This window comes from Panthera leo, chromosome A1, assembly GCF_018350215.1.
Source record: "Panthera leo isolate Ple1 chromosome A1, P.leo_Ple1_pat1.1, whole genome shotgun sequence".
Taxonomy (NCBI): Eukaryota; Metazoa; Chordata; class Mammalia; order Carnivora; family Felidae; genus Panthera; species Panthera leo.
This window is the reverse complement of record NC_056679.1, coordinates 220,304,986-220,377,074: the sequence shown is the minus strand read 5'-3', so window position 1 is coordinate 220,377,074 and position 72,089 is coordinate 220,304,986.

The window sequence follows — 72,089 nt, the reverse complement described above, 5'->3', positions numbered from 1 at the left end:
TTTTTTTTAAAAAAAAGGAAATTGACTAGATTTATTTCCATGAGGAAAAAACCCCAACTTTGTAGATTCATCACTACCTGGTTAAAGTTCATAAAAAAACTATTTTGGGATCCATCTCCAACCAAGCTGATAAGGATCTTTGTTTTAGTTCACATTCCTTCAATCTGGAACTTAATTTCTCCTTCTATTGAATACAATTTTTCCCTCAGTATCTGACTTCAGTATTATTCTCCAAGACCTTACCCAAAATATAAAAGTAATCTGTATTTCCTCAGGACAATGTTATATGTAGCTTATTATCCTATAGAACAGATCACTATTATGATGTTTACTTGTTTTCCTAGCTAGAATGTATGTTTCTGTAATGAAAGGTGTTCATACAAAGTTTACACAAAATATTTAGTAAAATGCCTGAAAAGACTGTGGGTTTTCAGTAAATGTTTACTGAAAGACTGATGAAATTCTTGTGACAACAACAAGGAGGCAAAACAACATAAGCCCCCTCCTGTGTCCTCATAATGTTCTGTTTGTTGCATAAAATTTGTGGCACAATATTGCGGATATCTCCCCAAAAGACTTGCTGCCCATTGGATATAGGCACTGTCTTATTTCTGTATGTATTGTATTATTTCTGTATGTAGTGATTGCCATATAGAAAATAAGTAATATGGAGATAACAGAATTTTCATTCTAAAAATAGGGAAAAAAACTTTTGGTATAAGGTATATACAGAAAACTTTCTGACAAATATCTCGTGACATTATTTACCAGGCAATTTGACTTTTCCATTTGCCTTCAATATGGTTCAAGAGAATAGTAACATTTTTTCATTAATTATCAGAAGAAAATTCTTAGCCTATCCATGTCATTCAATGTGAAGAAGATATTTCTAAACTCTGTTCAATATTTGTTGAAATATTTTCACCCTGGCATGTAAAGGGATAAGACAAGTAGTCAGTGAATGAATATCATATAATCTGAGATGATTTAAATAGATTAAAATCCAATTGGTACTCAGCACTCACCACGAGCAAAGCACTCTGTCTTGCCCTTATTGGACATCACAAGATCAAGAAAAGATAACATTTGATTCCCCTGCCTTAATTCTATCACACTGGCAGAGATTGTCTTCATTGCCTTTGATGAAACTCCAGGGAGCATCTTAATGAAGTAAGATCAAATAAATGTTTTTTTCTGCTCAGTTATTCATTTTTTATGCTGGTCTAACACACACAGAAAACAAATAATTATTAGAAGGTAAGTTAGATTGTGTATGTATGTGTGTGTATGTGTGTGTGTGTGTTAGACACATTCTTACTCTTTCCATGTATCACAGTATCTAAATTTGACTCATTTAAAAAAAATTTTAAAAGATAAATAGCATGCTGCTTGGGGTATAGCAGCTGCCACCTCAATCACAAATTCTGACATTTCATGTTCAGTTTGCCTAAAGTACTTTCTCGGCATAAAAGTGGGGCTTTTAATCACTCATGTGAACCCATGAGTGGATAAGGTAATAATAACGGAGAAAGATGAAGAAAAAAACAACCAGTTGGTTAAAAAAATATATAAAATTTAACAATGAATGCTGTAGCCTCAAAGAAGTGGGAAAGGATTAGAGGTGCACAATATTAGAATTTATCCTGAGAAAGAAACAAAAACAGACATCCCCTTTCCTCTTCCACTCTTCTCTCAATTTTGCAATCATGAGCCTGTGATGGGGAGAATAAAAAATAAAATGTTAGAGCTTTTGGAGCAAATAAATTGTTTTTGTTTCTATTTCTAGTTTTGTTTTAACCAGTGAGAGTTTTGGTGATGGTGAAGAGTATATCCACTTTCATTTATTTATTTTAACTTTTTTTCATGCCAGACTTTCTATATCTTGACTATGTGTTTCTAATGCTTGACTATGTGTTTAAGAATGATAAAAAAAGGAAGAGAAATAAAAAGAAAGAAAGGAGAAAGGAAGAAAGGGAGAGAGTGAGGGAAGAAGGGAGGGAGGAAGGAAGGAAGGAAGGAAGGAAGGAAGGAAGGAAGGAAGGAACAAAGGAAGGAACCTTATTGCCTTCAGAGAAAGAAAAGAGTTGAATGTTAAAATTGTCAAGGGATTTGCACTGGCTTTAACTTGAAGGTGCAAAAGAGGAATTTTATGCTTCCTTTTAGGTTAACCATCCTAATTTCAAGGGTTTAATAAATCAGCTTAGTTGTAATAAAGCTTCTTAAAACATATTTCTTTCCTACTACTGCAATATAATTCTGTATCTAATTTCAATTCTTATAGTTATTTGTGCCTTTATTAATACCATATTTTATTGAAACTAGTTTTATATAAACAAAGATTAGAATACATGGAGGAATTAGAATTTCAGCATTTAATGAGGCAGTATCAAGGCATATGATTGCAAAAAAGTTTTGTCAATTTAACCAAGACATACTTAACCTCTGAATGGCTCATTAGCCCACATACTGGAATTATGATTTGCAATGGAGAAATGATAATATACTACTCTGTAAAGTCTATCTTATAAATTATCTCTCTATGGCTTGCGCTTTAATTTAGGACATCAAATAAATCCTCTGCAGGTAATATTCCTGGGGGAAATAATGATGATCACATGTAATTTTCTAAACTGGGAAATACTAGAATCCAGAAAATACATAGCCAATAACATGGTGAATAATTACTGAGCTATATCCCATGTAGTTTTAAGTGATTAATTACATAGTCTTAAGACTGCAGAAGTTAGTGCCATGTTGATTCAGCTATTGCCATTTTCACCTGCCTTTGTCCTCATTAGACATTAAAACAAAACAAAACAGAACAAACCAAAACAATCAAGACAAAGCAAAAGTATAGTGTCGTAGCTAGAAACACTGGCTTTGGAAACTGAGGCCAGAGTTTGAATCCCTGTTCCACTGTTTTCTAGTTCTGTAAAGTTAACCAAGTTACTAAGCTTTCCACAAATTTAGTTTCCACAAATCTTATATGTCATTGTCATCATCATCATCATCTTAATAGGTAATTATAGCACACAATGCTTGTACCTTTGACCTACAACATATTTCAGCTCCATTTGTAGTAGAGAGTGCCTAATCTTTCCACTAGTGTCTCACATCATAGGCCTGCTGAGACACTCAACTTTCCTATCTCTGTTCCTTATGAAAGGAAGCTTGCTCAGGTGCACTACACTCAGGGAAGACCCAAAGAATGGGGATGGGGTGAACATAAGAGTAGAGAGATTAGCCCAGGTGCAACTCCATCTTTCCTACTTTGGAAGTCCAGTTGTGTGGCATATTCTACACAATTCCTCACAGGGCCTACAGTGGGATTGAGCCTCAGCTGGCCACAGGTCAGTAATAACATCTGCTCTCATCTTTCCTCCTTCTTTATCTCATCATCTCTCTTTCTACCCTATTTCTGCTTCCTTACTCTTACTTTTTCTTGACTCATCTACCTGTATCCAATACTTGTTCTAGGTCCCAGGAGACTCAAACTAGAGAGTTGTATCTTATTATCATGGTAGTCATCATCTTCATTGTCATCATCATTGTCACCATCCTCATTCTAATCAGGATTACTTGGCGTTTATTTCCATGTTTCCCACATTATGATAAGAAAATATTAATTCTTTCCAATGAATAAAGATTTCCATGACTGATACATTTATTTGACACTTTGGAATGCAAAATAAGCAAATAAAATAATTGTGAGGGATGTATAGTGCTTCTGTGGTTGTTTACATGCCATTTAATTGAATAACATTGATCAGCATTTACATCATGTAGATTTTATAATGACTTGGCGAAGTATTACGATATTTTTCTTTCCTTAATTTAAGCTTACTATAATGGTGAATCATATCAAATGGTTGATACCAAAAATATTTTTTCAAGTATGGAAATTCAAAGCAATTTTCAAAACACTTAATTGCAAAGATATTAAAGCACATTGGAAAACCATATCTTTATGAAACCAGTTGGTCTGATCATTTTTTCTACTCATCAAATATCCAGAATTAGTTGATATCAATTAAAAATTTATTCCAGAATATAATACAATTATAGGGTATAAAGTATGATATAACTTGAAATGCTTATTAACTCAGATCAGTCTTCCCCAGAATTCTTATGTTTCATTTGCTCAGTATATAGTGACCTTCATCTTCATTCTCATTGCTTTAAAGCATATTATCAATGCAAGTTATATTTAAATTCAATTCTGTTCAATAAGGAAAACTGTTTGCACAGGGCTGTGCTATAATTATTTTAAATCATCAAAGCTTAATAATTTCAATTGAATCCTATGATTTAAGAGATGCAAAACCACATGACAGTAATAGCTTTGTGATAAATCAAGTTTTGACACACATAAAATTATTTGGTGTATAATAAGAACATATATTCAATACTAAAGACTATTGTAAGGAACACAAACCTCCAAAAATGTTACTTCTATCTGCGCAATAATTTCTCACACAAGGTACCTGGACTGTACCAGTACTAATCTGCATTCTTCAGATCAAAGATGAATAACATAGAATCACTTAATTTTAGCAGGTCATAATCTATTAGGGAAATAAATAAAAATAAATAGTTATAAATACATTTTATAATTTCTGTATTACATATATATTGAATCAAAACTATAACATTATAATAACTGGTGATGATCATGCAAATTTCATGATAAGATTGAATTTGACCTGGATCTTGAAAAATAAGAAGGTACTTTCTAAGTGAAGGTTTTTGAGGAGAGAATTCCAGGTAACATAATATCATGGACAGAATATATGCAACAGGAAAAAAGAATACCATAATTAAGGCATTATCCAGTATGGTGAAATATGGTGTGGAAAAACCTAGAAATATCAATTGGGTTGTGTTGTCATGGCTATTGTATTTTACAATTACATATTTGAAGTTCACTGGGTAATTAATGAAGAAGCCACCTGCAAATTATGGACAGACATCTCCTTCTATATTTAACGTCTCACTTTTAGATTTCTCAAGAAGTTCTCAAGACATTTCTTTGTTTCCTTTTCTGATCTAAAATTCTCCTGGGGTGATGATTACATAGTGACTGTCTATGTGTGGGTAACTGTGAAATTTACATTACCACTGCAATATTTTTTCCTGAAAGATAGACAGACACGATACATATCATGTAGACTTCCAGAGAAGTCTAAGAGGAATCTTAAAATAAATATGTTCAAAACTAACTCATTGACTTTATCCCTTAAATATTTTATCACTGATATTCCCCATTTCAAGAAACTACCACCACCAACACACAAACATGCACACACACACACACACACACACATTCAAAGGAACTGTCTTCAGTTGCTTTCTTTCTCCAACACCTTATACACTTTCCAGTCTACCAACAGGTCCTGATTTCACCATTAAAATCATCATGATCTCTTCTCTACTTTATTTCCACTCTTACACACTTATCCCCATGACCACCCTGTCTTCTGGAAAAGTGGAAGAGCCTTTTCACTGGCCTCCCTGCTTTCACACTTCGCTTCCTCTAATCAGTTCTTCACACCAAAGCCAAAAGGGACCTTTTAGAAATGTGTTGCAGGGGTGCCTGGGTGGCTCAGTCGATTAATGTCCACCTTTGGACATTGAGATCAGGTCATGATCTTGTGGTTCTTGCGTTCAAGCCCTATGTCAGGCTCTGCGCTGACAGTTCAGAACCTGGAGCCTTCTTCAGCTTCTGCGTCTCCCTCTCTCTCTGCCCCTCCCCTACTTGCACTCTGTCTGTCTGTCTGTCTCTCTCAAAAAAAAAGAATAAGCATTTAAAAACTAAAAAAATAAAAAGAAATAAAAATGTGTTGCTTTTCTTATACCACATTCTCTCTTATTTAATGTGGACAGGCCATACCATGTCCCTGGCTGTTTCTTGGGCTCTAATTCTCTGCCGAAGTCATTTTCCTGAATATCTCTTTCTCGTGAATGAGGTGTTTGCTTACTTCTTGAGTAAGGCCTAAAATGTTCTGTCAGTTATTTTTTTCTTTTTTGAACATGGTCATTCTCTGTTTTACCAATAATTTGCCCATTGTTTTATCTTCAACGTATTATTTATAATTAACTGAAATTGTCCTTTTCTACTATATTTTTATTTGCCAATTATCTTCCACCAATACCTCATTTAAGAAAAACTAGAAAGTTAACCCTATGACAATAAAACTCATGTCTGTATTATTTCACTGCTATATCCCCAGCACCAAAGAACCACAAAATTCATTGTAGAATAAAAATATATGTTTTATACGAAAACCAGAGCATCAGTGTTGCCCCAGTCAAACTTGAGGCATGAGCTTCAGAGAAAGATATTATAGCATAGTCTTCGTTTATATTGGCCAAATGTCTATAACAATTGCTGACCCACAGAAGGCATTCCATAAATATTTGTGAAACAATTGAATAGCCTATGCTAGAGAAAGAAGAGATACAGAGATAATATATTTCCAAAAACAACTATATGGTGTGGTAAAATTCAAAATGTCTTTATTCCCAGAGAGTAAACATGGGTGGCAGCTGAACGTTGAGAGTCTCTGTCTATCACCAAATGATTTCCATTGTAAGGATAAAAGTGATCCTCTAAAAGAAGTTATAAAGCAAACAACGTGTACCATGGCTTCAGGCAAACCAAAGATACTAATGAAGAAAACGGAGAGAACTCTAGCAAAGCACAAAGACCAATGATCTAATGGGAGGCCACTTTGCCACTCTCAATGAAGAAACATAAACTTTCCCTTGAACATGCATTTTAGACAGATAGAAATGAGCACTTGCCACAACCAAAAGGATGTTAAACTATCTGACCCTACATAGTTATGTGATTTTGGGTATCAAAAATTTTTTAAAAAGGGGCGCCTGGGTGGCTCAGTAGGTTGAGCGTCCGACTTCGGCTCAGGTCATGATCTCACAGTCTGTATCGGGCTATGTGCTGATAGCTTAGAGCCTGGAGCTGCTTCGGATTCTGTATCTCCCTCTCTCTCTTCCCCTCCCCCGCTCATGCTCTGTCTCTCTCTGTCTCAAAAATAAATAAACTGTTAAACATAATTAAAAAAAATTTTAATGGAATAGTTCAATGATGATGATGATAATTGAGTTGTCATGGAAAGTGAATGCTTTGTTCTTACCTATATCACCAACCAAATTGTTTCTCTTATCTTTATATCTAACAAGTATTTAAGATGTTCTACAGATTTTATCAGAAAAAGAAGATAGCACAATCTATCTGTCAAAAGTCATCCAGGAGCATATACTACAGCAATAACTCTGCCTTGGCTTCAATTAGAAATAAAACCAGTCATTAAGCATTAAAACCACTCACTTGCCTTAATTGCTGTACTTACATGATTTCTCATTATGTTTGACTATCTAAAGACATTTGCTGATGGAGAAGGACTTTCCTCTTTATGTCTGTTCATCACCTGCTCTGAAAGTAATTTGAATTCATAGGAGAAAAAAAATCGCAGTTTTTACAGCCTGATTCCCACCCAGTGTAGTTCACAAGATTGTTACGAAATACATTTTCAAAAACTTGCATAATTGAGCATTTCCATAACTTTAGACTAATTTGAAGAATGGGGTGCAAGATTTTTGTTTACTTACTTAATGATGTGGCCATAAACACAGTTAATATTTAAATATAGACAAAACCTTATCGTGGAATGTGAACTTACATAGAAAATACCTATAAGAGAGGCCATATATGCATGCTAAGAGAAAGCTAACTTTTGTGTCAGTAGAAAAATTAGTGAGTGTATCTGAGGCCTAAAGTTAGTGGCAAGCTTTTTTGGCAATGTTGGAAAAGGAATCCCCTAAGAGAAAAATAACACCTAGCCTCTCTGGCCAAGGATCAGAATTGCAGAAATAGGGATGATGGCCAAATTAGACAGTATTATTAAAGTGATGATGTTAAGGTATGGTAGCCATTTTCTGGAACGTAAAATAGTCTCTGGAGAGATGACAATATTTGAGATTTCCTGGAGTATTGTTCCATCCATACCTCCATGGAATGTGTTCGCTTATTTTAATGCTGTTTTTTTTTTTTTTTTCTCTTGAGGACTTGATATAATGTTTACTTTTTGTATTGAGCCACTTAGGCCAACTTGCCTATGATAATCATCTGGTCACTTAGAAAGATTGACCCATGCGGTAAGAATAGAGGCAGCAAGATCTCAGAAAGTGGACATTGAAAGCACATAATTCAAGAACTGGACCATATGAAATTTTTAGGGGAGGTCAAGTCATACCAATTACAGGAGAACAAGGGAACTATGATAGGATTAAAAAAACATATTGAGTTCTGAGATGCCTGGGTAGCTCAGTCAGTTAAACATCTGACTCCTGTTTTCTGCTCAGGTCACGATCTCATGGCTCATGGGTTCAAACCTGTGTTGGGATCCGTGATGACAGTGTGAAGCCTGGTTGAGATTCTCTCTCCGTCGCCCTCTGCCCCTCCCCCCACTAACACTCACTCTCTCTCACTCTCTCTCTCAAAATAAATAAATAAACAAAAATAAATAAATAAAAGTGAAAAAAATATATCGAGTTTAAATAAGTACTGCATTGGTTTTATAAGCCTTAAAACTTTGATTATTTAATCCTTGAAATAATCCACACATGTTAGGTAATTGAAAAACTACAGAACTCAATGGTGATTTATACAATGAGCCATTAGTGGAGCTAGGATTTCATCTTAGGTTTATCTGATTCCAATTGTCATTCTCTTTTCAACATTCAACACTGACTATTGCCCATAGCAATCACATATGGTCGGGAAAAAAGTCATACATTTGAAGTAAAATAACATTACTTAGCCATGCAAGAATGTGGTATTATAGAAATAATAGAAGGAGACTTTCTGGAATCAGAGGGTATTTAACAATGCATTTTGTTCCTAGGAGGACTACATGATTACTGATTATACTTACTTTGGAAACATTCTGATTACAAATCTGTGAGAGATAGCTATCATTTATTTCCCCAGGAAAGTCTTTAGAGACTTGCTGTAGGCTATTTCCGGTGAACCTTCAGGGAACCTTCAGGGAAACTTCAAGGAATACTATTTCAAATTGTTTGAGGTATTTTTTTCATCAATTAATATCTTATATATTAGGGACAGTAATACATGGAATTCATATGCTAATATTACAAATTCAAAACATATTATATTGAACAGAAAATTTTATTTGAAATAAGTTGAGGAACATGTGGGTGGCGCAGTTGGTTGAGTATCCAACTCTTGATTTCAGCTCAGGTCATGATCTCACTTTGTGAGATCAAGCCCTGCACCGGGCTCTGTGTGCTGAAATGGGAGCCTGCTTGGGATTCTTTCTCTCTCTCTCTTTCTACCCCTCCCTTGCTTGCATGCACATATGCTCTCTCTCTCACTCAAAATAAATAAATAAACATAAAAAAACAAGCTTTACTTACAAAAAAAAGAAAGAAGTTTAAACCATAATCTACATAGCAAATTCTGTAGAACTAATGGAATGACTTGAAATATTCCATACACATCAATTCATGTCTTCATCCTCACAAGGTTGCTACTGTCTAGTCAAGCAAAGATTTTTGCTGAATTTTAATCCAACCTGACTAACGTACATGGGTAACCAATGTAGCAAGTCTGAGCTAACCTCATATTAACTCCAACGTGACTGAAATGACTGGGCAGCTGAGATATTAACCAACAGTTATCAAGAGAAAAATGTCTTGAATACATGGCCTGAGGTTGCATCTCAATGAGGTATGAAAATTAATTAACTGGGTCATGAAATTAATAAATGATAAACTTGGCAGTTTTAGAAGTACCTAAAGAGTAACTCGCTTTTAGTTGTCAAATGAATGTGACCAGCACTGGCTGGGTTCATTGTTCCTGGAAATACTTTGGATCATTCCATGAAATTAAAAGTATAGGTAGCATATAGGTAGCATTGATATCAATATTACCACAGAACCATCTAAGCCTACTTATAAGTTTGCATTTTTCATCTTAAGACAAATAACCCCACACTGCTTCATAAAAGGAGAGAGTACTTGCTGTGTAATAAACTACAGGATGGGAGTGAGCCAGTTACAGTCACTAGAGTTAGCCAATTAACATCAATGTTGCATAGGTTTTTTCATGCAAATTGTCAACAAAAAGAAGCAAAATCGCTTCAGTATGTGAACCTCATCATAGAAAAGTCATTTAAAAGGAAATATAATCAACAAGGAAAGGAAATGGCATTTAAATGATACTGCTTCGTGCAATGTAACACATTTAAAATACAAGGAATGTCTTCACGTTTGGAACAAACTCTCTATAAACACTGACAGTAGAAGAATGGAAAAAACAACCTTGAATACTGCAGTAAATAGGAAGTTAAGACAACACAATTGTTGGAATATCTAGACTGATCTGTGTGTCTAATTCGAGGAGAGAAACAACTTATCCCTGAGGCTAATAACAATAATTTTGGTGGAAAAGGGCATTCATATTCATAGTCAATAAGTCAAACATAAAAAAAAAAGGAGTGAATAGGAGAAAAACATTGATGAATGAAGCCCTAACACTTTTTTAGATTTTCAAATATATAAATATTGAGTAGGTATATGCCATTATAAGGGGTTTTCATCATCAAGTAAAGGAAAACAATTGTAATTATTATGGGATTATTGACATTATCATCACTTACATTGATGATTAAATGAGGAGTGTCGTTTTCCAATCCTTTCTTAAAAAAAAAGAAATCAGAGCATTTGTCATTTGATATGCACAATCATAACCCTCAACATCACAAAAGTAATTAAAACTTAGTTTTAAAAAATGCATTTTGGAAATATAAGAGTGTTTTTCTCTCTGTATCCTCCTGTCCCACTGTCTTTTGGTGTATACATGTATACTTTAGGTACTCAGAAAAGAATAACCGACTTTTTCTTTGACACATTAGCATTAGTGAAATGTTCTAGCAGGCCTCCCTTCTTTTCCCCACAGATGCCATGCACTTATTTTTATGAAATACACAAAAAGAAGACAAATCAAGCCTACAGAATTTTTCCAGCAAACTCATTTATTACCTTGGGGCAATGGGAATGGAGGGAGAGGAGAAAATGTTGTTCTACGACTTATTTAAATAATAAACACAGTATCGTTAATTATTTTCTTTATATTTTTAAATTTTTAAGTAGGCTCCACACCCAGCATGGGCCTTGAACTCACTACCCTGAGATCAAGAGTCACACGCTCTGCTGACTGAGCTAGCCAGGCCCCTCCAAACCCATTTTCTTTAGTGTGGCACCAACACTAGCATGGAACAGACTTTGTGGGGTTGAAGAGACCACAGTGCGAATCTTGCCTCTGCCTCTTTTCAACTATAGGGTGGGGGCAGACTCACAGCCTGCAGAGGGCATAATCTTCCCTGTAAGTGATTGATTGTATTGTCAACAATCTCCTAACAATTAGTTTCACATTACTTTCTGTGATACTGGGAAAACAATGGCTACTTTGCATTTTTGCCATCCTGAAGAAATAATAATTTGGCTATGTTTTATAACCTGTGATGTGAGAACAGGAAATTAAGAAGAAATTCTTTTTCTTTTTCTTGTTTATTTATTTTTGAGAGAGAGAGAGAGAGAGGAGAGAGAGAACGAGCAGGGAAAGGGACAGAGAGAGAGGGAGACACAGAATCTGAAGTAGGCTCCAGGATCTGAGCTGTCAGCACAGAGCCTGACTCCAGGCTTGAACTCACGAACCATGAGATCATGACCGGAACCTAAGCTGAACACTTAACTGACTAAGCCACCCAGGAACCCCTTAAGAGAAATTCTGAATGTGTCAGTGTTGCTTTGGTGGCTGTGGTTTATAGTCTGGCTCATGGTAAGAGTGATCACCAAAGGTGTAGAATTATTTCTACTGTGCAGGAAGTATATATCCATGGTTTAAACAGCCTTAACATTATTGTTTCATGCTTGAGATATTGGTGTTTCTGCAGTGTAAGTTCTTTGACAACTTCATTTTTTTCCACCACATAATTTAAATTAGGTTTAGTTTTTTGTTTTTTTGTTTTTTTGGTTTTTAGTTTATTTTAAAAACTTGATACAGTAGTATAATCCTTAGGTCAATATTATGTACATGTAATTCAGTAAAGTGATTTATAATTAGTTAAATTTTCTATTTTTGGATGTATTTTGCATTTATAAATTTGTATAATTGGTTTTTTAACTTGCCTCATGTTTCTTGAATATATTGGCTGCTGGTATGTTTTACAAGGAATCAGCTCCTATTTATTCATCGGTGCTCCTATTTGTCAGAAGATCATGATTTTTAATATTATTTTCTAATATTTTAATTCAAATTTGGCTTTATTAACCAAATTTTTATTTTGGTTTTTCTTTTCTTTTTGTTTTTCTTTTTATTTTCTTTATGTTATTCTGTTTTTGTTTTATTTTTTTAAGTTTATGTATTAATTTTGAGAGAGAGAGTGAGCAGCGGAGGGGCATAGAGAGAGAGGGAGACACAGACTCCGAAGCAGGCTCCAGGTTCTGAGCTGTCAGTACAGAGTCGGACACTGGGCTCGATCACACTAAGGGTGAGATCATGACCTGAGCCGAAATCAAGAGTCAGCTGCTTAACTCACTGGGCCACCCAGGTGCCCCTAATTCTGTTTATTTTTTAATTGCTGCATCGATAATGTCATTCCACTTTTTTCCCCTTCTTTCCTTCCTTCCTTCTCTCTCATTTTTTCTTTCTTCTTCTTCTTCCTTCTTCCTTCCTTCCTTCTTCCTTCCTTCCTTTCTTCTTTTAGAATGTAAAGATTTAAATGATGCATCTTGTTTTTAATACCTCTTATTTTATTTCTTCCTGATCAAGGAATTTGGTTTGTACTATTACTACATTAGGGCACTTGTGAGTTGTTCTACTTAAAAATAACACGTAACTGTGGAGTGTGTGTGAGAACACGAGTGTATGTATATTGAGGTTTATGTCATTGTCTTTTATAACTTGTTCTTTAAAAAAACAAACAAAACTAAATCCTTTCTAAGATAGATACACTTACGGGGCACCTGGGTGGCTCTGTTGGCTAATTGTCTGACTTCAGCTCAGGTCATGACCTCACGTTTCTAAATTCGAGCCCCGGGTCGGGCTCTGTGCTGACAGTTCAGGGCCTGGAGCCTGCTTCTGATTCTGTGTCTCCCTCTCTCTGCCCCTCCCTGCTCATGCTCCGTCTCTTTCTCTCAAAAATAAATAAACATTTTTTTAAAAATTTAAAAAGATATATACACTTATGTATACTGCTATATTGTGTTTATTTTAATACATTATTACATTTTGTGAGACTTTGCTTCACATAGTTTGATAAATTTGATATACTACCAATATAATATTATTAGTAGCATTGTGGTCCTTTGCAGATTTTCCTTGTGCATTTTCTCTGTAACATAAGACCATTTCTTTCCCTACTTACGGGTTTCAACCTTGGGTTGATTTTATCAGCTATTCATTTCAAAAGTAGCTCACTCTTTTTAAATTGGCCCACTTTGCCATTATTCATCACTTAACTTCCAACATTTCTTTATTACCCTAATTTATTTATTTATCTTCTGTTGTTATCCAAAGTTGGTAGATCAAGATTTTATATATATGATTATACATAGATTTATCTCTCTATACAACTGTACAGAGATTTATCTCTCTATATGATTGTACAGAGATTTATCTTTATATTAGATGATTATATAATCATCTCATTCAAAATCCATAGAGAATATATATATTAAATATGTAGTTATGAGAGTATAAAAAACTGTTTTAAGTCTTCCACATTTATAAAATAAAACTATATATCTATACCTACGTACATTCAGAAATAAGAAAACTGAATCGATTTAATAAAAATATAACTTAAAATGCTCAGCATGCAATGAAAGAAGATAATATATACTTGTTTTCTCAGAAACTGTGAATTAGTTAAATGATAATACATTAGCTATGAATGAATTTCTGTCTAAATGTGTTGAAATCTGTGCCTTCTCCCCTCTTCTTTTTTTGCCCCTACAGGGGGAGGAGAACAGACTGGTTTGTATATTTTCTCAAAGATTTTATGGTGCTTTAATATATATTTGTCTCCTCTGAGCCCCCTCTGTGTGCAGCCATGGGGAGGCACACTATTTCTTTTTCTTTTCCCTCTTTTGTCCTTGTCCTGGATGTTGATCCCAAGGCACATTCTACCTCTCCCCCTCAACTCTCTCTCTCTCTCTCTCTCTCTCTCTCTCTCTCTCTCTCTATATATATATATATATATATATATATATATATGTTTATTTCTATCTCTGTCTTAAGATTCAGATAATAAAGATGATATCTTTGTGCTATCTCCTCTGTGCCTGAGAAAGGGATACTGACAGAGCAATTTTTTCCACTTATGACTCTCTCACATCCCTTACCTTTTGCTTTCTGACTTTAATGCATTTGGAAGATTGTTAATATTTTGGAGGTGTGGCTTCTACTAATTTAATTAGGGAAGTTTGTCTCCATTTTTATTTATTTATTTTTATTCTTCTCTATTTTAATATCCTCTTCAAAGAAAAATCTACAAAACCCATCAATTTGGTAGCGTATATAATGATGACTGTCATAAGGGACGTATCCACTGATTACCTACACACTATCTGTCACACCATCATTTTTAACCAAAGTATTCCACCCATGGAAATTAATAACCCTCCCTTATAAAGTACACAGAATAATAGACTGGCAGAAGGATATTCACTGGCTTATATGATGTTTAGAAGAAGGAAAATGATTATCTTTCCATATATTATAAGTCTGGATACAAAAAGAACGCTAGACACGTGACACACAAACATTTCAAAAGTGGCCCAAGGAATCATTTTTAATTTGTTATAATTATTTTTTTTTAGTTATTTAAAAGACGTAGAGTCTTCACTTCTCAAAGTGTATCAAGAGAACTCACCCAACTTTATCTGTGCGTCTCTACTTACCACATGCACATACTGGGTGCATAATAAATGAACATATAGATGAATAAACCGATAATTAGGAGAACATTATTACTCCATCGCTTCAGTTTGACAAGATTGGTTGTTTTAGTGTGGTGGAGACATATTCTGGGTGTTGCTTTAAATATTGCCTTCTCAGGGTGCCCTGGGTGGCTCAGTCGGTTAAGCATCTGACTCTGATTTTGGCTCAGGTCATGATCTCACAGTTCATGGGTTTGAGCCTCACATCAGTCTCTGCACTGGCAGTGTGGAACCTGCTTGGATTCTCTCTCTCCTCTCTCTGTGCTCCTCCCCTGCTCTCTCTCTCAAAATAAATGAATAAACTTTAAAAAAAAATAAATATTGACTTCTTGCAAGTGTATAAAAACTAGAATCACACTTCCTAAAATTTAGTTCATTGAACACAATTTCACTTTTTTTGTAGAATAAACTTTAAGGTCAAACTTGGGAATTGCTGGATTAAATGTCCTCTCCTTTGTCACGCATAGTATCCCAATAACGAATTCCAATTTCATCACTCAGTGGACTTTTGGTTGATCATTTGAAATTATTTTCACTCATTTGGTTGACAATCATAAATTAGCATAAGTGTGGGGAAATTTGGGAGGTATTTTTTTCTTTTAGCATAAATTATATGCCATTATTTCTCATTAGGTATTTATGGCTAATAGCCTAAAGAAATATTCCTTCGATACTATAATGAGAGAAACTGATAACACATAAGAAAGGACATTTATGAAAGCAATCTCATGAATTTTAAATATTTATTGTAGAGAATAATGTGTCATTTTATACTTTAGTGGATATTTAATGCTTCTATGAAAATTATAAACTATAATAAAAGTAAAAATTGCTACCTCATCATTAGATAGTTTGCTGAAATACCTGAAAAAACAGAGTATTAACCCACAATATACCAATAAAAGGGCCATTACCATTTTCCATCCTCGGCCAATGGACCCTTATAATTTTTTTAATATCTAAGTCATATTGTGAATACATTTTTAGAAATAATGATGAGTGTAATGAAACATAATGAAAAATATAATGATAAACATAATGAAAATGATTAAAAATTTTCATAAAGAAATGGGGAAAACTTTACATCAGGTAAATCCTGGCATTGACACATCGCAAAAGTTGAAAGAATACTGTCAGGGTCTCTTAGCAAAATTGGGTGTTTCAGGTTCTCCTACTGAGTGACTAAATAAGAATATCATATGTCATTTTCTACTTAGAAGTATATAGCTAAATCAATATTTAATTCAGTTTTAGAAAATTCATTGAGATTATATTCATCTGAAGAGTCATAGCTTGAGATTTTACTTTTTGATCAAGTTAACCATTATTTTTAGTTTTGAATTGAACTATTGCTGTAGCCACTTGTCATATGTAGCTACTTAAGTTTTAAACAAAGATGGACAAATTTAAGAATTTAGTTCCTCAGTTATACAAGCCACATTTCAAGGGCTAGATAGCCTCATGTGTCTGGTAGATACTATATTCAGTGGCACAAACATGAAATATTCCCATTACTGCAGAAAGTTCTATTGCGCGGCACTTGTACAGAGTCTTGTCTCTTTTCTATTCATCTTCTGAGTTGACTAATAATTATGAAATTTCTTCTGTCAATTTTCCCCCCTTTGCCATTAAGATTTAAAAATAATAAAATTTTTATTCCCAGTTTTGCTTGGTAAAAGCAAAAGCAGATTGGAAAGATGGTCTATTCATTCTAACCTGTCCTATTATTCTAACCCTGTTTTGTTTTTTAATTCAGAAATGCTTTTTTTGGAATATGATATAATTTTGGAGTGCTGACTTAGGCTTTTTTTTTTTTCCCTCTGTTCCTACCATATCTTTTGACAGCACTTTTATAATGTAACTATAATGATATATGTACTTATTTTTGTCTGAGTTTTATTATAACTTAATATTCTCAAGCATGATTCTTTTTATATCTCAAACACAATATCTTACTTAGGAATGGTAAATTAGTTTTGGAAGGAAATACATGAAGGAGAACAGAAAGGAAAAGACAATGAGAGGGAAACAAATAAAAAACAATTTTTTTTTAAGAAAAAGTCTTTGGGATATAATAATAATCTGTAAAAATTATAGAAATTTCAATATGAATGTGTATAACTACCTATTTTGCAAAAGAAGAGATCTGTATTAAAGATGCTAAGTACTTTGGCAAAGGTCATATATTAGTTTCTTATTACTTCTACAACAAATTACCTCAATCTTAGAGATTTAAAATAACACAAATCTATTGTCTTATAGCTCTACAAGTCAGAAGCCCGACGTGGGTCCTGATGGGCTAAAATCAAGGTTTTGGCAATTTCTTTTTGACTCTTAGAGCAGAATCCGTTTCATCGAACTTTCTAGAATCTACCGGTTGTTAGACACCTTCCATCCTATTTATTTGTCGGTTGGTTGGTGGGTTTGTTGGTTGGTTGGTTGGTTGGTTGGTTGGTTGGTTTATTTATTTATTTATTTATTTATTTATTTATTTATTTATTTGTTGTGGTTGCCCTGGAGTTTGCAATATACATTTATAACTAACTGAAGTCCAAAATAACACCATTGCACTTCACAAGCAGTGCATGTACCAAGTAATAGAGTATTCCCAATTTTTCCCTTCAGTCCCTTATAATATTGTCATTCCTTTTACTCTATCTATCTAACCTAATCAAATCTATAATAACCAAATATATTTTGCTGTTATTTTTCAAATAAATTGTCTGTTAGATTAAAAATATTTAGAGTTTAGTTTTTAAAATTGTATCTACCATTTTTTTTCCTTTATCGAGATCCAATTTTCTCACCTGTAATCTTCTCTTTAAGTCTGAAGAAGTTCCTTTAATATTGTTTGCAAGATAGATCTAGTGGCAACAAATTTCCTCAGTATTTGTCAGAGAAAATTTGTATTTCCTTTTCTTTTCTCTGAATATTATTTCACTGACAACAGAAATATAAATTCGTGTGTGTGCTTTTTTTTTTCTTTCAATAATTTGATACCTCGTTTGCATGTTTTCTGAAAACAACTCCAGTGTAATTCTATTCCTTGGTCATACATAGATAAGGTGTGCATTTTCCCTTCTGGCTTCTTCCAAGATTTTCCTTTGTCTTTGTTTTATTTGCAGTTTGAAAACGTATGCCTTGGTCTGGATATAGTGTTGTTTATTCTGCTTGATGCTCTCTGCACTTCCTGAATCTGTGGCTTCTTGTCACTCATTAATTTTGGAAAAATCTCAGCCATTAATTATCTAAATATTCTTTCTATTCATTCCTCTTTTTTGTTATTCCCATTACACATATGTTACACTGTTTATTATTGTCCTACAGTTCTTGGATGTACTGTGGTTATTTTCATTCATTTTTTTCTTGCCTTTCAGTTTAATAAGTTTCTTTTGACATATCATCTAGCTCACTCTTTCTAGACCATTGATCCTTAGCCATTTCTAGCCTATAGATCAGATATAGGGAGGGGGTGCATTTCATCATCCTACGATTAGCTGTCAGTCTTCTAGTGACCCAGTGTTTCAGGGCTGCGACATTCACCAGTGCTGCTCAGCATTTTTTTCACCTGTAGGTGAGACAGGAAGGCTACACAGAGGGAACTTTCCCTTTCCTAAAGTTGGTAAATTCTGGTAAGATAGTTTCTTTTGAGAGTAGTCCTTTATAAAGAGAAAAGAATGTTCTGGAGCGTTTCCAAATGATTACTTTTCCTCTTTCCCTGAAATAAGCACAAAGAGCTCTTTCTCTGTTCTTCACCTTGAGAACCTGGTGGGACTCCTTGTGTTATAACTCATGACTGTGTGCCCTGTCTCCGAAACTTGGCCCCTGGTGTTTTTAAATCTCAAGTTGGTCTACATTGGACCCTCCACAGTTTGCTAATAGCAGTTTAAGTGTTTCTATGGGCTCTGGATCTGGCACTGAGTTGGTACTCCTGGTTCTGGTTTCTGAAAGTGTCATTTTTGGTATCCACTTCTCTCTCTATAACGTTCAGGACAGTGGTTTATCCTTGACATCAGTTTCCTTATATATCTAAGAAAAGCTTGCTGGTTTGCAGTTTCTTCAGCTTTTTCTTTGTTTTGAGAAGGGAGTGAGAACTTTCACACTATTTAGAGGTCAAGCCAGAAACTGGAAGTACAGACTCCCGTTCCTTCAAAACTAGCAAATGGTTGGTGGAGTCTTTCTCTGGGATAAGCTTATTAACATCTTGAGGGAGACATTTTTCTGTCTACCACAGGCTCCAAGCTCATAGGTCAGAGAAAGCTATCACATAGGTTCCCTTCATTTTAGGCCATCTGTTTAAGAACCATTTAAACTCATTAAAAATCTTCTCTCTCCCTCTCTGTCTCTCTGTCTCTCTCTCTCTCTCTCCGTCTCTCTTTCTCACTCTCTGCCTCTCTCTTCCTCTTCCTTCTCCCTCTCCCCCTTTCTTTTTCTCCATCTTTCCTTCCCAGCCTCCCTCTCTGTCTCAAAACCATCAACTTTGCAATTATTTCTCTGATTTGGGTAGCATTTTCTCTTGCATAGGACACCATTCCTACTGAAACTATACAAATATGGTTTCGGTTTGGAATTTAGTCTCTCTGCCTAAGATGATCCTTGATGAAAAGTGCCTCAAAATTATACCTAGCACTTAGCATCAAAATTCATATAGTGCATACTTACCTGAAGGCTATGCTTAATATTCTACAAACTGATTCCCCCTTGAAGCCACTGCTCTGTGAAATTAAAAACAAACTCATGTAATATTGAAGACCTATAAACTATTATTATGAACATTATAGAGATGTGAAGATAATAGAAATAAACAATGGATTTTTTTTAAGGAAACATTTTATCACTACTTCAATGGGTCCACGTATATAAACATTTCAGATGCACTAGTCTGCTATGGATGTAGCATCAACATTTCAAGTAGCCCCAGTTAGTTTCAGTGATTCCTATATAGAAACAAAGTCTCAATAAACAATCTAATATTATTTATAAAAGGAAGATAAGTTGTAAAGTAAACTCCTTCAAAATAACATCAATATAACCTGGAAATACAGAGAATCTTAAAAACTATTGGGAAAAAGGGCTGAATTTGTCTAAACTGTTAATACGCGTTGAAAATTTTTGTCTTTGGCATGAGGCCCAAGTCTAGGTCAATTGGATATTCAATTCAAGTTGCCATCTGCTAGATATTTTTGAAACCGATGCAGTATAAACTTATATTTAAATATGTTTTAGTCCTCAAAATGTTCATACCACAAAATCACCATTTTGACTGGCATTAATTAAAATCTTTGTCTAGCTGCGTCTGCAGAAAGAGCAAGAATTGAATATAGTAACAATGCAACTAAATTAATGGCGTACTGTGATGGACATCTAGGGCCAAATATTGAAAGGACATCTACTGATTCTCCTTTTATGACGGCAGGTTCAAGCTATTAGTTTCAAATAATACATGCATTGGATATCTTTTTTTCAACAGAACAAAAGGACATGTTTTCAGAAGTAAGTGGGTTGTTTTCAGAAGTGAGAGGGCTAAAAGAAGTTATCTGACTGTGGCTAAATTGCATGCCACCAGCCACTCAAATCAAAAGGCTGCCTCCAATGGTTCTGGTATGGAAATCTGATTTTCTGCAAGAATTTTATGTTTGAGCGTAGTAGAACTATAAACAGAGAGATTACAAAATCTATTATTTTAAAGAATAAATTTAATTGCACATAGTCTGTATTTTTAGAAATATGGCATAAAAATAAACAGAAAGTACAGGATATTTTATTCTATGGTATTCCATAGGTTTTTCATATAAAACAAAACTTAAATATGATTTATAAGTACATAAAAATCTATACATTTTGAACTAATATATTTATACCATAGAAAAAGAAGATATTGTATCACTATTAAACTTTTACAAATAATGTGATAAATCATGATTTTGGGGAAAAATTTTAAATATGAAGTTTGGAAGACAGTAAGGAAAAAATCACTACACTTTCAAGAGTTAGACAATTATTTAAAATGTCTTATAAATGTTATAAAATCTACAATTTTTTTAATGTTTATAATTATCGAGAGACAGAGAGAAACAGAGTATGAGCAGAGGAGGGACAGAGAGAGGGGGAGACACGGAATCTGAAGCAGGCTCTAGGCTCTGAGCTGTTAGCCAGCCCAGAGCCTGACGCGGACTCAAACTCACAAACCGTGAGATCATGACCTGAGCCGAAGTTGGACACTTAACCAACTGAGCCACCCAGGTGCCCCATAAAATCTATATTATAAAACATTTTATAATCTAAAAATAAAATAATAAGATTAAGATGGATTATTCAGTACATTCTCAATTATGAGGAAGGAAACAGTACAAACCTTCATTGTGGTTTTCTTTGGACATATACATTTTTTAATTTTTATTTTTATGTGTTTTACAATACATATATGGTAAATACATATCTTGTTAAGAGATAATTAAATGTTACCTATTATTTTTTCCTTGATGTAAAAACTGACAATTTTTTTTTTAATTTCAGTGGCAGATACAGGACTTATGGTATGAAAATATTGAAGGATTCCTGTGAATGCTTCTTCTAAGTGGTATTAAATATTTTATAGTCAGTCTAATGTAAAGGAAATCATTTGGCATGAGGACTCTGTGTCCTAACTTCTTTATCATCTAATTCATTATCTCTAAATATATTTAAATTATTTATACAAAAATTGTGAGGTTGTTATGAAGGACAAATGAGTACACATAAATGAGGGAATCTTGAATACTGGCTTTTCAGACCCTTATAGCCTGATCTCAACCTATCTATCCCTGCAGTGATATTTACCATTCTCCTTAAGGTAATTTGTTCCAGATCGTGTCCTTAATGTTGTCCAATTAAATATAGGAAACTCCGTTACATTTGAATTTCAAATAAACGATGAATACTTCTTTCAGTATAAAGTTATACCAAATATTGCATGGGTCATGCCTATATTAAAGATGTTAATGGGGCACCTCAGTCAGTTAAGTGTCTGACTTCAGCACAGGTCGTGATCTCATGGTTCGTGAGTTAGAATCCCATGTTGGGCTTTGTGCTGACAGCTCAGAGCCTGGATCCTGCTTCAGATCTCCCGCTCACTCTCTGTCTCTCAAAAATAAACATTAAAAAAATGTTTTTTAATATATTAAGTAGAGTAGGGGCACTGGGTGGCTCAGTCAGTTAAGCATCCGACTTCGGCTCAGGTCATGATCTCAGTTTGTGAGTCTGAGCCTCCCATTGGGCTCTGCACTAACAGCTCAGAGCCTGAAGCCTCCTTCGGGTTGTGTGTCTGCCTCTCTGTCTCTCTGTTCCGCACACCCCTCCTGGTTCATGCTCTGTCTCTGTCACAAAAATAAATAAATGTTAATATATATTACATATAAAATATATGCATAATAAGTAGAATAGAGTTGAATGGAGTGAAGTAGAAGATACTATGATATTAATCCCATGCAATGCTTGGGATATGTTTATACCAAAAATAATCAATTGTTTATTGAAAATTCAGATTTAGGGGCGCCTGGGTGGCGCAGTCAGTTAAGCGCCCGACTTCAGCCAGGTCACGATCTCGCGGTCTGTGAGTTCGAGCCCCGCATCAGGCTCTGGGCTGATGGCTCGGAGCCTGGAGCCTGTTTCCGATTCTTTGTCTCCCTCTCTCTCTGCCCCTCCCCTGTTCATGCTCTGTCTCTCTCTGTCCCAAAAATAAATAAAAAACGTTGAAAAAAAAATTAAAAAAAAAAAAAAAAAGAAAATTCAGATTTAGTTAGGTGTCCTATACTTTTATTTGTTACACCCAGTAACCTTAGCCTTTGCTATTTTGGTTAAGCTTGAAGCAAAGTTTCCCAGAGTCTCTTTCACTGTGTATAGAATTGATCTAAAATGAGTTGGACTTTGAATCTCATTTAAATGATGAAAATGAAGTGTCCACCATTACTCTGTAGGTCTTTGTGGTCAGAGATGGTAATGGACAGTGTCTGTTGGGTTTCAGCTGAGTTTCACTTTCCTCAGTTCAGCTTCCTAACTGCCTCTTGACTGCTGGTCTTGCATGAACAATAGTGGCTCCAGGGGCTTGATTGTGACAAGAGCCTCCATCGACCTCTCCAGGAACTGGCATGCTTAGATTCTCAGCTCTCCCTGCAAAAGCCCCAATTTGCCCATCTGTGTTACACTCCACCAAGGTTTGTGAGTCTATCTTTGTGTCTGCTCATCCAACTGATCATAACTTCCAAGCTCCTCAATTATGGAAGAACTAATTCCTATAATATCTATGACTTTCACAGTACTCATCGTGGTTCTTTATCTCTGACTAAATTCAGATAATTATGGACAATAAAAGTACCAATGATCTTATCTGGCTAGTTCCTTTCAATGTAATTTGGTAAATGTTACAATTTGTTTAGTGTGTATGCCACCTCCTTATGAGTCACATTTTGAAACCAAGTAAGCCTGCCAAGACTTGAATCTACTTACAGTTTAGAGGCATCATTATTTCCCTTTAAGAAAATTTTTCTTATGATATTTCCAAATGATCGTCTTTTTCCAAATTCTCTAGAAAGTCTGTCAAACCCATCATCTAGGGACATACAATATGCCTTATTCAGCAGCATGGTACTCTCGACAGTATTACTACTGATTAGGATATTTAGTTTACAGTAAACAAAGGGTAGAAATTGCCTTATGCTTGTGGAATTTCCTGTTCCTAACCTTTGATCTTAACCATCTGTATTCAACTATCTCTGGCCTGAAGAAATGACAGAAGGCACTAGATAATACCTTGTAAGTTTTGGGTAATGCTTTCCAGGGCACGGAATATACTTTGAATCAGTAAACAGGATACGATCCTATTTCTTTCATAATCTATTTTCATGAATATGAAAGTCAAGGGAATGAAATGGGAGTGATTCTTCACCCTTAGTGAGGAATAAGTGATTGCTATTACCCTTAGCAATCCATCAGTAAAAGGTTTGTTTCCTATCATGAAATGTTGGCTTCTGTTTTAGAGATACTATTTCCCAATGGAGGAAAGATTAATGGAAAAGTAAAGTCTTCCTTAAACTGGTGGTCAAGACGACATTGACCATATTGGGATTTTCATGACATTTAACTAACAAAGAAGAGAGCATACTGTTTGGAGTAACTTATTCTGAAATTCTGGAGGAATATGGGTTTGTATGGAAGAAGCACAGACAATGTCTGATTCATGAGTCCTCTAGGACCCCTCTTAGAAATCCTTTGTGCTAAAATAAAAACTAAAGGAAAACTTTAACAACTCAGTACATACATGACTGAGTTGCTCAGACACTATAATAACAAGGATTTCACTCCACTAGGCAAAGAACCATTGGCTAGCTGAGATGGTTTCTGAGGTCAAAGGGAATAAGGAATTGGAAATATAAGAAAGTGATAAATACCAGTGATGGCCACATGACCTGTTGTAGAATTGGGGATTTTACTAATTAGGGATATTTGTTCCTTGCTTTAGTGTGAGTCAATTCTTATCTTTACTAAGCAATTATTTTTCTTTTCCACTACCACAGTCCTAGTACCTAACATAAGATATAATGATCATAGTCAACCTATATCTCAGTATTTGATTTATAGGACATCATATTTATAGGATACCTTAAGGGTCTTTTAGAATGATTAGTGAATTTTCAGCTATATGAGGTATGGTTGCCTCATGTTGTGTGGAAGCAGATAATTGCTATTTTCTGTATTTTGAAGTGAATATAGTTATGATAGGTGTTATGAATGCCAAAATGTGCTACCATCATCTTGGCTAAGCTGGGTATTATGGTATTCAAAACATATTCCCTGTATGGCTGAGGGATAGAGTTGGTCCATAGGGAAACCTATTGTTTCCACTACAGAAACTGATGTGTTTAGTTTTTCAGAATTTTCTGCCCCAACTTCTTCTTCTGCCCTTGTGCATTGAAGAATTTATTATAAATATTTTCTCTGTATCTTCTACTCTTCCATCCAAATTGTCACTTCCCAAGCTTCTCCCAAAATTTTATAACCTGTAACTCCTCTAAAAAATCCTTAGCCCATTTGGCAGACAGACACTCGGTTGACTGTCAATAATCTGCCCCCTGATCATCATACCTTAGTGTCATTCCCTCTCCTTGAGTGTGGGTGGAACTGTGATTTGCTTCTAATCAATAGAATGTGGCAAAGTAGCTGTGCTATCATTCTCTTGGCTATATTACATTGTATAAGGCTCTTTTACCATAGTGTAGAGAGACCCTCTCCCTCTGGTATTGAAGAAGCAAGATGTTATGACATGAATTGCCTAAGGAGGGAACAACTTGGAAACAAACTTTGGACAGCCTCTAGAAGCTGAGGACTCATTTTTACAGCTGCAAGGGATTGAATCCTGCCAATAACCACATGCGCTTGGAAGAAAACACACGTTCTAGAAATGAACGCCGGCTGGCTGACACCTTGACTACAGCTTTGTGAGACCCTGCACAGAGAAACCAGCTAAACAATATGGAGACTCTTCACTCACAGAAACTATGAGATAATGAATATGTGTTGTTATAAACTGACGATTCTGTGGCAATTTGTTATTATACGACTAGAAAACTAATGTACCCCATAATACTCATAATGATTCTGTGTTCCTAACTGAAGCACGATTGAGTCACACTTCATAGTACATACTACAACTGGACTTTTCTAGTATCTTCCCTAATTTTTATTTAGATATAATTGACATAAAACATACAATGTATGGTGCACAGCATAATGATTTGATATATATTTAGCTATATATATATGTATATATATATATATATATATATATATATATATATATAGCAAAATGTTACCACAAGAAGATTAGCTGACATATGTCTCCTCACAGAGTTACGTTTTATTTTCTTGGGATAAGAACTTTAAGATATGTCTTCTTGGCAACTTTTTTTAAAAGTGTATTTATTTTTAGAGAGAGTGGGGAAGGGCAGAGAGAGAGAAAGAGAGAGAATCCCAAGCAGGCTCCTTACTGTCAGTGCAGAGTCTGGTATGGGCTCAAACTCATGAACAGTGAGAGCATGACCTAAGCTGAAATCTAGAGTCAGACGTTTAACTGACTAAGCCACTCAGGCGTCCTTAGCAACTTTTGAATTTACAAACCAGTATTGTTAACTACTGTCATGATGTTGTTACATCACAACACCAGAACTTATTTATCTTCTAAATAGAAGATTGTACTTGTAAAAAAAAAAATTAATGTTTATTTATTCTTGAGACAGAGACAGAGTGTGAACAGGGGAGGGGCAGAGAGAGAGGGAGACACAGAATCTGAAACAGGCTCCAGGCTCTGAGCTGTCAGCACAGAGCCTGACGTGGGGCTCGAACCCACAAACTGTGAGATCATGATCTGAGCCAAAGTTGGACGCTTAACCAAGTGAGCCACCCAGGCGCCCCTAGAAGATTGTACTTTTTGACAACCCTCATCTAATGTCTTCATCCTCCACCCTCATCATTGGCAATCATAAATGTGACCTCTGTTTTATGAGTTTGTTTTTTATTTTTTTTAGATTCTACATATAAGTGAGATCATATAGTATTTATCTTTCTCTGTGTCACTTACTTTTTTTTATCTTATATCTCTTTTTCAACACTAAACTGCTGACCCCATGAAGGAGTTTCTTCTCTGACATCTCCAATACCAGAATACACAAGACACCTAATGTATAGTTGTAGAATGACCATGACTGATTGGTCAACCCAATGAAGTAATGAACAAATTATGATCTATATTAGATTTTGTTTATAAAATAAGAATGAACCACAGTAGCTACACTTGTCTTCATTCTATGTCAGGATTGTGAATTACAAAAATTTCAAATCACTACTGTAAATTTGCTTTGGTATAAGTTAAATAAAATATTTTGTTTCTTCTATTACAAGAGTCATTGTGATGTGCAGTGTTTGACATCACAATCACCTGAGGAACTCATTTAAAACTGCAGATTTATGGACCCTAACTCAGATACAACGGTTTCGGATTTCTCAGAGTGGGTCTTCAGAATATCCATATTATACAGACTCCTCAGGTGATGTTCAGTCACACAAACGTTTGACAACAATTTCTGGAAAAGCATGGCTTTCTTTTTACATTAAAAAAAAAAAATCTGTTTTCACATAAAGCAGTTGCCTCACTGTGCAAATTAGAAAATCAAAAGTAGGTGACAACACTGAGTTCATGTACATTGTTTAAAGTCAGAAGACAATTAAATTATAGAAATGAAAGAATCAGAGTAAGGCATATATGCCAACAATTAAAAGGATCATTGACCTGTCATGTAGAACTGAAATTTCATAATTTTATTTTATGTATTATGTGCTAAAAATAATACTCTTGATTCACTTGCTTTTTGAAATGTTAAAATGCAGAAAACAATCTTTTTTTTTTAAATTAACTGTGAACATAGTGTCAGATTAATTATGTTTCCATAATTTCAAAAAGAAACCCTGATTCTATTTCTGTTAATAAGAACTCAGGTTTATAAAAAGAATTTTGATATTTATTTCTTGGTCCTTGTTGAAAGGACCTGTCAAATTTTTATTAGTAAAATGACATATGATCTTTAAAATCTATTCATCCTTAAACCCTGATAATAGTTATTTAGTGAAAAATCAGTAATCAAGAAATTTTTAGCATGCATTATTATGCCAAAGTCAATAATACATTTTTATAGAAAATATTCTAATGAACTTTTAGTGAGCATATATTTACATTATACTTGGTAGTGAAAAAACAATTACAATTCCTAGAATTGAGAAAACTTGAGAATGTTGTTTCTTGGTACAAAAGTAGAAATGGTTTATAGTAGTTTATATGAGAGTGTAAATTGATTTTTAATAAAATAGTGATATATTTATTTCAGTGCTAAAATATTGAACACTAACTTTCCTTTAAAACATGTGGTTAGATTGGAGGAGGAGCCAAGATGGCACAACAGCATCGAAGTTTTTTGTGTGTCTCACATCCATGACCAATAGAGCCAGACCAACACTAAACCATCCTGCACACAGAGAAAACTGATCTGAGGATTAACACAAAAATCTGCAACCTGAACCACGGAATTCAGCAGGTACGTTGCACAGAGAGGTGAACTTGGAGAGAGAGAAGCCACAAGAAGGGAGGTGTTTTGTGGGCGGAGAGAGGACAGAGATGGGGTGGGGGGTGGAGAATACAGGAAAAGCACCCCTCCCCAAAAGCAGGTAGAGAGAAAGTGGAAAATTGGAAACAGCCACAGGGACTAAACTAAAAAGGGAGAAAAGAGAAAGGAGAAAGGAGAAAGGAGAGGGTTTAAATTCCATTAAGACTGTAAACAGGGGAAGCGCAGAGTCTGAAACTCTACAGCTCAATACCTGGGAGTGCTCTGGTGGGAAGGGCAAATCCCCAGGAGCAGAGTGGGATCTGGGAGGTTCTTGGGTCACAACGGGAAAAGCAGTTCCACTGCTGGAAGGACATTTGGTAGAGACTGTTGAAGCCACCTGGTCCCAGCAGACTCCACATTCACTGGTGCTAGAACAAAGTCCTTAAGGGTGAAGCCTGGTACCAGATGTGTGTTGTGATTTTCCATATTCACTGAAAAGCTGCTTCTACACTATCTCCCGAACTTTTTCTGAGGCGGGCTGGCACGTGGCCACAGTCTCAGGGCACCAGCAGCAGCAGGGTCCAGCAAGTGTTCCTGGGTGCAGCTGACAGTCAGCCATTGCTCATTCAGCCATTGCTCATTGAGACCATCCTGCTGAGGGGCAGAACAGGTCAAAGCTGCAGTCCTTCAGAAGTAAAGGGCTGGGGAAAACAGCCGCATCTGAGACAAAACTCAGGAGAGAGGTACTGCCTGGGGCCTGGTCATGGACAGTGAAAACGTGGGGAGTGGACGAAAGCTGAAGACAGAGGACGGGTGGATGATTGCTGATCAGGGAGAACAGAGTTCCAATACTAGAGACTGGGTAGCTGGGTGACCCCGTTGTCACCACTTCCGGGTATGCGCATGTGCACCTACGAGTGCCACAACACTCCACCCCAATAGGCTATCAGGGCCATCTAGTGGAGAACGGAGCCATTACACTGAGCTCCGCCCAACTGGGCCAACCTCGCTCTTCAAGAACACAAGTCTCACCGCCTACTTAGTTTATGGACTATAAAGCACTTCATAGTCTGACTTCTAGGGGAAAACAAAGTAATTTCAGTCTTATTTCAATCTGTTAGCAGGTCCTTCTATTCAATTTTCTTTCTTTTTTTTCTTCTCTCTTTTTCACTTCTTTTCTTTCTCTTAAATACATAAAGAGAAAAAAATCATTTTTATTTTCAATTTTTATTAAAAATATTTTTAATTTTTTTACTATATCTTTTACTTTTGTGTAAATTTTTTTCAAATTCTACTTTACTTCCTTCATTTTATTTTAGTCTACTTCAGTGTGTTCACTTTTTCAAATTTTCAAACGATTGCCTTTTTTCTCTAATTCTTTTTTCTCTTTTTCATTTTTCTTTTAGTTGAATACAGAAAGAGAAAAAATTCATTTTTATTTTTAAAAAATTTTTAACGTTTATTTATTTTTGAGACAGAGAGAGACAGAGCATGAACGGGGGAGGGTCAGAGAGAGGGAGACACAGAATCTGAAACAGGCTCCAGGCCCTGAGCTGTTAGCACAGAGCCCGACGCGGGGCTCAAACTCACGGAGTGTGAGATCATGACCTGAGCTGAAGTCGGCCGCTTAACCGACTGAGCCACCCAGGCACCCCTATTTTTAATTTTTATTAAAAATATTTCTCTTTAAATTTTTCTACTATATTCTTTACTTTTGTGTAAATTTTTTCAAATTCTGTTTTACTCCCATAATCTCATTTTAGTCTACTTCAGTGTATTCATTTTTTCAAATTCTCAAATAATTTTTCTTTTTTCCCCCCTCTTTTTTTCTCTAATCTGTCAAACCACTTTCAAACCCAGACCAAAACACACCTAGGATCTAGAATCATTTATTTGAGTTTCGTGTGTGTGTATTTTTAATTTTAATATTTTTTTAATTTTAATTTTTTAATTTTAATTTTCCTACTTCATTAATTCCTTTTCTCCATTCAAAATGACAAAACAGGGGCGCCTGGGTGGCTCAGTCGGTTGAGCGACTGACTTCGGCTCAGGTCATGATCTCACGGTTCATGAGTTTGAGCCCCGTGTCAGGCTCTGTGCTGACAGCTCAGAGCCTAGAGCCTACTTCCGATTCTGTGTCTCCCTCTCTCTCTGCCCCTCCCCCGTTCATGCTCTGTCTCTCTCTGTCTCAGAAATAAATAAACACTAAAAAAATTTTAAAAAATGACAAAACAAAGGAATTCACCCCAAAAGAAAGAGCATGAAGAAACGACAGCCAGGGATACAACCAACACACATACAAGCAAGATGTCTGAACCAGAATTTAGAATCATGATAATAATACTAGATGGAGTTGAAAATAGATTAGAATCCCTTTCTGCAGAGGCAAAATAAGTAAAAAATAGTCAGAATGAAATTAAAAATCATATAACTGAGCTGCAATCACGGATGGATGCAGCGGCAGCAAGGATGGATGAGGCAGAACAGAGAATCAGCGATATAGAGGACAAACTTATAGAGAGTAATGAAGCAGAAAAAAAGAGGGAGATGAAGGCAAAAGAGCACGATTTAAGAATTAGAAGAGGAAGAGAGAGAAAGAGGGAAAGAGAGGAAAGAGAGAGAAAAAGTGGTAGAAGGGTTATATGAGCAAATCATAGCAGAAAACTATCCTAACCTGGGGGAAGACACAGACATCAAAATCCAGGAAGCACAGAGGACCCCCATTAGATTCAACAAAAACCGACCATCAACAAAGCATATCATAGTCAAATTCACAAAATACTCAAGCAAGGAGAGAATCATGAAAGCAGCAAGGGAAAGAAAAAATCCCTAACCTACAAGGGAAGACAGATCAGGTTTGCAGCAGACTTATCTACAGAAATTTGGCAGGCCAGAAAAGAGTGGCAGGATATATTCAATGCGATAAATCAAAAAAAAACATGCTGCCAAGAATTCTTTATCCGGCAAGGCTGTCATTCAAAATAGAAGGAGAGATAAAAAGTTTCCCAGACAAACAAAAATGAAAGGAATTGTGACCATTAAACCAGCCCTGCAAGAAATTTTAAGGGGGACTCTCTGAGGGGAGAAAAGATGAATATATATATATATATATATATATATATATATATATACATATATATACCAAAAGCAACATAGAAAGGACCAGAGAACACCACCAGAAACTCCAACTCTACAAGAATCATAATGGCAATAAATTTATGTCTTTCAGTACTCACTCTAAATGTCAATGGACTCAATGCTCCAATCAAAAGACATAGGGTAACAGAATGCATAAGAAAACAAGATCCATCTATATGCTGTTTACAAGAGACCAACTTTAGACCTAAAGACACCTTCAGATTGAAAATAAGGGGATGGAGAACCATCTATCATGCTAATGGTCAACAAAAGAAAACTGGAGTAGCCATACTTATATCAGACAATCTGGACTTTAAAATAAGGACAATATCAAGAGATGCAGAAGGACATTATATCGTAATCAAGGGGTCTATCCACCAAGAAGACCTAACAATTGTAAACACTTGTGTGCCAAATGTGGAGGCACCCAAATATATCAATCAACTAATCACAAACATAAAGAAACTCATCAATAGTAATACCATAATAGTAGGAGACTTCAACACCCTACTCACAGCAATGGACAGATCATCTAATCAAAAAATCAACAAGGAAACAATGGCTTTGAATGACACACTGGACCAGATGGACTTAACAGATATATTCAGAACGTTTCATCCTAAAGCAGCAGAATATACATTCTTCTCCAGTGCACATGGAACGTTATCAAGAATAGATCACATACTGGGACACAAATCAACCCTAAGTAAGTACAAAAAGATCGAGATCATACCATGCATATTTTCAGACCACAATGCTATGAAACTCGAAATCAACCACAAGAAAATATTTGGAAAGGTAGCAAACACTTGGAGACTGAAGAACATCCTACTAAAGAATGAATGGGCTAACGAAGAAGTTAAAGAGGAAATTAAAAAGTATACAGAAGTCAATGAAAATGATAACACCACAACCCAAAGCTTCTGGGGCACAGCAAGGAGGTCATAAGAGGAAAGTATATAGCAATCTAGGCCTTCCTAAAGAAGGAGGAAAGATCTTAGGGGCACCTGGGTGGCTCAGTTGGTTGAGCATCCGACTTCGGCTCAGGTCATGGTCTCGCGGTTTGTGAGTTTGAGCCCTGCGTTGGGCTCTGTGCTGACAGCTCAGAGCCCGGAGCCTGCTTCGGATTCTGTGTCTCCCTCTCTCTCTGTCCCTTCCCTGCTCATGCTCTGTCTCTCTCTGTCTCAAAAATAAATAAAACATTTAAAAAAAAGAAGAAGGAAGAAAGATCTCAGGTACACAACCTAACCTTACCCCTTAAGGAGCTGGAAAAAGAACAGCAAATAAAACCCCAAACCAGAAGAAGACAGGAAATAATAAGATTAGAGCAGAAATTAATGCTATTGAAACCAAAAAAACAGTAGAACAGATCAATGAAAACAGAAGCTGGTTCTTTGAAAGAATTAACAAATTGATAAACCACTAGCCAGTTTGATCAAAAAGAAAAAGGAAAGGTTCCAAATAAATAAAATCAAGAATGAAATAGGAGAGATCACAACCAACACAACAGAAATAGAAACAATAATAAGAGAATATGATGAGCAATTATATGCCAACAAAATGGGCAGTCTGGAAGAAATGGACAAATTCCTAGAAACATCTACAGTACCAAAACTGAAACAGGAAGAAAATAGAAAATTTGAACAGATCCATAACAAGTAAAGAAATCGAATTAGTAATCAAAAATCTGCCAAAAAAACAAGAGTCCGAGGCCAGATGGCTTTCCAGGGGAATTCTACCAAACATTTAAGGAAGAGTTAACACCTATTCTCTTGAAACTGTTCCAAAAAATAGAAATGGAAGGAAAACTTCCAAACTCTTTCTATAAAGTCAACATTACCCTGATTTCAAAACCAGCCAGAGACCCCTCTAAAAAGGAGAACTATAGACCAATTTCCCTGATGAACATGGATGCAAAAATCGTCAACAAGATATTAACCAACCAGATCCAACAATACATTAAAAAAATTATTTACCAGGACCAAATGGGATTTATACCTGGGATGCAGGGCTGGTCCAATATCCACAAAACAATTAATGTGATTCATCACATCAATAAAAGAAAGGACAAGAACCATATGATCCTCTAAATAGATGCAGAGAAAGCATTTGACAAAACACAGTATCCTTTTGTGATAAAAACCCTCAAGAAAGTAGGGATAGAAGGATAATACCACAAGATCATAAAAGCCATATATGAACGACCCAATGTTAATATCATCCTCAATGGGGAAAAACTGAGAGCTTCCCCCTAAGGTCAGGAACAAGACAGGGATGTCCATTCTCACCACTGTTATTCAACATAGTATTGGAAGTCTTAGCCTCTGCAATCAGACAACACAAAGAAACAAAAGGCATCCAAATTGGCCAGGAGGAGGTCAAACTTTCACTCCTTGCAGGCGACATGATACTCTATATGGAAAACCCAAAAGATTCAACCAAAAAACTGCCAGAATTGATTCATGAATTCAGCAAAGTTGCAGGATATAAAATCAATGTACAGAAATCAGTTGCATTTCTATACAACAAAAATGAAGTAACAGAAAGAGAAATCAAGGAATCGATCCCATTTACAATTGCACCAAAACCCATAAAATACCTAGGAATAAATCTAAACAAAAAGGTGAAAAATCTATGCACTGAAAACTATACAAAGCTTATGAAATAAATTGAAGAAGACATAAAGAAATGGAAAAAGATTCCATGCTCCTGATAGGAAGAACAAATATTGTTAAAATGTTGATACTACCCAAAGAAATCTACATATTCAATGCAATCTCTATCAAATTAACACCAGCATTCTTCACAGAGCTAGAACAAATAATCCTAAAATTTGTATGGAACCAGAAAAGACCCCGAATAGCCAAAGCAATCTTGAAAAAGAAAACCAAAGCAGGAGGCATCACAATCCCATACTTCAAGCTATACTACAAAGCTGTAATCATCAAGACAGTATGGTACTGGCACAAGAACAGACACTCAGATCAATGGAACAGAATGAAGAATGCAGAAATGGACCCACAAACGTATGGCCAACTAATCTTTGACAAAACAGGAAAGAATATCCAATGGAATAAAGACAGTCTCTTCAGCAAGTGGTATTGGGAAAACTGGACAGAGACAGAAGAATGAACCTGGACCACTTTCTTATACCATACACAAAAATAAACTCAAAATGGATGGAAGACCTAAATGTAACACGGAAAGCCATCAAAATCCTTGAAGATAAAGCAGGCAAAAATCTCTTTGATCTTAGCCGCAGCAACTTCTTACTCAACACATCTCCAGAGGCAAGGGAAACAAAAGCAAAAATGAACTTCTGGCACCTCATCAAAATAAAAATCTTTCTCACAGCGAAGGAAACAATCAGCAAAACTAAAAGGCACCTGACAGAATGGGAGAAGATATTTGCAAATGACATATCAGATAAAGGCTTAGTATCCAAAATCTATAAAGAGCTTATCAAACTCAACACCCAAAAAACAAATAGTCCAGTGAAGAAATGGGCAAAAGACATGAATAGACACTTCTCCAAAGAAGACATCCAGATGGCCAACGGACACATGAAAAACTGCTCCACATCACTCATCATCAGGGAAATACAAATCAAAACCACAAGGAGATACCACCTTACATCTGTCAGAATGGCTAACATTAACAACTCAGGCAACAACAGATGTTGGCAAGGCGAGGATGTGGAGAAGGAGGATCTTTTTTTGCATTTTGGTGGGAATGCAAGCTGGTGCAGCCACTCTGGAAAACAGTATGGATGTTCCTCAAAAAACTAAAAATAGAACTACCCTACAACCCAGCAATTGCACTACTAAACATTTATCCATAGGATACAGGTGTGCTGTTTTGAAGGGACACATGCACCCCCATGTTTATAGCAGCACTATCAACAATAGCCAAAGTATGGAAAGAGCCCAAATGTCCATTGATGGATGAATGGATAAAGAAAATATGGTATATATATACAATGGAGTATTACTCAGCAATCAAAAAGAATGAAATCTTGCCATTTTCAACTATGTGGATGGAACTGGAGGGTATTATGCTAAGTGAAATTAGTCAGAGAAAGACAAAAATCATATGATTTCACTCATATGAGGATGATACGAGACAAAACAGATGAACATAAGGGAAGGGAAACAAAAATAATATAAAAACTGGGAGGGGGACAAAACAGAAGACACTCATAAATATGGAGAACAAACTGAGGGTTACTGGAGGGGTTGTGAGAGGGGGGATGGGCTACATGGGTAAGGGGCACTAAGGAATCCACTCCAGAAGTCAGTGTTGGACTATATGCTTACTAATTAGGATGTAATTTTTTTTTTTTATTTTTTAAATGTCTATTTATTTTTGACACAGAGAGAGAGAGACAGAGCATGAGCGGGGGAGGGGCAGAGAGAGAGGGAGACACGGAATCCAAAGCAGGCTTCAGGCTCTGAGCTGTCAGCACAGAGCCCGACACAGGGCTCAAGGTCACAGACTGTGAGATCATGACCTGAGCCGAAGTCGGACGCTCAACCGACTGAGCCACCCAGGCGTTCCCCTTTTGTTTTTTTTTAATTTTTTTTAATGTTTATTAATTTTTGACAGAGAGAGAGAGACAGAGCATGAGCGAGGGAGGGGCAGAGAGAGAGAGGGAATGCAACTTTTAATAAATAAAAAATAAAATTTAAAAAAAATGTGGTTAAAGTACATATTGTTTTCTTAGTAGCTCATCTATCTACTTTTTTCCCTTATACAGAACAAAGCTCTGAACATTTCAATGTATTTTGCAAAATGATAAGATATGAGTTAATTTTTAGCAGTATCATGGGACTAAGAGTACCATGAAGAAATATGACTTTATTACCAAAATTATTATATAATAAAAGGCTTGATATTTGCATTTTTTCATGGTATAAGTCAAGTAACTTTTGAAACATCCAATTCTTGAATGTATTTATGGAAGTATTAATTTATCACTTTTCCACTGTCAAAATTTTCTGATTTAATAACACCCAGGGTGTAATAACACCCAGTTGAGCATCCGACTTTGGCTCAGGTCATGATGTCACAGTTTGCAGGTTTGAGCCCCGCATTAGGCTCTATGCTTACAGCTCAGAGCCTGCGGCCCACTTCAGATTTTGTGTCTCCCTCTTTCTCTGCCCCTTCTCTGCTCAGGCTTTGTCTCTCTCTCAAAATAAATAAACATTAAAAAATTAAACAACGACAACAACAATGAAAAAAAAAGCCCTCCTAAATTTTGAAATTGGGAAGCTTGATGCATATTGAAAAAATGGAAGACTCTTGAGAAAAGCCTATCAACCCAATCGAGTGAAATGGTTCAAATATGGAAATATCTTTTATTAACATATTATTAAAACTTGGTTGTTTTTTGGAGAGTTTTAACTTCTTAATCAATAAATATGATGATATTTAGAATTTAGACAGCCACCAGTAATAAACATGTGTTAATGGCAATCACGTGATTCTGAAATTGATCTTTACCAATGCATATCTTGCTTATAATGTTATATGTTTTTAAAATATTAATAAGTTTAGATCTTTTAAGAAAGGTGTTAAAAAACAATTGCATTGCAGTGCTGACAAATACATTTAAGATTCTCTGTGAAGTACAGTAAAAGAATAATACTAGGCAAAGAATCAGAAACCATTTCTTCTGCACATTCTTACCAAATTATTAGTGATTTGACCTGGAATAAATCAAATATTAAATGGGTTAATATTGAAAATTTAAATATGATGATAACTAAGTTGGTTCTTAAGCTGTGCACTATTAATAAATATTATATATTTAAATTTAATATTAAATGCTATTAATTGTAAAGGATGTCTTCTAATCATTTGTACATTAATTCACAAAATACTTCTATAAAATAAGTTAGAACTTGTAACCAAATACTATCAGATGTATTTGAAACTGTTTAGTCATGAACATAACTTATTGTCAACTGATTAAATTTAACCTGTACGTATATATTTAACTTTTTATGTATATGATGGAAAGATCTTTACAATTTGGTATTAATTTTGTAAATTGAGGCCAATTCTTTCATTACATATCCATTTCAGATATAACATCGTGGACTTTTAGAATTTTAAAATAGGAATGACTTAACTTAGAATCTCTGAAGTCCAGCTAAAAAGCTGAGTCTTCAGTAATCCACATGGACATTGGACCCTTATAGGATCTTGTTATTAAAATTGTGTGATTTTCTTAAATCGAGCCCCCCATATCAAATAAGTTTTAAACTTCTGATACTCATATGCATTTCTCTCTACTAAAGAGGAATTTCCTTTTTTCTCTCTATTCTATGTTGGTGTGTGTATGTGTGTGTGTGTGTGTGTATAATTGTATATAAAATGTGTTTATACATGCTTGTATAATCAGTTTTTAAATATTTAAATATCTATATGTTCCCCCAAGGGAAGAAATTTAATCAGCCTAGTTTGAATCTGGCTTACCCCAAAAGTTACCAGGCAGGACAAAGAGTTTTGCTGCTGTATTACAACCAAACACTTGGAGTGGGAAGAAAGAACTTTCAGAACAAAAAGTTGCTATTTCAAATGATGGCAGGACAGACCAAACCGTAGAGAACAAATACAATATATGTTTGGAAAGCAGGGCATGAGTTGATACAATGCACAAGATAAGTCTAGAGAGAAAGCAGACGTCAAATTACAGGAGTCTCTATGTGCTGAGGAAGCTGGGTCTTATGGAACTCGATGGTGGAACGGTGGAAATTGTTGTGGATTTTGCCCACTGAGACAAAGTGGATAGAGTTTAAGGAAAGGAAATAAGCCTTGTTTCTGTCTTGGAAAAATTGGACATGTAAGGTGCTTTTGATAGACAATGGGGTACAGAAAAAAAAATTAGGATTAGGATCAGAAGACAAAAGAAACTCTTTAACAATTTACTTTGTATATAGAACCATAACTATATTGTTTTAAAGAGGGATACATATTTTACTAAAATTAAATCAAAGTGAAACTATTTAGCATGTCATAGAAAATATTTGTAATGAACTAATCTCCTATTATTTTCAAATTATTATTAGGATAATTTTAGAGATTTACATTTTACAAAAGGAGTCCAGCACAAACAATATAATTATCTCATTCCAGCTTTGAAAACTAATTTCATCATTTAAGAATAACAATAGTAGACATGTAAATGAGAAGATTTAAATGATGCTGTCAAAGGAAAACAGTTTCTTGCTCTTAAGTGTTTTGATAAAATTCAAGATACATAAAGTGTGAAATATGACTGTAGTTTTATTATTTAAAAAAGTTTTTTGTTTAATGTTTATTTGTGAGACAGAGGGAGACAGAATGCGAGTGGGGGAGGGGCAGAGAGAGAGGGAGACACAGAATCAGAAGCAGGCTCCAGACTCCGAGCTGTCAGCACAGAGACAGACATGGGGCTCGAACTCACAAGCCGTGTGATCATGACCTGAGCCAAAGTCAGTCGCTCAACCAACTAAGCCACCCAGGGGTCCTGACTGCAGTTTTATGATTAAAACTACAATGTTATTTTAAGAAACTTAATTTGATGAATATTTATGAAACAGAGACAGTTGTTTTCTCTACAAATATTGACCTCTTAAAATGAGAAAAAAATAGCTGAAAAAAATTCTTGTGTTTCTTGCTTTAAGCAAATCACTTTGGCTAGTGTATGTGTGTGTGCGTGTGTACAGGGCATTGGGTAATTTCTTTATTAAAAAAAATAAGTTTCTTCTTCTGAAACACCCATAACTAATATTTCTTTTAAATAATTTTTAGTCATTTTAAACTTTCTATAAATCTGGCAACTGTATTCGTAAGTTCAAGCTGACAAAATTTTATATAACCCTTGTCTGTTACAGACTTATTCACTACATGCATATATATATTACTCTATCTATAAGATAGGATTTAAACAGATTGTAGGGTAACAGCAATGTTCAAGACAAAGAAATGTTGCTTTCACTTTTTCATGCAGTGATTTGATTCCATTTTATCCTCTCTCTTAGCATGTCAGTAATACCTCTTTTAAATTGCTTTTAGTGGTTGCCATTCAGTTCTCAATGCATTTTTGTTTTGTTTTGTTTTTTTGTTTTGTTTTTTTTTGTTTTTGTTTTGTTTTTTTGTTTTGGGTTTTTTTTTTTTAGAGACAGAAAGAGGCAGAGGGAGAGAGAGAGAGACTCCCAAGCTGACTCCACACCCAGAGCAGAGCCTAATGTGGGGCTCGATCTCACAACCAACAGATCATGACCTGGGCTGAAATCAAGAGTCTGACACTTAACTGACTGAGCCACCCAGGCACCCTCCTAATACATATTCTTAACTAATCTAAGCCTTTCCAAATAATACTATGTGCTTCATGTGTAGTGCAGGTAACTGACACCAGAGTAGTCTTAATTCTTCCTTCCTACCCTTTACGACATTGTTGTCATTCTTTCCATTACTCCGTATGATATAATCATCCAACATATTGTTGCTGTTATTTTAAGCAAAAGTTATCCTTTACTCATTTAAAAATAAGAAAAATAGAAGATTTTATTTTACCTTCATTTATTCCTTCTCTAATGCTCTACCTTTCTTTATACGGATGTGAATTTCTCATCTATATCATTTTCCTTCTCCTAAAGAAATGGTGTTTTGTTTTGTTTTGTTTTGATTTTTTAATATTTCTTGTGGGGCAGGTGTGATCCATAAGCAATCATTTTCTCTGTTTCTGTTTCTCTAGAAACTTATCAGTTCTCCTCTTTTGAAGGCTATTTTTTTTTCTGTATGTGGAATGCTAAGCTTTTCCCCCCAGAACTTCAAATATTTCATTCCACTCTCTTATTTGTGTGGGTTGCTGATGAGTAATATCATTAATTTTGAGACATTTTTGGCCATTATACTTCAAATATTACTTCTAATTTCTTCCTCTGTTGTCTCTTCGCCTTCTGGAACACCAATTACGCTGATGTAGAAGGTTTTGAAATTGACCTATAATTCTTGGAGAGATCAAGTCTCTATGCGAAGTTGGTTTTCAAGTCTCTGCTTGTGTCACATTTACTTACATCCCATTTGTCAAAACGGTGTTCATGGCTGAGCCCAGAGTCTAATGCTGGGCAGGATAGCCTTCCCAGGGAGGAAGGGCACAGCAATGTTGTATTGTAAAGACAATGAATCCAGGAAAGGGTAAGGAAATGATGTCATGATTGCAATCTATCACCTAATCCACTCTATTCTTCTTGATAGCACTCACTTTAGAGTCTGCTGATATTTCATGTTATTTGGACTTATTATTTTCTAGGTGTGCTGTCATGAAAGAACTCATGGACCAGTTTCACACTATCTTGTATCCTCCATGTCCATTTCTCTTGTTTTGCACCGTCATTTTTTAATTTTTTAAATTTAGTTTAATTTTTTTTAAAGAAGGGTTTTAACATTTATTCATTTTTGAGAGACAGAGAGAGACAGAGCATGAGAGGGAGAGGGGCAGAGAGAGAGAAGGAGACATAGAATCTGAAGCAGGCTCCAGGCTCCGAGCCATCAGCACAGAGCCTGACGCGGGGCTCGAACTCACAGACCCTGAGATCGTGACCTGAGCCGAAGTCAGATGCTCAACTGACTGAGCCACCCAGGCGCCCCTGTATCATCATTTTTTAGATAAACTCAGGGTAGTCCTTAAAAATATAAATGCATTTTTATATTGTTTTCATTCTTATGTGATAATTTGGATTCATATATGATATCGCTTTGTATATTTTTTTTTCCTTTGAATTCAAAGTGATCTTTCAAAGATGAAAGATCTTTCAACTTCCAAGTTTCTGATGAAAAGTCTAATGTTATTATTCTTTTCCTTGTATAGATGAACTGACTGATTCTCTTGAAGTCCTTAGGCCATTTTCAGAAACTTGTAGTTTTCAAATATTACCAAGATGCATTAAGTGCAAGTTCTCTTCTTCTTATCTTGTCTTTTTAAAAATCTGTTTGTTCATTTGTTTTAACACTTACATTGATATTTATATTTTTCTTTTCAGAAACAATTGTATTATGCTATAATTCTCCCCTTCATCTAATGTTTACCTCTTCAATTTTGTTCTATATATTCATTTGTTCCTCAATATTTTTATTTACTTGGCTTTTTATCTGACGCCCAGAGCAATAGTCTTGATATTTTTCCAAGAGCTGCTGTATTACCATATTTTTCCTAATTTTTTATGAGCTTTTTCTATTGTTCAATTTTTCTAAATGTTCATTTTTCCCTAGGATCTTGCTTTGTAAATAAAGTATTATTGAATTTGAGGATGCTGTAATGCATTTTAAGGAAATTATTATGTTTTGCTCTCTGACTTATCCCATTAAATATTTTGTTAAATATTTCTTGGTATTTTATACTAAGTTTTTGTTTTCTTTCCCCAGAGTATTGTGATTTTGATTGTCCATGTATCTTTAAAATGACTTGCTTAATTTTTCCTGAATAGATGATTGGATTTTCTTTGTTATATATTTGCTATTATATTTTCTTTATATATTCTTTATATATATTATTACCCACTAACTGTTACCCTCAAGTAGGAAAATAAAATGATTGAAAACTCTTTATTGTATATTGGTAATGCCAGTTAGTATTTTGCACTACAGGGTTGGTAAAGGGGAGAGAGAAACTTATGGATGGGGTTTACTTGGGGCTACTATGATCCATGAAAAATGCTCAAGCTGTAAATACATGTTTAGGGGTAGAGTTGGCCCAATTTTTGCATAACCAGCATTTAGCAAACCCACTATTTCTACTCTTCTTTTTTCTTCCTGCCCTTACTACTTACATTGTGTTCAAAGTTTCCCTGGCATTCTATATGGCCAATGAATTTTCTTCTCTTGGCTTCATTTACTTTAGACCCTGAATTCATTCCCTCTGACTCAGTGGTTATCACCCTCCATTCTCAGGATATCTTCCATAAGTTCGATGTTATCTTTTGCCTGCTCTCGTTTTCTTTTATTTCTGTGATATTAATCCAGTTAGTTACTTTTTTTCATTTAAATAAGTTCTTAGAAGGAAGACAAAAATAAAAGCATCATGGATGTTTGCTGCATAGAAATGGAAGTCAATGCAATCTCTTAATTTTCAATGTATTACAGAACCTGTTACAGCTTAAGGATTTAATTGTTTAGTACAACTGCCATATTGGCACTGTCATCAATTTAACATGGCATTATATTTTTTTGCTCACTCATCAGTGATTTTGAGCCACTTCCCGATTAGTTATGTAGAATGTAGAGTGTGGTTTCTTTCCCCATTCAGTAGACATTTATGAAGTAACTGGTCTGCTTATAGCACAGCAGTATATCTGATGACTTGCAATATTAGTATTTATTTACCACTTATTTGTAGATGGCACTAAGTAAAGCAATTTACTCATAACTATTTAATCATCATATCCCACTTTTGGAGTTGATATTATTTATTTTTTCTACAAGAGACATGTAACATTCACCCAAGTTGATTCACCCATAAATGACAGAGCAAGAAAAGGACACACTGGGTTTGCTTTTACCCAAGACTGTGTTGTTGGTGAATTTCACACTGTTCAGGCACTGCTCTCAAATAGTACGTAGGCTAGAGAAAGAAAAGGATAAACAACGAATCATGTAACACAAATGATGTTCATTCTTCTGCCTTCCCTAATTTCTGCCCCTTTACTGATGCTCTTTTATTTCTCAAAGGAATAGAGAAAGGTGTTTGGGTTCCCAAATGTAAAGAGCATCCATGTTTCTGATTTCAGTGAAGTTGCTTAGTTAGGAGAGGTGAAGCCAGAGAGAAAGTCATCATGCATCATTTTCTTGAAGGTAGGTTTGTACATGAATTTCACCTCAGAAATTAGCACCTTTTTTTTTTTTTTTCAAGAGGAACACATTTGGTCACATTGCAATCAAAATAAGCTTCAATCTTTCCTGAAGATAAGTTAAATATCAAAAACAGGAGGAACATTACCAGACCAGATATTTTGATATGTTTTAGGAATTTGAGGAGATGAAGTAACTGGCACTCAAAGCAGAGGCAAAGATGCTTCAGCCCAGAACATTCATAGGAGATGTTTGTAAAACATACAGGAATAGGGAAAGAAAAAACTTGAACTGAGGTGCCCAGCCTTTTTGCTTTGTCCCTATGCCATACATAAACCCTGCCAATCTCCACATCCTTGCTTGCAAACACATAAACCTTTGTCAAATTCCACGACTAGGGAGCCTGGGTTGTTCAGTCAGTTTAGCATCCAACTTTGGCTCAGGTCACGATCTCATGGTTTTTGTGTTCCAGCCCTGCATCAGGTTCTGTGCTGACAGCCTGCTTTAGATTCTGTGTCTCATCTCTCTTTGCCCCTCCCCCGCCCATATTCTCTCTCTCTCTGTCTCTCTTTCTGCCTCTCTCTGTCTCTCTGTCTCTCTCTCACAAAACTAAATAAAAACATTAAACAAAACAAAAAAACCTCCCCACTGGGCAGAGACCTTCTGCTAAATATATTAGCACAACTGGTGAAGAAATCCACATGGTACCTGATGTTAAGCACTTTATTATTTATTTATTTATTTATTTATCAATTTATTTATTTATTTATTTTAGAGAGAGAGGGCACAAGCGAGGGAGAGAGGCATTGGGGAGAGAGAGAGTGAGAGACAGAGAGAGAGAAAGAGAGAGAGAATCTTAAGCAGGCTCTATGCTCAGCACAGAGCCCGACACAGGGCTTGATCCCACGACCCTGAGACCATGACCTGAGCTGAAATCTAGAGTCAGAAGCTCAGCCCAGCCAACTAAGCCACCCAAGTTCCACTTGATGTTAAACGCTTTAAATCTTAATTATAAATACAGATGGGCAAGCAATAATTATAAGACATTTCAGGATAATAAAAGCACAAATTCAGAAACAAAATAACTCCAATGAAACATACAAAATAACTTCCATGATGCAGAACAAAATTAGGAAATAGAAAATAATTTAAAGGAATTCTAATTAGTGGCTTCAGAGAGGCTCAGGAAGATATTGGATACATAAAATTGGAATAGGCTTATAAAAAGGAGAAATGACAGCTGGTGAGTGAGTTCTTAGATATTAAAAATATGATTGCTTAAATAAAATATTTAATAGAAAGGCTAGAAGAAAAAAATTGGGGAAAACTCCCAGATGTAGAGCAAAAAAAGAAACAGAGATAAGCAATATGAAGGGAACATTGAGAGACATGAATCATTAATTTAAAAGGCTTAGCATTCATCTAAAAGGAATTGCTGAAAAGGACAATGGAGGAAATGGAAAGGAGAAACTTATCAACAAAATGATAAAAGCACATTTCCCAGAGGTGAGACACATGACTGGAAATTGTAAGCGCTCACCTACTGCCTAGCAGGAGATATCAGAAAATGATATAGAAAGGGAGACAAAATACTGCCTCTTGAGAAAGCTTGGCAAATTTCCGAATTATAAAAGTATCCTAGGCTTTTTTTTATTTCATTCACTTATTTATTAATTTGTTCCTCCATTGTTATAGCATACATTGGCTATAAAGTAGTGAATAAAAGGGGAAAGTAACTGCATATTAATGATTATATGAATAGGAAAATTCTGTAAACAAAAGTATAATTATATTAATCTGCTAAGGCTGCCATAACAGAATACAGTGGAGCTTAAACAACAGAAATTTATGATCTCAGAGTTCCGAAGGCTAGAATATGAAGATCAAGTTGCTGACACAGTTGTTTTCCAGTGCCTTTTTCTTGGCTTGCAGATGGCTGCCTTCTCATTGTGTCCTCTCATGGCCTGCCTCTGCGTGCACAACCCTAGTGTCTCCTTTTCCTCTTGTGAGAGCACCGGTCCTCTTGGATTGGAGTCCCAGCCTTACAACCTCATTTAACCTTTAGTACCTCTTAAAGACCCTATTACCCAATATAGTTACATTAGGGCTTCAACCTACAAATTTGGGGGAAACACAATTTGTAACAATAATATTAGTTTTGATGAAGCAAAATAAAGCATGGAATGGGGTGGACAAAATGTGAGGGCAAACATCTTACATAGAGTCATGATTAAAACCCTCTATGATGAGGGCATATTTGAAGGAAAGTTTGAATGAAGTGACATAGATGAAGAAGATGCCAGAGGAAGAGTATTCCACATGGAGAAGCTGTAAACACAAAGACCAGGGGGAGACTGAGCGAGAGCTTAGCTTTTGGAGGAGGAGGGATGGAACCACAGGTTTTGAAATAGGGACTGAGTGTAGTGCTGACGATGTTGTGCTGTGGCCACCGGTAACATCAAGAAGGGATTTCTTTTTTTTAAGTTTGAATTTGAATTCCACTTAGTAACATATAGTGTTATCTTAGTTTCAGATATATACAACAACACTTCCATACATCACTCTGTGTTCATCACAAGTGCCCTCCTTAATCCCATCACCTGTTTCACCCATCCCCCTTCACACACCTCCCCTCTGGTAACCATCAGTTTGTTCTCTATAGCTTAGAGTCTGTTTCTTGACTTCCCTCTCTCCCTCTCTCTCTCTCTCTCCTCGCTATTTTTTCCTCTTTGCTTGTTTGTTTTGTTTCTTAAATTCTACATATGAGTGAAATCATATGGTGTTTGTCTGTTTCTGGCTGACCTATTTCACTTAGGATTATACTCTCTAGTTACATCCATGTCATTACAAATGGCAAGATTTCATTCTTTTTACGGTTGAGTAATATTCCATTATTTATATATACATATATATGTATATATAACACATCTCCTTTATCCATTCATCTGTTGATGGACACTTGGGCTGCTTCCATATCTTGACTATTGTAAATAATGCTGCTAGAAACACAAGGGTACATGTAACCCTTTGAAAAAAAAAAAAAAAAAAAAAAAAGAAGGGATTTGTAGGCCAAGACCAAGGACTCGCACTTTATTTGATGTATAATGGAGGTCATTGCAGGACTTAGACTAGAAAGCATCATCATCTATGCTATATTTTTTCAAAGTTCACTTTAGTTGCTTTATGAATAATAAACTATAGGGATGGAAGTGGAATTAAAGAAAATTGTTAGAAAATCATTTCAATAATTTATGAGTTCATGTGAATACATTTTAATAATTTGTAAGAGTTCATGTGCATCATGCAAAGATAATTCAAGAATTAAAAGGTGATTTTAGGGAATCTTAGAAGCTACAGAGAGTGATGTATGGAAGTACATCACTATTTTGAATGACAGCCTTGCTGGTTAAAGAATTCTTGGCTGTATATTTTTCTGATTCAGCACACTGAATATATTCCGCCGCTCCATTCGGCCTGCAAGTTTCTGTGGATAGGTCTGCTGCAAACCTGATCTGTCTTCCCTTGTAGGTTAGGGACTTTTTTTCCCTTGCTGCTTTCATGACTCCCTCCTTGCCTGAGTATTTTGTGAATTTGACTAGGATATGCCTTGTTGATGGTCGGTTTTTGTTGAATCTGGTGGGGGGTCCTCTGTGCTTCCTGGATTTTGATGTCTGTGTCTTTCCCCAGGTTAGGAAAGTTTTCTGCTATGATTTGCTCACATAACCCTTCTACCCCTATTTCTCTCTCTTTCCTCTCTGGGACCCCTATGATTCTGATGTTGTTCCTTTTTAATGAGTCACTGATTTCTCTAATTCTTAGATCGTGCTCTTTTGCCTTAATCTCCCTCTTTTTTCTGGTTCCTTATTCTAAGTTTGTCTTCTATATCATGGATTCTCTGTTCTGCCTCATCCATCCTTGCCACCGCTGCATCCATCCGTGATTGCAGCTCAGTTATAGCATTTTTAATTTCATTTTGACTATTTTTTAACACTTTTATCTCTGCAGAAAGGAATTCTAATCTATTTTCAACTCCAGCTACTACTCTTATTATCGTGATTTTACATTCTGGTTCAGACATCTTGCTTGTGTCTGGGTTGGTTAAATCGCTGGCTGTTGTTTCATTGTGCTCTTTGTTTTGGGGTGAATTCCTTTGTTTTGTCATTTTGAAGGGAGAAAAGGAATTAATGAGGTAGAAAAATTGAAATTAAAAACATTAAAATTAAAAAAATATTAAAAATTAAAAACACACACACACACACAAATCAAATAGATGATGCTAGATCCTAGGTGTGTTTTGGTCTGGGTGTAGAAAGTGGTTTGACAGATTAGGGAAACAAACAAACAAAAAAGCCCCCCCCCCCAAAAAAAACAAAAAAGAGGGGGGAGAGAAAAAAAAGCAAATCATTTTTAGAATTTGAAAAAATGAATACACTAAAGTAGACTAAAATACACAAAATTAGAGAATATAGTAGAAAAAGTTATAGAAAAATATTTTTAATAAAAATTAAAAAGAAATATGGATTTTCATTTTCTGTATTTAAGAAAAAAAATGAAAAAGAGAAAAAAGATTAAAAAAGAAAAAAGAAAAGAAAGACAAAAAAAGAAATCATTTGAAAATTTGAAAAAGTGAATACACTGTAGTAGACTGAAATAAAATGATGGGAGAAAGTTAGAATTTATAAAAAAATTACATAAAAGCAAAAAATATAGTAATAAAAATTAAATAAAAATATTTTTTAAAGAAATTGAAAGTAAAAATGAAGTTTTTCTCTTTCTGAATTCAAGAAAAAGAAAAGAAATGAAAAAGAGAAAAAAAGAAAAAGAAAGAAAAAAAAGATAATTGTTTGCAAATTTGACAAGGTGAGTACACTGAAGCAGACTAAAATAAAATGATGGAAGTAAAGTAGAATTTGAAAAAAACTACACAAAAGTAAAAAATATAGTAATAAAAATTAAAGACAGATATTTTTTAATAGAAATTGAAAATAAAAATGAGTTTTTTCTCTTTCTGTATTCAAGAAAAAGAAAAGAATTGTAAAAGGGAAAAAGGAAAAAGAGAGAGGAAAAAAAATTGAATAGATGAACCTGCTAACAGATTGAAGTAGGACTGAAATTGCTTCGTTTTCCCCTAGAGGTCAGTCCATGTAGCTCTTTATAGTCCATAAATTAAGCCGGCAGTGAGGTTTGTGTTCTTGAAGAGGAAAGTTGGCCCAGTTGGGCAGGCCTCGGTGTCACAGCTCCGCAGTCCACTAGATGGCGCTGCTAGCCTACCGAGGTGGATTGTTGTGGTGCTCAGGTGCGCATGCGCAGGAGCAGTGAAAAATGGCGCCATCCAGCCACCCAATCTGTTTTCCTGGATCGGCAATCCTGCACTGGTCCTCTGTCTTCAGCTCTCACCCACTCCCCGCTTTTCCTCTCTCCGAGACCAGGCCCCAGGCGGTACCTCTCTCCCGAGTTTTGTCTCAGATGCGGCTGTTTTCCCCGGCCCCTTACTTCCGAAGGACTGCAGCTTTGACCCGTTCCACCCCTCTGCGGGAGGGTCTCACTGAGCAAAGGCCGAATGAGCAGTGGCCGAATGTCAGCTGCACCCAGGAATGCCCCCCAACAGCAGCTGGACCCTGCTGTTGCCGGTGCCCCAAGACTGCTGCCAGGTGCCAGCGTGCCCCAGAAAAAGTTCGCGAGATAGCAGCAGTTCGTAGAAGCAGCTTTTCAGTGGGTATGGAAAATCACAACACACATCTGGCACCAGCCTTCAACCTTAAGGAACTTGTTCCAGCTCCAGCGAATGTGGCCGTTTTCTGGGGTCTGCTGGGACCAGGTGGCTTCAACAGTCTCTACCACATGTCCTTCCAGCAGTGGAACCGCTTTTCCCTGTGTGGCTCGAGAACCTCCCGGACCCCACTCTGTTCCTGGGGATTCACCTTTCCCACCAGAGCACCGCCAGGTATGGAGCTGCGGAGTTGCAGCCTTTGCGCTCCCCTTGTTTACAGTCTTCATGGAATTTAAACCCTCTCCTTTCTCCTTTCTCCTTTCTCCTTTCTCCTTTCTCCTTTCTCCTTTCTCCCTGTTTAGTTTAGACCCTGCGGCTATTTCCAATTTTCCACTTACTTTCCAGCTGCTTTTGGGGAGGGGTGCTTTTCCCGTATGCTCCCCGCCCCCACCTCCAGTCTCCGTCCTCTCTCCACCCGCAAAATGCGTTCCCTATCTTTCGTGGCTTCTTGCTCCCCAAGTTCAGCTCTTTGCGTCGTGTACCTGCTGAATTCTGTGGTTCAGGTTGTGCAGATTGTTATGTTAATCTTCCAATCGGTTTTCTAGGTGTGTAGGACCGTTTAGTGTTGGTCTGGCTCTATTTCATGGATGCGAGATACACCCAATTTCCCACCTTTTTTGATAAAGGCCCTTCACTTTCTCGGTTTCTATAATGACACAATGATACTCCCTTCCCACCCCTCTTTCTCCAATAGAAAAACGTTCTCGATAATAATGTAATTGAAAAAGAATTTACCCTCCATAAACATACTCAAGGCAGAAAGAGCAAGTTATCTTTCCATTTGAATGAAGAAGAGATTAAGCTAGTTGGTTGTCTTGAAGCTTTAAATGTTGACATACCTGCTCATATCCAAGAGATCTTTGGATCGACACACTTTATAATTTGTTCACAGACATGAAATATTTTTGCCTGGCCCTTTTCATTAGACTGGTTACACTTGACTTTAGGATTATATTCTATTATTTGTATCAGAGGAATTTCATATTACTATATGCTGGTCTGTTGATATTCCTTCTAATATACCATGTTATCATTTGGGGGGAAGTTTAAATGGAAAAACTCAGAGTCCCTTCACCATGACAAAGAGAGAAGACTGTTCTTGACTGGTTTTGAGGTTTTGAATGTAGACAGTGTGGAAAAGTCTAGATCATAGTACACTTGATACATGAGGTAAAGTAATAAGATGTAATTCAAAGATCAAGAATGTTCAGAGTCTAATTTTATCCAGTTAGAGGAGCACACTTACTAGATATCTGTGATGAGAGTTAGAAATAAAAAGATCTTAGAAAAGTCAAGCAGAACTGGGGGAGTGATATCACATAATTTCAACCTGAAAAATCTGGGAACAAGTATCATTAGGAGGAAAATGAAATTCCTCAGTGGTTTAAGAAGTGGTTAGTTGAGACAAGATTGCTTTAAAAGTTAGGAAATATTACTTATTCCTTTTTCTCAAAGTATTTGTTTATCATCAAAACATGAAATGGATACCAAGAAGTGCACAAAATACTGCCAACATATTTTACAAAATTGTAACAATATTTACTTCCACCAGCAATCTATGAGAGTTCAGATTTCTCCTCACTTGCTATTTTTTTCAATTTTTATCATTCTAGTGGTTGTGCAGTCATATTTTGTTTGAGTCTGAATTTGCATTTCCCTGATTTTTAATGCTTTTGAGCAATTCACATTGGCTATTTGGACCTTTCTTTTTATTTATATTTATTTATTTATTTATTTATTTTTAATTTTTTTTTTTAAATGTTTATTTATTTTTGAGACAGAGAGAGACAGAGCATGAACGAGGGAGGGTCAGAGAGAGAGGGAGACACAGAATCTGAAGCAGTCTCCAGGCTCTGAGCTGTCAGCACAGAGCCCAACGCAGGGCTCGAACTCACAGACTGTGAGATCATGACCTGAGTGGAAGTCGGTTGCTTAACCGACTGAGCCACCCAGGCACCCCTGGACCTTTTTTAAAAAAAAAATATTATTTATTTATTTTTATTTTGGAGAGAGAGCATGTGCGAGTGGGGAAGAGGTATAGAGGGAGAGAGAAAGAGAGAGAATCTTAAGCAGGCTCCATGCTCAGAGGCACAGAGCCCAACTCAGGGCTCAATCCCATGACCCTGGGATCATGACCTGAGGCAAAGTCAAGAGTCAGATGCTCAATCAACTGAGCCACTGAAACGCCCTGGATATTTGGGTCTCTTATTTGGTGAAAGGTATGTTCAATTCTTTGGCTTATTCCCAATGGCATCATCTATCTTTTTCTTCTATGTTTGAGGGAGATCTATGTACATTCTGTATATAATAAGTCTAATTTATTAATCTATTCTTTTATCCTCTATGCATATTATGTGCCATTTTATAATAAGTCTTTGTCTATTCTGCTCCAACTTTATAAAAATAGTCTATGTTATATGATAGAAGCTTTATGGGTTTAGCTCTTGCACTTAGGTCTAAAATCTGCCTTTTTTTTTTTTTTTGGCTTTAAGGAGAGATCAATATTTAGTTATTAATTATTTATTTGTTCTCCCATTAGGATATATAATCAAACTTGAATCATTTCTTTCAAAGTCTATTTAGTTTATCTACCAGGACCACTTCTCTTTTATAGAATTGGACCACATGTTTGTTTTCCCAGCAACACAAACACAAGAGCTGTGAAAAACACTGCTTACGTTTCTGCTTTCTGCTTGGCTTCTGTGCTTCCTGCTCTTGACCCTAACTCTCATGATACTCTTTTGTTTAAAATATTAAGCCTTCTTTGGTAAAGGCAGAAGTATCTCAGCCACATACCTTTCCCAAGCACAATCGAACCCTGATTAAAAGTGCTGGGACGCTTGATGCCAGGTGAACTCTAGAGAAAATGTGAATAAGCTCAGTATGTGAATATTATCTAAAAAATGCTATTAAGTTTATTTTCAATTTAATATTTTTGTTTATTCAACTCACTGTATTTGAAATCTCCCATATTAAAAAAAATCTAAAAATGTGTCATTAATTGCAACCTTAATGCCAGTGATTATACAGTTTTTAAATGTTCTGGAAAAGCAGTAAGTAGGACAAAAATTATGAGTTCAATACTATGTTGAAAAGGTTTAATTTTGCTATATAGTCTGAATGTTTCTGTCCTCCCAAAATGCATATGTTGAAATCCTAACCTCCAGAGTTGATGGTTTTAGGAGGTGGGGCCTTTTGGGAGGTGATAAAGGTGATTATGACCTTTTAGGTCATAAATGCCCTCATGAAGAAGCTCCAGAGAGATCCGTTGCCCCTTTCACCATGTGAGGAAAGTGCCAGCTATGAACCAGGAAGAGGGCCCTTGGCAGATGCAACCATGTTGGTACGTGGATCTTGTACTTACAGCTGTCAGAACTGAGGAATGCATGTCTGTTGTCACAGGAGCCTGAATGGAATAAGACACTTTTGAGCTATTAAGCAAATTGTTCCTCGTGCTCCAGGGAGATGTCCATATAAGTGGTTGTCAAATTTCATTGAGCAGAAGTATCACAGGCAATGCTGATTGATTGATTTGATTGATTGATTGATTATTGTTTTAGGGCCATGCTTATTTAAAATGTGATAAATTATACCATCCTTCCAAAAAATTGATTCAATATATCTGAGGAGGATAACAAGCCAGAAATTGGATTTGTTTTAAGATATACCCGTGGGAATTCTGATGTGTGTTACTCTGGGACTACAATTTCAATGGCCTAAGAAATTTGGGGTGGTGGTTTCTTACAAAGGAAAGCTGGTAAGAAAAATGAGGCAGTAAATATGAAACCATTTCTCAAAAGTTAAATCAGTGTGCTTCATACACAAATTTTAATTTTGTCAAGTGTCATATGCACTATGTAAGAGAGTATACAACATGCATCCAAGAAAGGCATAAATATTTCAAATGACAATAGTTTTAAAAGCTTAAATATATCTGAGGCTATTTAGGGTCCTTACCCTCAAGTTGCCTCATTACCATACATTTAGGTGGGATCAAAAAAGGCACATTATGAATAATAAAACACTCCCATCACCTCTATCACCTGGGAAATTCCAAGGTTTTAGAAATCCTTTGTCACAAAATGATAAAAATTTAAATATAATAATATAAGATGCTCCTACCACCCTTATCACAACGGATGCAGGAGTTCTGTGCCAGGACCTGGGGTTAAAGACATATATATTGATATGTATTAACATATATTTGAATATGTATTTATTATATCAAAACATCACAACAACTGTAACAAAATATCACAGCTTGGATGGTTTAAGCAATAAAATTTTATTTTCTTATAGTTTTGGAAGGTAGAAATCCAAGATCAAGGTGTAGTTGGGGTTGATGTCCAGGGAGACCCCTCCTGAGAAACAGAGCTGCTTTCTCTCTGTGTTCTCACCTGACCTTTTCTTTGTGAATGTCTAAGAGATGCTTTCTGTTCTTCCAATAAGGACTCAATATTATGGGATTAGGCCCCTACCCTTATTTCCTCACTTAACCTTAATTACCTCCTTAAAAGCCCTATCTCCAAATATAGTCAGTCAGATTGGGAGATAGGGTTTTAATATGTGAATGTATGGAGGGACACAATTGAGTTCATAACAGATGATATTTGAATCTAGACACTATGGACAGACAGATTGGGCTACAAACAGCCACAAAACTCAACCCTGGTTATTGGTCCATAGGATTCCAGACAAATTCTATCCTTTCTTACTTTGCAATTATTTTCTCCTGTAGGATGAATGGTCTTTGAGTTATTCACTACTCCAACAGACAGTCTCTATATTAAAACAATGTGACATTGTTTTGGTGTCAGCTGATGACCAACATCTTATTATATTTATAAATTCCATTTTTCTGAATAAGTATGACTGAAATTTACCTCTTGTCCCTCTGAAAGAATAAAATGTTCAAAAACAGTAAGAGTATCTTCTCCATTATAGTTCTAATGAGGGAGCCTAAGGCACAATGAAGGCAAAGCACAAGTTAGCAGACACCTCCCCTGCCCAGGTGGGGTATGTGTGACATTCCTCAGGCACTCTTGCCTGCCCTAAAGACAAGAGAAGGATAAAACACCTGGTTAACTGATAAGATCACAGTCCCTCAGGACATGAGTCCCTGTGAGTTCACAAATGTCTCAGTAAACTATAAGAAAAAAGCAATCTTATCAATAGACTAAACTCCAAAAACCTATAGACTGAATTCCCTGGAGCCCCAACATCACCCTTCCCTCCATAGTGATATGGGGAACAAAGGCAAGAAGGAAATGGTAGGTAAAATTAAATTTCCTTATAACCTGTAGCCCATTGACAAATACTTGCGATAGGCAGAGTATAACATTTCTCCAAGAACTCCCTACTGTCTTAATTGTAGTGCCTTACTAGAGGGAAACCAACCTTAGCTTAACAATAGCAAGGACTCCTATATCTTTTGAGTCCTCTTTAGCATATGAAAGTCCTTCTGGAGGCTTCCCTTTTCCCTTAACTCCCCCAACTCCATAGTATATAACCAGTCACTCTTCACAATCCCAGTACAGCTCTTTCTGCCCACAGGTCCTGTCTCCCTGCTTTAATAAAATCACCTTTTTGCACCAAAGATGTCTCAAGAATTCTTTCTAGGTCATCAGCTCCATACTTCCACCACTCCAAAGCCCTGTCAGTTTCATTAAATTGACACAAACATGGAATTGTAGCTGACATCTTGAAGATTTATAGAGTGCCAAGGAGATTGCTGTCAATTTTATATGTGATGGCATTAATATTCACTCCACCCTAGGTATTATAATACCAGGTTATAAATGTGCTTCACTTCTTGATATTCATAATATGTAACATATAAATAAAGTATAACACTTACATGGTAGTCATATAATATATGTACACATAACTGTAGATGTTTTATATATATATGTATGTATATATGTATACATATATTATACATATATATACATTATATACATATATATATATATATATATATATGTATGTATATATAAATATACAACTTATTTATTTTGAGAGAGAAAGGGGGAGGGGGAGAAGGGACAGAGAGAGAAGGAGAGAGAATCCCAAGCAGACTCTGCCAGTGCAGAGCCAGATACGGGGCTCCATCTCACATCCATGACACCATGACCTGAGCCAAGATCAAGAGTCTGACACTTAACCAACTGAGTCACCCCGGTGTCCCTGTAGAAGTTCACTTCTAATTGACTTCTTCAGTTTTTGGTACCAGCTGAAAACCATATAGGAACCTGGGCTCCTCCTAGTTATTTTTCTTATAGTAGGGGATAGGGATCTTAGATATGTGTGTGACTTCTATTGTCACTAAACCTATCATTAGTAATATAAAAAGAAAGATATAGATCACCAAGGAGAAAAATAGGTAGAAAGATAGAAATTTAAAATGGTGAATTGCCATATTTCTTCAGAAAATGAGTGGTGTTGTGGCTGTGCATATAAAACAGATTGCTTCTATGTAGATAAAAATTAGACATTGGAAGTCAAAGAAACTGTATACAAAATGAAATGAAATTTCATACCATTGAATTTGGAATACACTATAATAAGATGTATTTGGTACTATATTAATATTTTTCTTCCCACTTTCACAGAACTTTTCCTCTTTTCAATCAGACTTCTACTACATTGAAGAGGATTGAGACTATTATAGCTGCAGTGTTAAAAAATAAATTTAAACATTCTAATTTTACCTCAAAATCAATAATTGAAACTCTTTTCAAGAAATATTTAAATTTTTTTTTTTATGTTTATTCATTTTTGAAAGACAGAGAGAGAGACAGAGCACAAGCAGGGGTGGGGTGGAGAGAGAGGGGGACACAGAATCTGAAGCAGGCTCCAGGCTCTGAGCTGTCAGGACAGAGCCTGACGCAGGGCTCGAACTCACAAACCGCGAGATCATGACCTGAGCCAAAGTCCGCCGCTCAACCGACCAAGCCACCCAGGCGCCCGTCAAGAAATATTTTTTAAAAAAATCTATTACATGAAAGAAAAAATGTTTGAGATATTAAGTCGATAACATGCATCTAAGAACTATATCTTGTTCCCTAATTCTTGAACTGTAAGGGTTTTTCTGTGGACTTTAGACAATCTCCAGATTGTGCTTTCTCTGATTCAGATTACCTCTTACATAAATAAAAATAAAGAGATACAAGGCTAGAATTAGTGAAATAAAACTAAAGTTCTTAAAATAGGATCAAGTATTTTTATTTTTATTTTTTTTTTTATTCTAATCTTCTGCCTTCTGGATTCTGGTTTTGAACTGTTGTGGTTTCTTTCATTTAACCCTGTCTGGGGTTCATGATAGGTCTTGTATCTGTATTATGATATCTTTCATCAATTTTAGAAAATTCTTAAACATTGATTCTCCCTCATTATCTTTCATCCTTCAGTTTTCATTAGAAATCTTAAATTTTTCATTATATCCCCTATGGTTTTTGTCCTCTCTTATATAGTTCCTGTCCATTATTTCCTTCTCATTTCTTTCCAGTTCACTAATCCTCTCTTATCTCTATTTATTCCACTGAGATCTTAGTTTCGAGTTTCGTATTTTTATTTCTAGAAATATTTAAGCATTTAAAATGTTTATTCATTAAATTTTCATTACTATTATGAATAGTACATAATTAATTAAAAAAAATGTTTAACATTATAGGGACGTCTGGGTGGCTCAGTCGGTTAAGTGTCTATACTCTTGTTTTCTGCTCAGGTCTGGTCTCACAGTTTATGAGTTTGAGCCCTGTGTTGGGCTTTGCACAGCAGCGCAGAGCCACTTGGGATTCTCTCTCTCCCTCTTTCTCTGCCCCTCCTCTCTCTCTTTCAAAATAAATAAATTTTAAAAAATTTAACATTATAAATATTGGCAAATAATTAGTAAATTTGTAACTATATTACTGTAATTTTTAGTATAATGGATGTGGGGACTTTGTACTTCTATTAAAATAAGTCTTACTGACATCAGTTATTTGCACTCTGGTAAAGCACTGGTTATTTTCTTCTGGGAGTCATGATTTCACATACAAATCAATATTATAAAAGTACATGTGGATGAAAAGGTCTAAATATCAGTTCCTTTAAAAGTATGTGTGTCTACACTTATGTGAGAATGTTTTCATCCCAAGTTTTAAGAACACTGACATATACAATACAACTCTCCATACAACTATAAGTCTTTGTCTAAGCTATCGTCCACTACTTTGCGTTTTAGCCTTTTAAATCTCAGTGGATACATATTAAACTTTGAATGCTGCATTTATACATGCTTTCATTCTATTTTTTTAATTTTTAATTTTTAAAATTTTATGGTAAGAATACAACATGAGATCAATCCTTTTAACAGATTTGTAAGTGCAGAATGCAGTACTGAAGTCACAGGTGTGATGTCATGCAGTAGATCTCTAGAACCTACTCATCTTGTATTACTTAAACTTTATGCCTATTGATTAGTAACTCCCATTTCCCTATCCCCAAGCGCCAAACAATCAATATTCTACTCTTGCTTCTACGAATTTGACTATTTTAGATACCTTATGTAAGTGGAATCATGTAGTATTTTTCTGTCTGAGAGAGGCTTAATTCATTTAGAATAATGTCCTCAAGGTCCCTCCATACTATTGCATATTACAGAATTGCCCCCTTCTTAAAGGCTGAATAATAGTTCATTACAAATATATACCACATTTTGTTTATATACTCATCAATTGATGCACATTTAGGTTGTTTCCACATCTTGGCTATTGTGAATAATGCTGCAATGAACAAGCATGTGCTATTATCTCTTTGAGATCCTGATTTTAATTCTTTTGGAAACATACCCAGAAGTAAGATTGCTAGACCATATGAGAGGTATGTTTTTAATTTTGTGTGTGTGGAATCTCCACACTGTTTTACATAGCTGCTGCACCATTTCCATTTGTTATGTCTCGTCTTTTTGATAATAGACATTCTAACAGGTGTGAGATGACAGGTCATTGTATTTTTAATTTGCATTTCTCTAATGAGTAGTGACACTGAACATCTTTTCACATACCTGTTGGCCATTTGCATGTGTTCTTTGGAGAAATGTCTGTTCAAGTCTTTGGTCATTTTATAATCAAGCTATTATTAGTATTATTATTTTTGATATTGAGCTGTAGGAATTCCTCTTTTGAGATTAGTCCATTTTCATATATATGGTTTGCAAATATTTTCTCCCATTCTGTAGGTGTGTCTTTCACTTGTTAGTTGTTTCCTTCATTGTGTATTTTTGTTTGTTTGTTTTTTAGTTTGATATAGTCTCACTTGCCCATTTCTAATTTTTTTTTTTTTTTTGCCTGTGTTTTTGGTGTCATATCCAAGAAATCATTGTCAAAAATCAATGTCATGAAGCTTTTCTTCTATGTATTTTTCTAGAAGTCTTACAGTTACAGGCCTTATGTTTATGTCTTCATTTTTTTTTAGTTGATTTTAGTGTAAGGCCTAAGATAAGAGTCCAATTTTATTCTTTGCCTGTGGATATCCAATTATTCCACCACCATTTGTTGAAGAGACTATCCTTACCCCATTCTTCATCCTTGGTTCTCTTGTTAAAGATCAGTTGATTGCATGCTTGCATTTATTTTGGGTTTCTCTATTGCATTCTTCTGGTCGATATACCTATCTTTATGCCATTATCATACTAATTTTATTACTGCAATTTGATAACATATTTGAAATCAGAAAATATAATGTCTCCAACTTTGTTCTTTCTCAAGATTGATTTGGCTATTTGTAGTCATTTGTGATTCCATATAAATTTTAGAATTAAAAAAAAATTCCTATAAAAAGGCATTGGGATTTTGAAAGAGGTTGCATGAATCTATACATTGCTTTGGGTTGTATGGACATATTTAACAATCCATAAGTCTAATCCATAAATATAAAATACCTTTCCATTTGTTTGTGTCTTTAATTTCTCTCATTGTTGTTTTGCATGTTTTCAGTGTATTATTCTTTAACCTCCTTAGATAATTTTATTCCTAAATATTTTACTCTTTGGGCACAGCTTTTAATGGATTTTTTTTTTTTTTTTATAATTAATCTTTCAGAGACTTTGTTGTTAGTGTATAGAAATATACTTATGTCTGTTAGTAATCTGATTGTCTTCCTTGGAAAAATGTCTCTTCATGTCTTCTGCCCATACAAATCAAATACAAATCAAAAGCACAATGAGATACAAACTCACACCTGCTAGAATGGCTAAAATGAGCAACTCAGAAAACATCAGATGTTGATGAGGATACAGAGAAATGGAAACACTTTTGCACTGTTGATGGGAATGCAAACTGGTGAAGCCACTCTAGAAAACAATATAGAAGTTCCACAAAAAATTAAAAACAGAACTACCCTATGACCCAGCAATTGCACTACTAGGTATTTATCCAAAGAATTCAAAAATGTTGATTCAAAGGGACATATGCACTCCAATGTTTATAGCAGTGTTATCAACAGCAGCCAAATTATGGAAAGAGACCAACTGTCCATTGACTGATGAATGGATAAAGATGACGTGAAATATATAATGGGATATTACTCAGCAAAAAAAGAATGAAATATTGCCATTTGCAACAACATGGATAAAACTAGGGTGTATTCTGCTAAGCAAAATAAGTCAGTCAGGGAAAGACACATATCATATGATTTCACTCATATGTGGAATTTAAGAAACATAACAGATGAACATAGGGGAAGGGAAGGAAAATAAAATAAAAAGAGAGGGAGGCAAACCATAAGAACTTTTAAATACAGAGAACAAACTGAGGGTTGCTGGAGAGGAGGTGAGTGGGTAAATGGGTGATGCACGTTAAGGAGGGCACTTTCTGGGATGAGTACTGGGTGTCATATGTAAGAGATGAATCATTGGGTTCTACTCCTGAAAACAATACTACTCTGTATGTTAACTAACTTGAATTTAAATACATAAAAAAATAAATACAATTAAAAAAAAAGAAACATATCTGATTTTTGTATGTTCCTATTGTAAGAGTAACTTTACTGAATTTGTTTACTTCAAACAGCTTTTTTAATGGAATCTTTAGGATTTTATATATACGTTATGTTGTCTGCATACAATTTTACTTCTTCCTTTCTAATTTTGATAGCTTTTATTTATTTTTCTTGTCTAAATGCTATGGCTGGATCTTCCAGTATTATGTTGAATAACAGTGAAAGCGTAGGATTTATGATAAAAGTTCTCAAAAAACTAGGAATAAAAGAAAAGTATATCAACATAATAAAGGTTCTATATGAAAAGCCCATAGCTAACATCATACTCAATGGTTAAAAACTGGAAGATTGTCCTCTATAATTACAATTTATATTGTTTTTTAAAGTAGTCTTTAATTCTCTGCTGGAATTTTAAATCTTTTCTTTCTTTTCATACATTAAGAATAGGTCATTTAAAATCTGTTTCTGATAACTGATTTTTTAAAATTTTTATTAAAATTTTTTTTTAATGCTTATTTATTTTTGAGACAGAGAGAGATAGACCATGAGCAGGGGAGGGGCAGAGAGAGAGACAGACACAGAATCTGAAGCAGGCTCCAGCCTCTGAGCTGTCAGCACAGAGTCTGATGTGGGGCTGGAACCCACAAACCATAATATCATGACCTGAGCCGAAGTCAGATGCTTAATCAACTGAGCCAACCAGGTGCCCTGTCTGATAACTGTATTTAATTACATGTTGTTTCTTTTGGGTTTTAATAATATTGATTGTCTCTCTCTCTCTCTCTCTCTCTGTCTCTCTCTAACCCCTCTTGTTCCCCCAATCCCTTTCCTTCCTTTCTTTCTTTCTTTCTTTCTTTCTTTCTTTCTTTCTTTCTTTCTTTCTTTCTTTCTTTCCAAGCAAAGGGTATTTGCCAGGCCCCTTGTTGATGGCCTTGGACTTCAAATTTCCATCTTTATCCCCATCAGGCAGAATCAATTATAGAAAAAGAAGGCCAAATGAAAGATTTTTCTTACTCAGTCTGTGTCTTCTTTCTTTGAGCTCCATAGTTCTTTGCTGCTTTGCCAGCATAACTTCAAATGGGGTAAAAAATACCCAAAGTTATCACTGTAACCTCAGTGGGAGGTTTGTTCTAAATTATATAGCTGCCAATTATGCAAAACAGAAGTCTGACTGCTGTTTCACAAGCTCCTTTGGAGCTTCTTGGGTGTAATCTGAAACTAGCTCCTGGATACAAAGGGCAAGGAGAGATTGAAGAAAAAGGTTGGCCACTCCAGGTTGGTAAGCAGCAGGTTTATAAGCAAGATAACTTACATATGAGGCTTGTCACTGATGGCTGCAAAAATAAGTCGATCTCTGCATCCACCCACCAAATCTTAAAGGTTTATATAGAAGCCTTAATTGGTGTCAGTCATGTACACTGTCCAGATGTCTCAATACCACATCACTATTTCAACGCTATGTCCTTGAGGCAGCTTCTGGGACTAGGAAGGCAAGTAGAACCCACATTCCAAGGACAGGTCAAGGGGTAAGGAGCCTCTGTTTGCTGTGGCCCAGCTCACAGGTCATCAGACACTCAAAACCTCTCAATGACTTCACTCAACTCCTATTTGCCTTAATTTCTAGGGAAAAAAAAATTCTGTTCTGCAACAACTGATCTCATATCTCCAAAATTGCTGCCTTATTCATGATCAGCCATAATGTTAGCTACTCATCTTGTCTTCAGTATTCCAATTCCCTAAATAATTTTGACTAAAAATGAGAGTTGAGCATTGATTGCTCAAGTCCTATATATGTGTCTCTGATCTTGTTTTTCTGATGTACATTACCCCAACTCCATTGCGGCTAATTTCTGGTAATCTACTTCCTTGGTAGTGATGTGGCATTATCCTCTATTTTCTCTGTTCTGTGACTGGTTCAGTTATTAGCAGATCAGTGATTTTCAAACAGATGCTTCTACTTTGTGAAATTAATGTTCACCAGGAAGTTCTGGTTTTGTTTCTTTGCTTGTTTTTGGTGTATTTTCTAGACTGGTACTAGTGACTCACATAGAGGAATTTTTCCCTGAGTGGTTTAGTTGAGAGAGAGGTACAATGTAGTTTACTTATGTAATATCCCAGATCAATTCTTTTCATGGAAGAAGGAATAAATTATCTGTAGCATTTTAAAGAATAAACCAGCCATGCTGAACTTAGTCCTTTTAGTTCTCTTTCTCCTTGTAGAATAGGCCTTCCTACATAAAGCAGGTGTCTGGGCATGCTTTCTAGAAAGTAATAAAATCAACCTGCTTTTGCAGGCAAGGCCTATGGTTTTCCAGCTATGCCTGTGACTGAGTGAAGAATCTGGTTAAGTTAATGGTGAAGAATGATTAAATCCTCCATATATAAAGCAACTTCATCAGTTAATTTTAATCACAATAAAAACTGATAATTTGGTCTTGATTATTTAAACTGCGTCTAAATCTTACTTATTTCAAAGTTGGGTGAAGAAGAGTAAACTGTCACATGGCCCCCTTAAAATGTGAACACTTGGGATGTGACCTAGGAAGCTTGCGATATAGAAAATGAATTAAGTGTGTGACTAAATAGTGTTCAACGACGTGAGACTTCAGGGAAGGCAGAACATTTCATGATTCGATGGTGTTTTGGACGTGGTGCAGCTTAAATGCTGAGACCCTGTTGACCATCTGTAATTCTGCTCTTGGCTTTTTCTACAAACCTTATCTTTACACTAGTTATGAAAGCACTAGGTTTGAGTAATATTCCCATCTGCTTCATCTTTGTTTTGTCATTTCTTTTCCTGTACTCCTGATATTTTCAGAGAGGGTCAGTCTATTTTCTACAATCTTAGCTTAAAATTAATCACTCTTTTTTTTATAGCACTTTTAAGATGAACACTTCTTTTAATGTTTCTGTGCTGTGTGACGCAGACCTTTATATTTTTAACAAAATCTACATTTTGTCTTGTAAGTTCTTCTAGGGAGAAAGGATATGGTACATTATGGCTTTTTCAGAAACATTAATGCCAAAACAAATCCTTTAACAACATGCAAAACACATACAACCCAAAAGCTATATTCACCAGATATTATTAATGTAAAATACATAAATCAAACATTGAAAAAACTTCAAGATTATAGTTGTATAAATTCCATTTGTCAAAACCTCTAAAATCCTTGGGTGCATATTTTGTTCTACAACAAATTTATGCATGTTGCTTTTGTCAGGATCTAGGGAATATTACAACTGTCAATCACTTGAAGTAATTAGTTTTGTTTGTAGTTACTCTTCCTGTTCTCTCCCTGTCTCTCTCCCTCTCTCCTTTTCACTCTCTGTATGTCTCTGTCTCTCTTAAAGGTACTACAGATATGGGATAAATTCAGCCCTTAAATCTACACAGCACCCAAACTTGCTGTAGAGTATTTAAGGGCCATTTCCCCTTCCATCCTGAGTGGGGTTGAGATAAGTTTTTCTGTTTTATGAGGATTATTTCCACCTCTTTCAGGTTCACAATTTTATAGTCTTATAATGATATGGACTAGTACAAGGCTTCTAGTCAACTTCTTCTCTTGTGCAGGTACCAAACTCTGCCTGTTATCCCCACAAAACTATTCCAAGAATTTTCTAAATTAACAGAAATCTTTATACTCCTCAGGGCAGTCTCTGGCTGAGATAGTAGTCTATATCTCCAGAGATATGTTTCTTTTGGTCCTCTGAGAATGATTTCCTCGTTTATTTCCTTTGCTCAACAGTGGCTTTAAATGTGTTTTATACTTTTTCATAAGCATTTTTGCACATTTCCAAAAAAGAAAGTTTTCTAGGGCATGTGCATTACCTTGCTGTCAGAATCAGATGTCTTGAGTCAATACTGGCACAAACTTATAGAAGTGGATTGGCTTGGTGCTTCACACAGAGAGAAAAATCATTCTAGAATATCTGCAGGTCTGTTTTCATTTCAGTCAAAATTATTAGACACCTGAGAAGGTTATCTCAAATTCCTTAATAAAACCAAACTTAACTATCTTGCAAAGATAACTCTGAATTTCTTAGAACAGTTTTTTTTTTATTTGTTAAATGCATCAACACCTACAATGTTACAATATAGAAACATGATGAGGTTCATTAAATAAACATTGTTATTATTTTTGTATTAAGTCAAGGTAAATTTACATATTTAATACTTGCAATGTTTAGGACAACTTGACAAATCAAGTAAAAATCTAATAGATTAGTCTTATATTTCCAAGTTAAAGGATTTGGACTTGTGGTTTTAATTTATAGAAGTTGTTACTAAATTTGTAGATGGCATTTGATTATGCCATTAATCTTAATGTCATTAAACCTAATATTCATAATATATGAAAAAGTTTATTCGATCAATATCAGTTAGTTTTGACTTTTAAGATAAGTTTTAAGATAAAATTGATACGGTTTTCCGCTCTTAGAAAATTAAAGCACACAATTAAATACATTAAAGAAGTTTAATTTCTCATGAAGGCAAGGTCATAAAGTTGGGGTCAAACAGAAGAAATTACAATAAAATTGTAAAACTGCCAGCTGACTTCAGACGCTGACAATAATGTGTGGTTTTTCTCTCTGGATCTGCAGCTGTGCCCTCAGTTTTTGTAATCCCAGACTACATATTATGAACAGAATCTCTAAGATGATTTTCAGGAAACATAAGTGGGGAAGAGAATATAAGATTCCTCTTTCATCGACACATTAAAAACTTAAGATGAGAAGCAGATTTGGTTCAGATTCCAACACTACTGACTTACCTACTCCTGAACTATCATATTTTAAGTGAATATCTAAAACTCTGATATCCATTATTTCAAACAGTCTCCACTCAAGCTAAAGTCATATCTATGTAGTAGCATACATTTGGATAGTTATTTTATTTTTAAAAATGTTTTTGTTTGAAATATTTTAAATAAAAATTTAACAGGAAGGATATATAAATCATGGTGTTGTGTCTGTATTTTATTGACATTAAACATTAACTGGGATACTACTGTAAAAATAAAAGATTTTTTATCTTCCATTTCAAGCTAGGCTGAAACGTTGAATTGTGTTAAATGATGTGCTGCACTTTCTCAGATGTTCATTATTGCCCGATATGAATTTTGCTGAGATGAACAAACTCACTTGCAGAAAACCTTTATGTTAGGCTCATGTATTGAGCCAAAACTTGAGGTTATCTCTTTGAAGTGTGGGAGACAACTTCTGAAAAAAGAAAAATAGCATTTTCTTCAAAATATGTGATGTATTAAGGTCTAAGTGCTCCAGAACACAGCCATTACTCATTCTCCAAAGGCACGGATTGAAGCAGTTTCTGTGTTAAAATATCTTCATGGGCACCATAGAACATAATGCTAGGTTTTGCTCTAAACCTGCTTTCAACATGCATTGGACTTGTAAAAGTTCTGCAGTTTTTACTTTTTTTTTTTTTACTTTTTTATTTATTTATTTATTTTGAGAGAGACAGAGACAGCATGAGCAGGGGACGGGCAGAGAGAGAGGGAGAGTGAGACACCCAAGCAGGTTCCACACTGTCAGTACGGCACCTGACTTGGGGCTCGAACCCATGAAACTGTGAGATCATGACCGAGGCCTAAACCCAGAGTTGGGCGCTTAACTGACTGATCCACCCAGTCACCCCTCTGCAGTTTTTCCTTAATTTCCTCTCTATGCTGTACTGTGTATAAATCTAGCTATTGGAAATCTGCACAGAAACACGATCAATAGAAAAAACACCTATGCATGTATGCATGATAGCATGTCTAGAATTGGAATTATATTCATTCTTCACCACTGAAAACTGCCATCAATTTTGGCAGGAGTAGCTATAATAAGAACATCCCCATATTTTAACATTGTTTTGTTATATGACTGAAAACCGTATAGATTATATTCTCAGAATATAAAAGGTTATCTATATTAATGAAAATATCAATAGAGCTGGAAACTTTATCAGGGCTTGTGTTTTATATAAGTAGTACTGAGAGGCATTTGTTAAATACTCCAAACATAACTGCACAATACATGATGCAAGAAGGAATACCTGATATGTTAATTTTGCTTCTGAAATATAAGCAGGAAAAATTAAATGTCTCAACAATTTCCAATGTTGAAAAGATACCATTAAATGCCCTTAAATTCTTTTTCCTAGGTGAAAAAAGTTAAAAAAAAAAAAAAAAGACTTAATTTTGGTTTTTAGTTAAGTCCAGCCAGCAACCATAGATAATCATAGACATCGTATTTTCTTCAAGGTTCAAGATTTTTTTTTTTTTTTTTTAAATAGGGGGCTAGTATATGGATCGTAAGACCCAGGTAGTTACCATTCAACTCTTCAAAGCAAATTTAAGTGCCTATTTGAAAAATGAAATTTGTAATAGTCATGGCTGAGTTTACAGAAGAGGATTCATTAGATTACATAAGTATGAGTATTTGGAGAAACAAGACACCTCCAACACTGGATGAAACCATCCAAATGTATAGCTATGAAGCATCAAAAGAAAAAAAAACAGTATAACGAAACAATTGTACATCCTTTTATATCGTATTATACCTAGCCATGTAACTTAGAGTTCTTTATACTTGTGTTAAGAGTTTTAACGTTCATTTAATTGAATTGAAACATCTCATTTTGTGAAAAAACAAAACAAAACAAAAAAACACCAAAGCAATGTAGTGGAATACTTCATATAATAAATTAAAGCTTCAGTAGAAACCCTTTGTGCTCGTATAACTTAAAAACCACTCAATAAAAACAGAGCTGAGTCCTAGGATTAATTTTATATCTGGGCTTCAGCCATTTACTTAAATAACATTTCCATCTGTTCCAGGCTGTAAAAGTTGCTTGAGTTTACCAATGATAATCCAACTCATTAACATGTTCTTAAATCTTCCTTAGATAGGTCTCACTCAACCTGGTGATGGCCCGTTTATCATGGTCAAAGATTAATATTTTAACTATATGTTGTATTTTCCCATTTGAAATCTCCTTATTTTTGTAAAAGGTATTACATCCATTAGGACTTTAAGTTTGGGATATCATCTGGTAATTTAAATAATATCAGAGTAGTAAATCCATTCAGAAACATAGAGAATAAAGAAAAATAAAGTCAGGTTCTGTTGAACCAGTACTGAATAAAATGAAAGTAATTCAATACAGATCAACACTGTGGATTTCACCGGATGTCTAAGATAATTTTCTTTCTCTTGAGGGGTCCGTTTGTGCTTTTCTCCTTACTACCCAGCTTTGCATTGCCTGGAACAGAGAAAGGACAGGAAATGACAGTTACTTTGCCAACTGTTTTTACCTTGTGACTTCTGTACTGTCAGGAAAACTGTTACCATGTAATAAATATATAAATGGGCTAATTAGATGATAAACTGATGATAGATTCTCCTGTTACTATATAGAGTGGCAAGATCTTATTAGCTGGTCTCTGCTTGAAAAGTGTAAATAGAAAATGAGAAATATACATGCCAATTTTTGTGTTTACATTAAAACTCATTCAGATTTTAAAATAGGTAATGCACTTATTCTAATTTTGGAGGCATTAGGTTAAGTCAGCTTTGCATAGTCAAGTTCACAAATTCAGCTGGGCCCTTATTAAAGATCACTGCATTTTTTTTTTTCAGGTTGCTGCTGACAACTCTAATTACAAATGATAACAGGGAAAGTGTGTAGGGTGAAAAAGTTAAACCACAAACATTTACCAATTGTGGGGGAAAAGCCACTAAATCAAAACATGTTAAAATTATTATGTGTCATGGGGTGCCTGGTGGCTCAGTCTGCTGAATGTCTGACTCTTGATTTCAGCTCAAGTCATGATTTCACAATTTGTGAGATCAAGCCCTGTGTTTGGCTCTGCATTGACAGTGTGGATCCTGCTTGGGATTCTCTCTCTTTCCCTCTCTCTGCCTCTTCCTGGCTTGCACACATGAGGGTATGTTCTCTCTCTCTCTCTCTCCCTCTCTCAAAATAAAGAAAAAACATGAATAAAAATGAAAATACTTATATGTTATTGCTAAAATTATAGCTGTGCAAATTGAACCAATATTAGCACATATAATAAATAATTTAATTACATTAATATGTATTAATATGTACATTACATGTAGGCCTTTGTTTGTTAAAAGAAACTTTGTCTTGGGGCGCCTGGGTGGCTCAGTTGGTTAGCAGTCTGACTTCAGCTCAGGTCGTGATCTCACGGTTTGTGAGTTCGAGTCCTACATCAAGCTCTGTACTGACAGCTCAGAGCTTGGAGTCTGCTTTAGATTCTGTGTCTCTCTCTCTCTCTCTCTCTCTCTCTCTCTCTGCCCCTCACTACTTGTGCTCTGTCTCCCTCTGGCTTTCAAAAATGAATAAACATTAAAAAAAAAAAATTAAAAAAAGGGCCACCTGCGTGGCTCAGTTAGTTGAGCATTCGACTTCAGCTCAGGTCTTGATCTCACAGTTTGTGGGTTTGAGCCCCGCATCGGGCTCTGTGCTGACTGCTCAGAGCCTGGAGCCTGCTTCGAATTCTGTGTCTCCCTCTCTCTCTGCTTCTCCCCTGCTTATGTGCTATCTCTCTCCTTCAAAAATAAGTAAAAACATTAAAAAAAATTAAAAAAGAAACTTTATCTTATTGTTGCTCATTTTCTGTATAATTTTATTAACAAATTTTAGTTTGTAGAGTAAACATTATTTTATTATTTAAGTTTAATCCAAAATATGTATTTATTTCAACAAGCCTGATTTAATTGATGTGAGAAGTGAGATAATTCATCTTCAGAAATACCAAATAAAATCTGTGCTGTCTAGTTAACAGCCTATTGTAAATAGGTTTAGAACCTATTGGAAATATGTACAACCCCTCACCCCCACCCGCACAGTAGAGTCGCAAATCCTTAGACACTTCACTTCCTGGTTATTCCCCTCTTCATTTGGAGGGCTTATTTTTACCGGGCTTTGCAATGAGCAGGCGCCAAGGAGCCAAAGTCTCTGTCTACTCAAGGAATGTACATTTGTTCCAATCAGACTACGTTTTGGCCTTACACGGGCATAGATGACTTCTGGGTACCACTGTAACCTCTGTAGTACTCAGCCAATGAGGAATCAGAGGAGGGTCTTGCATGCGAGGACATAATTTCCTGTTGTAACCACCCCCTGAGTGTGCCTGTCCATCAGATACCTGCTCTTGCAAGAACGTTGATTAAAGCCTCGTTTCACTATGCTCCGAGATGCCGTGCCCCCCCCTTTGATTGTCTCAGTGGGCTTATTTCTCGCAATTGATACATTAGAAAGTATATGAAATATGACCTGTATAAACGTATTTAAATCATAAATCAATAAATTCCTTATTTTCAGGTTATTTCCTAAGATGAAGTATGTATGTATTTATTATTATTGTTGTTGTTATTATTACCTGTCAATACAACTCATAATACATTATTTTCAGAATTGGTTAAGAATCTTCAGGCTAACATGACCCAGTTGCAAGAACATTCTAATCTATATAAAATATTGAAATAATTAAGAGTACTTAAAATGAAAATACCCTTGTACATGCACTTAGCCATGTATTTATGTCTCCCAAACTACCTGTCAGGGTATTTTAATTTTATTTGTGTTGACTTATTTCTGGCCAGAATAAAACCACCATGTTCCCTCATGAGAAATAAACAAGGAGAGATAGGGCTTTTGTCCTGCAATGGAAGATGCTGATGTGATGAGCAGACTGTCCGGATTATCCCTAAGGAGGTCTTCCTGGGTTCTACAGTGATTTGTTCTTTATGTGTTATGGTTCATATTTAGCCCTTCATCTGATTATTTGATAGTGCAGATCAATTAATTCTAACAAATTAATATTCCATCATACCTAATGAATATGTTTGATTTTATTCGAAATAAAAATACACAGAAACAAGAGCCAAGCAAGCAAATAATAATTCATAGCCTACCTTGGAGTGTGAACAGATGTTTTAATTAAAATTGACTGTGAGATAAATTGTCCCTTGGTGTAATTTAATAAATAGCCATTGGTTCAATAAATTACAATACAAATATTTACCTGGCCATTATTGCTTTACTTGATTATCGCAATAAGGATTGCATTTGCCTCCATGCCATTCTTTACAATCTTTTGGTAAGAAAAGAGAGTTTATTTTTCCTTCTTTTAACAATGTGCTTTTTCTATTCATCAGCCTCTTAGAAGCTCTGTGATTCTCTGCTTTACCATCCATTTATTTTCACAGCCAATAAATGCTCAGTTATGTTTTTGAGGTGCATAGGAAAACAAGAGACCACTAATGCTAATCATTTTTTTCTGGATATATGATAAAAGAAATAATAGTTCTTCCTAACTTTTTATTTCAATTTAGATTTTTATTGCATTAAAACTGGAAGCCATGCTATCATTTGCAGAAAACTTTAATGCTTTTATTAGCACTTGTGTGGGAGGCAGGAGGGTCTATTTGTCAAAGTGGGTTTTTTGTGGGTTTTTTTGTGTTTTTTTTTAGAAATACATATCAAGTGATGAATTCATACTGATAGCGTTAATGGAAAAACATATTATTGAGGATTAGTTTTTTTTCTATGTCAAAACAAACAAACAAACAAACAAAAAAGCAGAGAATCTATTTAAATTCCATAATCATATAAAGTTAACAGAGGTAATTTACCAGGGGGGTCGTTGGAACAATATCCAGTATAGATGTTTGTCAATAAAATATAGGATAACTTTATATTAAAAGGAGATTTGCTTGCTTTGAAAGAAGGGTTAGAAGCACTGTGCATGCTTCTAATTTACTTCATAGCCCTCTTTAATTTTGGCTAAATTCATACACATTTTATGTCAAAGCTCAGGTAGGTTTTCTTTTCTGTTTTCACTTACCCTCCCACCCCCCACCTCTGGCACAGGTCAATAATTATTTATATGTAGCTTGCTTTGTAAAATTTAAAAAATATATATATTACAGATTGCTTTAATTTTTTATATTTAAAATAAAACCCAGAATACTCTAAACATGCATTTCAGGGATTGGCAGAATTTGTGAGCATTTTTATACAATAAATAAGAGCTTAAGCAAGACTTATTTTATCACACTAAAATATTTCTGACATAAAACAGTAGCAATATTAATATCACTGTAACATTTATTTTTAATATTTCAGACAAATGTTTCAAAATGATTTTGCATTTATTATTCCTTACATTATATTAATTCATTTTCAAAACATGCATTACATCTTATGTTATAGTCTTTAAATGATTATCACTAAATATAATCCAGTTAAGAATGTTAAAATAATCAAAACGTATATGCATAGTAGTAACTTAGAAAAACTGCATTATGACTATTTATTGTTGTTTCACTGAAAAGGTAAAAGCATAGCAGATGCTTATTACATGCATGCTTTCCTTCCACTATTGCAATCATATCGTAAACCCTAAGTAGTTTCAGACTTTGAGACTTGTAGGTTTGCATGTAGGCAGCATTATTTCAGAATGTTTTCATGATCAACACTGGAGATGGCAGAAGGACGCAGGATTGGGCAGAAGGAGAAAAACTTTACTATGATGCCGTTGCATCCAGGATTTCGGTCTTTTCTACAGGAGCAATAGAGCTAGGACAGCACTTAAACTTTCTTTCAACCTGGGGTAGGGGCATAGGGCTTCACATCACATCTCCACATCAGCTGGTTATTGGATCCCAGCTGTTCTTGGGGGACTGCCTTGGGCAGTATAGCTCACGTTGGTTGAGGGAAAATCTACAAACAGGACTCAGATGAGGGCTGTCAGTGCTATCACTTCCAGCAGCTGGGGAAGAAGGTCCTAAGTTATTGGAGGTGGGGTGAACCTGGGTGGAATTATATTGCATTTATTTATGCATGGCACTGCAGATGCTGAATAATACAGTAAAACCTTAGTTTGAGAGCATAATTCATTCTGGAAACAAGACTGTGATCCAATGTCAATATATATCAAAGCGAATTTCCCCATTAGAAATAATGGAAAATTAGATAATTCATTCCACAACCCCAAAATATTCGTATAAAAATGATTACAATACTGCAACATAATACCAAATAATAATACAAAATATAAAGAAAAATAAACAGATTAACCTGCACCTACCTTTGAAAACCTTCATGGCTGGTGTGAGGGAGACAGGAGAGGGGAGGGTTATTGTGTAGGACGACT